This window comes from Lactuca saligna, chromosome 5 (genome assembly GCF_052625555.1).
Source record: "Lactuca saligna cultivar CGN05327 chromosome 5, ASM5262555v1, whole genome shotgun sequence".
NCBI classification, from domain to species: Eukaryota; Viridiplantae; Streptophyta; class Magnoliopsida; order Asterales; family Asteraceae; genus Lactuca; species Lactuca saligna.
The window spans coordinates 262,126,168-262,198,256 of record NC_136421.1 but is presented as its reverse complement, the minus strand read 5'-3'; the positions used below and the strand labels follow the sequence as shown (position 1 = coordinate 262,198,256).

Here is a 72,089-nt window from a genome sequence, read left to right as displayed (position 1 = left end):
TGCTGGTCTCAGGTCTTGGAATATACCAAGATATCATCTATAAATACTATGACCGAGCGGTCAAGCATCGGTCTGCAGACCTGATTCATCAGGTCCATACATACTGCAGACCTGATTCACCACGAACTCGTAATGTCCATAACGAGTTCGGAATGCGGTCTTCTCCACGTCTTCCTCTCTGACCCTGACCTGATGATACCCAGATCTCAAATCTATCTTGGAAAACCAAGATGCGCCCTGCAACTGATCGAAGAGATCGTTTATCCTCAGGAGTGGGTAACGGTTCTTCACCGTTAGCTTGTCCAACTCCCGGTAATCAATGCACATCCGGAGCGAACCTTCCCTCTTCCGGACAAAAAGAATCGGTGCTCCCCATGGAGAACTTCTAGGTTGAATGAACTGCTTGCCCAACAATTCATGTAGCTACGATGACAGCTCCTGCATCTCTGGTGGCGCTAATCGGTACGGCGCCTTAGCGCTAGGGGCTGCACCTGGCACCAGGTCGATCCTGAACTCAACGTGCCTCTCCGGAGGTATCCCTGGCAACTCTTATGGAAACACATCTGCAAATTCCCTGACCACTGGTACATCGGAAACCGAGGTCTGGCCCCTGATTCGCGTATCTACCACATACGCTAGATCACCCATACACCCATGCTGAAAGTGCTGCCGATCCCTGGTAGCTAAATAAAACCCTGATCCTACTCTGGTTCCCACACCATATATAACCAGCTCTCCCCCACTTGGGGTTCGAACCACCACTCGCTGGCCCTCGCAATCAATCATAGCACCGAACCGACTGAGCCAATCCATGCCCACAATCACACACACCTCCCCCATGGGGATCAGAATCAAATCTATCGGAAAAGACACCTCGAAAAATCTCCAAGTCACATCCTCGATAAACTGAAGAAGCAGAAACCACGTGTTTGTTGGCAATAAACAATCGCAACGGACACTCTAACTCGCCCACTGCCGCATAGAACTCCCTACTAAAAGACTGAGACACGAAGGACCGACTCACCCCCGAGTTAAATAAGACCATAGCAGGCACAGAGTTCACCAAAAACGTACCTAATCACAAATACAAGAGTTAAGCATACAACAGATAAATAAAACGAGATGAGGATAGAAACATACTAGCAACCACATCTGGTGCTGCTCTGGCCTCCTCCGCTGTTAGCTGGAAAGCACGAACCTGAGCCTTTGGAGGCTCTGTCCTAACTGATCTCCTATCCATGATCCTCAAAGTAGCCAGCGCTGCCGCCTGCACCGGCTTGGCGACAAGTAGTGGACAGTTGGCCCTCATGCGACCAACCTGATTGCAGTGATAACATAACCTCATACCCTGAGCTGGGGTGGCCTGGCGACAATCCTTCGTGTAATGCCCCTCCTTTCCACACTTGTGGCACCCACTACCAGCCCGACATACACCAGAATGACCCTTGACAAACTTCCCACACGTGCAGCCCTGCTGACCTCCGATCCTAACATTAGCGGTTTTAGGCCGCTTCGGCGTCGACTGTGACAATGTCGGGGCTGGCCGCTGCTCTCTTAGCTGCAACTCAATCTCTAACTCCCTCCACCTGGCGGCCCCCTGCAGCTCCAGAAGAGTATCACATCGCTGGGTGGATACAAACTGTTGGATATCAGTCTTGAACATACTCAAATAACGGCTCATCTGAGACTGCGCGGAAGCAAACTTTGGGCAGAACATCGCCCGCTTGGTGAACATACAGGTGATCTTCGTCACCAACTCTCCATCCTGTCTCAAGCTAAAAAACCCTTGTGCCTAACGTTCCCGCTCAATCCTCAAAATGTAACGGGCACGGAAAATATCCTTGAACTGCTCCCAAGTAACATCAGCTCTCTGATCATCAGTGTAAGATCCAGTCGTAAGTCTCCACCAGTCCTTGGCCCCGGACCTAAGCAGATTCAGAGCACACATGACCTTCTGGTCAGCGGGACATGAGCAGGTGAAGAAACACCCCTCCACATCTGAAATCCATTTCATAGCCTTGATGGGATCCTGCGTCCCATCAAAAGTAGGGGGCTTCGTGTTATCGAAGTCCCTGTAATGAAAACCCCTACCAATTCCTCCCGCTGCCATAGATACAGCTAATGCAGCTGTTGCGGCGACTGTCTCTGCGAGGGCTGTGTAGCGCTCATCAAAATACTCCACCATGGCAGTCTTCATCTACATTTCCTGAAACTCAGCCCGGAACAATGCAGCAACCTCATCGTGCAGGATCACTCGGATCCTGTCATCCATCTCATCTACCCTCATCTGGCCGATAGTCTCAGGTGTTGTCAGCTCCCCCCGCCCGCCCTCTCCCGATCCTGATCCTGATCCCGAGCCGGATCCAGTCACAAAGCACCTGGTCACCACCATTCTGAAACATAACACAAGGTGTCAGATAACTTTTACGAATACTGGGGACCAACCCCCGACAAAATATTAGGGGTTGTGACTTCCTTGTGACGCTTATGGGTCCTGTGCTTTCAGTAGTACGAGCCCATACTACCTTCCACACCTACCCATCTTTGTCCCAAGTATCATCACAAAGCCCTAACGATACACATAATCATATCGAGCACTCAAGCCTCACCCCTAAAGGAAGGCTAAATGCCTCGAAGTTGGCAGACACCTCCCAAACATCCTATCCATCCACGAAACTTACACCAACCCTGCAGCACTAGTGTATGCTAGCCATACATAACGTTGGACCCTATAGACTTTCGAATATTCAATCCTCCCTAAGCTCCCAATCAAACAAGAACAGAACATAACGCCAAATCAAACATTCTCAGGCTATAAGATCTTAGTTATGTATAACGATGATGCCTACACTAGATAACTACAATAATGATGTCAATTTCATATAAGAGAAACCCTAGGCTAGCTGGCATCATGTAATCAGGCAATTTTATCATGCATTTCCTAAAGATCCCTAGCCTAGTACTAGCATGTTGTTCTAACATATCACATAATCAAATAATTGTATGGTATTTTGGGGTCTACTTACTGGCTCCGGCTGATCGTACACTTCGTATCCTCTTTTAGTTATTTTGAAAACCATTTTGAAAATATTACCTTGATTTGAGACTGGATTCACATGAATGTTCCTCCAATTCACTCAAACCAAGGCTCTGATACCTACTTGTAACATCCAAAATTTCAAACCAATTTAAACTTATTAAAACATATCAAGTTCATCAAAACATTACAACTTGTTTTCAAAATATTGATTATCAGAGTTTCTCCTAGAAACATAAACACAATATAAGGAGTTGTATGATCACGCCTTGGCCTTGCCTCGATCCCTTGAAGTACATGAAACAATAAACTGAAACTGTAAGCCCGAAAGCTTAGTGAGTTACCCCCAAAATACCGATACACATACAGTCCATGTAGCAACATCAATATTAACATATCATATCAATCAAAACAGAACAACATGCACTGGGTCCACAGCTTTACAAGCTGGACTACCCCTGGGCCCTCAGTACGAGTCTGGAATGCCTTTCGGGCCCTCAACTCGTATCTGGAATGCTCCCAAGTCCTCAGTATGAGTCTGGAATGCCTACCAGGCCCTCAGCTCATATCTGGAATACTCTCAGGTTTTTTGACTACCGCACGGAGCAGTACACCTCAACCCACCCCACATAACATGTCGACATGTAACAGATAAATGCACATACAAGTAATCAATCAGTATCACATGCAGTCCTACAGGTCTACTCGTCGAGTCCCTTCTGGACTTTAGAAGTCGTGAGATCCTTGATTGGATCGTCGAGTCCTCCTTTAACTTGCCAAGCTCATACGTGTCCAAGAAACGGGGGAACTTTAGTCGACTCGCCGAGTTTTCTAACGAATCGTCCAGTTCAAGGCAAACTTCAACGGATTCGTCGAGTTGTTCATCAACTCGCCGAGTCCACGGCCAAATTCATCGGGCTCGCCGAGTTGTTCATCCAACTCGCCAAGTCCTCGCAGTCGTTCATCCATGCATACGCTTTTTAAGCCATGGCAAGGATCCAGATTGCAAATCCAAGCCTCTAAGGAATGTTTATCACATAAAGTAGCAAACTTTACGCACATGCAAGGTTCTAAAGGCTCTAAATGACCAATCTATGCTTCTAATGGAGTTTTACACCTTGGGAGAGTCTCATTCTTGCACAAGTTGGAAACTTTATGTACTAAGAATCCTAAAGGAGCTCTGTTCTGAAGTTACAACTTCAGATTTGAGGTTGCAAAGAAGAGTAGCTTCCAAACACACTATGAAAACCCTAGAAGTTGCCTAAAAGAGTGAATGAGGTTAGGGTAACGATTTATACCTTCCAGAAGATGCTAACCACAATGGATCTTAGGTCCTTTAAGCTCCTTGTTTCTGAATGCTTGGTCTCCAAGCTCTTTTCTCTTCAAGAATTCGTCCTTCAAGTTTAAAACTACATATGATGAGCTCACACACGCGAGTTCGACTTTAGAGGGACAAGAGGCAGTGAAGGGGATGCTAGGGGTGGCCAATGATCCTTTAAATAGGGTGAAATGCCCCGAAATTAGGGTTTCATCTGCCAGCCCCTACTCGTCGAGTCCCTTTGTGGACCCGGCGAGTAGATCACTAAGTCCACGATCCCATCTTGCTGCTACTCGACGATTAGGGCAGGCTTAACTCGTCGAGTAGGACTTAAAACTAAATAAATTCTTTATTTAAATCCATACATGAGAATCGAGGCGTTACAACATCGACCTTCTGAAGATGATATAGGTTGTTCCTGACGAGTATTAAGTCGTCCTTGCTGGTGTTAGAATGAGCCCCGCCCGGCCTGCACGGGGAAAGATGGCGATCTTTTATGTCGTTGTTGATGGTAAGTACACCTGATCTTACTACCTTATCCTTCCCCCCCCCCCCCCCGCACTTTTTTTCTTGGTTCGCGGGCTTATCGACTAACAAATGCATTTATTGCTTTGGAAGGTGTCGAATCTCCAGTGTCGATGGATTTTGTTCTACGAAAACGATATCGGGGGAAGTTAGAGCATCGTGAGACTGATCTTCACGATACTCTTCCGCTACCGCATCGTATCAAGCATCTGGTTGTGTTTTCCGTGCCATTGGCGCAGCTGCATGAGGGTTCTTCTGCGACTGGTGGAGTCTAGCTTCTGGATGTTAAACCGATTTCCATGGTTGCATTGCCTTCGTCCGCCAAAGTGCTTGAAGACAACAAGGACAGGATAATTCCAGCATCGGACGAGCCATGGCCAAGCAAAAAGTTGTTCGGACTATAAAGATAGTTTCTTAAAGAAAAATTCTTTCATTTTGTTCATTAAGTTATTAAAATGTTTTATTAATACTCTCATGATTAAATAGGGATGTCAAAAAGTCATATGGGACCCAACATCTGTGAGGCCCCATCCCATATGGGGGATATTTTAAAAAAAAAAAATCGGAGGCGGGAGTGGGACAATGTTAACCCTTGTTTTAATTTTGTGGGCGGGGACGGAGAGTGGGAAGTCCATTCCCGAACCCCTCATGGGGGCCCTATTAATCTTATATATATATATATATATATATATATATATATATATATATATATATATATATATATATATATATATATATATATATATAAGCAAAAGTTCATAACTTTTTATCTTCTTTCAATTGATATCAAATTTGATAATTTTTTTTTTACCTTTTTTTATCTGTTTAGATTCACATTGTGAATCTACAATATAAATCATTAATTTTGTATAAATTAAATGTATGAATCTGCACAAATTCACAGTGTGAATTTGCATAGATTCATAGTATGGATCTGTACGGATTCATAGTATGAATCTATATGGATTCATAGTGTGAATCTGTATAGATTCACAGTGTGCAGGGCTGGCCCTTGGCAAGTTCACAAGGTGCATAAGAGCAGGGCCCAAAAAGTTGGAGGGCCTAATTTTTTAGCAGTTATGTTACCTATGTTCAGTAAATGACCCAAAATAAAAATTAGGTTTTCTATTTGCCATCATTTATCGGTCAACACAAGGAGCGGAAAAAAGCAAGAAGTTTCGGGAAACCAAGAAAAAACGCTTCGATTTCTTCATCGGATCTTTGATTATGCATGTAGCAAGAATTAAACCGACAATGGTATTGTTTGATTCATATCAGTGATTTCGGAGGGCAATGAGGCAATCAACAATCTTCCTTATTCCTTTTTTCGTCACGAAATTCTGAAACAAACATCTTACAACCCGTCTCAAAAATCAGAGAATCGTTCTTCACTTATTTCTTTTCGAAAATCAGATCTTATGCTTTGTGTCTTGTTATGATTTTCATTTATAATTTCTGGCTTTTTATGTGTTCATTGTATGTTATTATGATTTTTGTTTCTAATTTATGGCTTTTCTTTTCTAATTTTTGGGTGTTTATTTATCCTTTATATGTTGTTATGAATTTGTGTATGATTTATGGATATCTTTTTTGATAACTTGTTTTTTTTTCCTGATTTCTAACTTTTTAATTATGTATAAGTAGTTACATAAACGATTTTGAAGATAAGTGTCATGTTTTGATTTTTTTATTAGATTATATCTTGTTCTGATTTTTGGCTTTTTCTTTTGTTTTGTTTTGTGGCATTTTAGTTATAAAGAGGGCAAAGCTTTGATCACACACACTCACTTGATGCCTTAGATGTAGCTCCACATGTATTTATATACTTGATTACCTTTTTAATCTATTGCATTTCGGCACTTGTTATTCTATTGTATCCCTAAAAATTTACATATTTGGTTACATTACTTAAGGATGTTGAGGTTGAAGCTCCTTGAAGCATGGCATTGTTGAAGTTCTAATTTGTACAAGACATTGGTTCTTTAGAATTAAATCCAGCTGTGTTCATTTACTTGCTGAAAATTAGAATATAGTGTATTAAGTTATTTTATTAGGATGGTATTATGTTTGTTGTTTTTTATAGGATGATATTATGTTTGTTTTTTATAGGATGATATTATGTTTGTTGTTTTATGTATTTGCAATAGAAAATTAAAATTTATAATTGTTTTGCTTAAATTTTGAGATATTTCAAATTTTAGAGCCTATTTTTTTTTGTTATTGCACAGGGTCTCCAAAATCTCACAGCCGACCCTGATAGTGTGAAACTGAATATATTATTTTTTTATCCAATTTGATATTAGTGGAAGGAGGATAACAAGTTATGAATATCTATATTTTTATTTTTTTTAATTAAAATTTGCTTTAAAAGTTAAGAAAAATATTAGTTCTTTGGTTCTAAGGTTTAAAATAGTTCATTGTTGAACCCAACTCTCTCTCTCTCTTTCTGTATATATATATATATATATATATATATATATATATATATATATATATATATATATATAGTAGGTTCAATGGAAAATGAACAATTAGGGCAATATATGCTGGAACCAATGATCAAGTGATACATGTCCATTTCTTTATTCATAAGCAATCTACTATGGAAGTTATTTATGTAGTTATTCCAAAATGATGTATTGTCATGCTTTCATTGGTTCCAACATGTGTTGTCCTAATTGTTTATTTTCCATATAACCCTTCCACATATATATATATATATATATATATATATATATATATATATATATATATATATATATATATAACAGCAATGAATTTGATCTTTCATAATTAAAAAAAAAATCATGTTTTTAAGTTGTTAGTATAAAGTTTTTGAGATTTGATAATATTCTTAGTTTTAATATGTAAAATTATGTTATAAACAATTATTTTTAACCCAAAAAATTAACCTAAAAAGCAACTTCTTTTAACTTAATAAAAAAAATATCCAAAAATCAATAGGAGGATGAAGATGGGTAATCATAGGGATAGCAAAAAAGCCCGAACACGACAGGGAAACCCGAAACCTGATCATTTCGGATCGGGTAATGGGTCGTTATCAGGTTTGTTTTTTGGGTTCGGGGCAGGGAGTGAGTTCTCCTCACCCCGACCCGTCCCGTCCCGATTATATATATATATATATATATATATATATATATATATATATATATATATATATATATATATATATATATATATATATATATATATATATATACACACACACTCACACAAATCCTTTTGATGTTAACTGCACGCATTCAACGATAAAATACTTACTGTAGACAAACTTTTTAGTTTGTAAAAATATGGTGTGAATGATCATTTTTTTATGTTTTGACATATTAGACTAAACGTAAATCAAATAATTTTTTTAGTAATTAACAATTTTTTATGTTTTGACGTATTATACTAAATTTAAATCAAATAATTTTTAATATAACGACCAATTTATTTTATTAAAGGGATGCATTATATTTTAATTTAAAAGGAAGGCTAGAACATGTATTTTTTTATAAGACATCGGGGTACACAAAACAGAATAAAGATTTCGTTAAGAATTGTTATAAACCGGATAAGATACCAGAAACCCGACGGAGAAACCTGAAAGCCGACGGAGCGCCCCGATAAGATACTCGAAATATATCGGGGCGGGTTTGAGAAACCATGCCCCGCCTCGAACCCGCCCCATTACTATTCCTAGGTAATCAATGAATTCAGCGTAGGGGCGTAGGGGCAAGGGTAAGGAGATTGAAAATTCCAGGGTTGGGAGCGGGGTGTTCGACAAAACTATAAAAACAATTTTTTTTATCAATTGTACAATGCTATATAATTCACCTACAAAAACCATATACGCTCTTTTAGTGAAGATCGAATAACCTAATAGTTCGATTCATTGAACGATTTTCTAATAAAAACGTAAAGACCAAAATATTAAACCGTTAAATCAAAAGAAACCCGTCCACGAATATTTTACCATAGGATTTGACATAAATGTTTTAATATGCTATCCTTGAGATATTTATATTAATATTTTTACATAACTTCCAAATTAAAAACAATTTATGAAATATTTAATTAATACATGATCATTTTACCAATCGGTAGCATATGCCCATTCTTATGCTTTCACATTGCCTCGTTCACATTACCACTCTACAAGCACATTGAATTCCAACTATTTTTTTTATTGAGTAAATTAGAAGAATGGTCCGGTAATTTGTGTGTTTGGTCCCCAACTTATTTTTCTAACTCGGAAGGTCTTTATTGTTTGTTTTTGTTACACGTTTGATCCCTGTGTTATATAAAAAAAACCATTTTGCGCTTGATTTTTTTTAATTTATTTAAATAAACACACCCACAATCTCACCCACTTTATCTTATCTTACGCATCCCACCATTTTTTACTATTTAAATAATTGTCTTTTTAGGTAAGACAGTGACCAAACACGTAACAAAAACACATAGTAGGGACCAAGCACGTAACAAAAACAAACAATAGAGACTTTCCGAGTTAAAAAAATAAGTTAGAGACCAAACGTGTAAATTACCGATCATTCGTGTAATTTACTCTTTTTTGGCGGGGAGAGAGAGAGAGAGAGAGAGATGGGTGTTAAAATGAAAACTTACTTAGATCGGAGGATGCATCTGAAAAACTCTCTTTATTTTTTCCATGTTATATCATCATTTTCTCTACTTTCCTTACCTTCACAAAAAACGAGAGAGTGTGTGACAAATTCGTTTTTTTGTTTTTTTAAATAAAATTAATTGATTTGATGACTTATAATTTTTTAAATGAATAATAAACATAAAATTTAATTAAAAATAAAAACCAATTCATTAATTAAAAATAACATTAAAAGATACATTAAAATAAACAATATTAAAAATTAAAAGAAAAAACTACTAGAAAACAACAAATATTAAAAAACCACAACCTAGAAAACATAATTAATATTCGTTTAGAAAAAAAAACAAAATACATCACTCGGAATCACCGCCCTTGTCATTGACCTCATCGTCATCGTCGTTCTCATCAACGCAATTCTCGTCATTGGAATCTTTGCTCTCGATGAATATATCCGAATCATTATCTGATTCGTAAAACAAATCATCGTGTCAATACTCTATCGGTGGCTGAATATGAGTCATGTAAACATGCTCCACCAAATCAACACGAAGGGCGTGATGAATGTCACGATTATGTATTTCTCTTCTATTTGTCCTATACTCTTGCATATCAACGGCTACTCCTTCGACATTTGGCAAAACTTTGTTTCGTTGTATCGACATATCGCTCTTCCTTTGTCATCAAGAATCATATTGTGCAATATGATGCATGCATATGTTACGTGTTGCAACCTTCTCACTTCATATGATTGTGCCCTGACTGCTAGTACTTGCCAACGCCTATTAAGTACACGAAAATGTTCGCTCCACGTCCTTCCTACCTAACTCTTGCGCTTCATTAATTTTTTTTTTCTTTTTTCGTCGTTAGGACATGTAAACGATTCCACAAAAACATGTAAGAGAGGATATATACCGTCAGTAAGATAGTACCCACGCTTATATGCTACCCAATTTGCTTGAAAATGTACATCGTGCGACATTCCAAAGTATATATCGTTGAATACCAACAAATGGTCTAGAACATTGATGTCGTTGATTACACCAGCTGGACCAAAGAATGCATGTCATATCCAAAGATCATGTGATGTGACTGCCACTAGAACGATCGTCAACTCTCTGTGGTCGCCTCGCATGTACAGACCACGCCATGTGTTGGGGCATAATAACCAACAACAATGCATGCAATCGATACTACCTAGCATTCGTAGGAACCCATGGTTGCCTTCATGCACCGTGTATAGTTGGTGGACATCGTTGATAGTTGGTTTGTGCAAATATCATTGCCCGTAAACCAAAGTAATAGATTTATAAAACTTGAACACACACTCCCGCACTGTACGCTCAGACATCCTAAAATACTCGTTCTATTCGTCTGCGCCCATGCCGTATGCTAACTGACAAAGTACGACCGTGCATTTTTAAATAGGAGAGAAACCTTTTTTCGCTCTCGCATCTGGTTTCTATTTGAAATATGGAAAACGGCTTTCCAAATCGCCAACAATACGTAAGAATAGCTCATTCTTCATCCGCAACCGATGTTGAAACTTTTCAGCGTACACGGCATCATCTACAAAGTAGTCTTCTATAAGAAGATAGTGTTCGACTTTGCGATTTCTACGCAACGGTGGTTTTCTTGCTTCAAGTTTTGGACGTGATGTTTGGCATCGTCAGTTTTGTAAGTATGCAACGGTCTTCGCTATGACAAAACCGATAAACATTGACTCCTCTTGAGTCGTCGAATCGGACGATGAAGATGTTGACATTCCATGTTAGTATTTTTTTGGAAAGAGTATGAAGAAATGAATTAAAAATAATTTTGGGGTAGGGTGGTATTTATAATGTGTGGAAGAATATATATATATATATATATATATATATATATATATATATATATATATATATATATATATATATATATATATATATATATATATATATACATGCCGTTAAAAAAAAAACTTTTTCAACCTAACCATAATAAATAACAAAACATCAAAATATATATATATATATATATATATATATATATATATATATATATATATATATATATATATATATATATATATATATATATATATAAAGGTTCAAATGAAAACCACAAAATAATAAGAATTCTAAAAACTTCTAATTTTAGTTTGTTAAAATAAAATAGTGGCATTATTGTAAATAACAATATATTTGAGTCTAGTTTCACTAACAATTTATCAGATGTTGGAAACTAGATCTAAAATCTAGATCGATTCTTTATCTCATGATTCTCAAAAAAACAACCCATCAATTCTCTCCCTTATTCCACCGGTGGCAGGAACCTCCAGTCGCCGTCGCCGATGTCCACCTCACCGGAATCTAAGTTTGCACCATCGCCGTCATCCAAATGTGTGATTTGTACCAGAGATCCACCTGATCAAATCACCAAATACATCGCTAGTTTCATCCTCTTCCACCTTCAGATATGATTTTTGTAGGTAGCCGTCACCACCGGCGACCAGTGAGATCAATTAACTCCGAAGACATACCTCCTTCGACAACATTATCCTCTTCATCCTCCGCTATCACTCCACCAGATCTATAGCCATATCCATCATTTTCTCTCCGATTTCTTGTGAACCAATAAATCTACATCAGATCTCTCTAGATCTGGATCAGATCTCATCATATTTGCATCGTATATCACCAGATCTGATTTGTTTGTGCATTTTCAATTTAGATCAGATCTGGTTGGCACACCAGATCTCAAGATTAACGAAGTTTCAAACGCCAGATTACTACCTAGCACTAAATATTCATCACATCTGATGTGTATAATGCATTTCATGTATGGATCAACTGTATCTTGTGCATTTCATGTTGGCTTGCATCAGATCTAATTTTTGAAGATAAATCTTCAAAAAAAAATCAGGTATGTCGATTTTTATAGATAAATCTCCCTTAAGTTTTGTTTTCTACTTGCATCTATTGTAGATCTCTATGATATAGTTTTTTTCTTTTAAAGTGTGAATTTGATGTTTTAATCTCTCATTTGTCATATAATTTTGTTAATCTTAGTTTGAACTATTATTAAGTTGTGAATATATATAATTTTTTTTGAATTTAACTTTGAATTTATAAAACTAGTTTGTGAATTTTCTATATTAAATTGTGTATTAATTTAATAAGTGTTTTAAGTTAATAATATGGATGTCAATACTACTTTTTGTATATTAAAATGTGAATTTAGTGTACTAAGCCGTGATTTTTGTGTTTTAAATTGTTAATTGATTGCATTAAACTTTGAATTTTCTTTTTAAGTTACAAATTGACAACATTAAACTGTGAATTTTCTGTTTAGATTAAACTGTGAATTATGTGTATGAAGCTATGAAGTTAGCTGTATTAAGTTAAGCTATGAATTTTGTGTATAAACTTTGAATTGACTATATAAAGAGTGTTAAGTTGAAAATATGGTTGTAGATGCTTACTTTTTGTGTATTAAACTTTGAATTTTGTGTACTAAACTGTGATTTTTGTATTTTAAACTGTGAATTGTCTGCATTAAACTGTGAATTTTCTTCTTTGACTATGAATTAACTATCTTAAACTCTGATTTGTGTGTTTTAAACAGTGAATTGACTGCATTAAACTGTGAATTTTCATCTTAGACTATGAATTGACTATATTAAGTTGTAAAATTTTTGTATTACATTATGAATTGATTGTGTTAATCTGTGAGTGAATGGATATTAAGTTGTTATTATTTTATAATTTTTTTGTTTGCTTTTGTAATAATGTAAATTTTGTTCACGGCTTAACATATTAAATTCCCAATTTAAAATATGAATGATTTATGTATAATTTTTTTTAATTTTCTTCTCAATATATTTATTTTTTGTGTTGTATGAGTATATAAGATTACATTAGTTTTAATAATAGTGTAGCATTAAATTCAAAATGAGTGAAACAAATGGTTTTATTAGACTGTGAATGAAGTATTTAAGTTATTAATGCATGACTTTAATTAAAGATATGATTTAGAAGAAAATGATGGTTGCAATGCTGGTACAGGTGGTTAGTGGTGGCGTGTGGTGATGGTAGTAGTAGAGTTTGAATTTTTGATTTCTTTGAGTTTGTGAATTATTGTAAAATGGTTTGTATTAAGCTGTGAATTTTGTGAATTAAACTATAAATGGACTGTATAAAGTTGTGATTTATATAAGTTTTGTGTTCAAATATGAGAGCATATAAGAATGAAAATATTATATTGCAAAATTACCATTTTACCCTTTTTGTATCAAAAAGAGAAAAAAAAGGATATTCTAATGTTTAATAAGAATATCATATCAATATTTACTAACTAATGGAGGTTCTTACGGTTCTTAATCTTTTATGGTTTTCATTTGAACGACTCCTTTTCTCTCTCTCTCTCTCTCTCTATATATATATATATATATATATATATATATATATATATATATATACATATATATATATATATATATAACATACGTAAAGTACTACTTCTATCTCCCATCCCTCTCCATTCCCAAATAAAATACTGCAAAAGTATAGAAGGGCCGCAAAGGAGAATAAGATATGGATCGATGCTTACCTATATAGGCGAAAGAGTGAAGCGTAGAAGAACCATAAAGAAAACTAGAAAAGTAAAAAATGGATTCAAACTCACAATTTCTAGGTAAGACAAAACGCCCAACTGGTAGACCAAAAGATTCATGACAACCATGGTGGCTTGGTTTGTAACGATTTTTGTTCGACACGTGCAGGTGTGATCACATTTCGACCTTTAAAACTAATTTTTGATTGACTCTTGCATATTTGATTTCTTAAAAGGCTAAAGGCGGGGGGGGGGGGGGGGGGGGGGATTTTAAGTACTTATAGGTACTTTTAGTTTTACGGTTCAAGAAGTGGGAAGAGAAAAGAATAGAATGTATCTTTTGAAGGTCGTCTAGTTCAAACCCTGTTTAATTCCATAGTACATACCACTGTTTTAATGAAATGACCAATGCTTTGAAAAACGGATCGGACATCGAACCGGTCGTCTTACTGGGTTGATGGTTCAATCGATTCGACCAGTCGGTCTGATCCTAAAAGTTGGATGAACCGGACGACTATATATATATGTATATATATATATATATGTAACATCCGGGTTTTCAGGAACATTATTGTGTATGTTAACCTTGAGATTGAAGGAGGGACTCGACGAGCTGAGGGACCAATTTGCCGAGTCGAGTCGAGTTGATCGCATGGATTTAATGAGTGGACTCGACGAGGAAGAAGGGGGACTCGCCAAGTAAGTACTGGGAAAAGAAACCCTAATTGTTCGGGTTTGTGACCTATTTAAAGGCCCTTATGGCCTTCATTTGCGGCCACACTTTCCCTTGAGAGCCTGAGAGAAACCCTTAAACCATTCTAACCTTGGTAAAGTGAGTGTGTGATCATTTTGGGCAATCTTGGTGCATTTCTATGAAGAAGGATGAAGAGCTTCATGATGGGGAGCAAAGGAAGGCAGTGGACCTGTGGTATTGAGTGTTTCAGCTGCTAGAATAAGGTACAAAGTCCTCATCTCGCTCATTCCTTGTACTAGATCTCATTTTGGGAGTTTTACGGATTTTATTCCATCCTTTTGAATCTATGAGTTGAATGAGACATAGTTTGAGGTTAGAAACCTCAGATCTGGACTTCATAAGGTCCTTAGAGTCTAGGTGTCCCATCTTTAGTCGTTCAAATGAGGTTTGATGAGCTAAATCCTTCATGAAACGCATATATTAGCATTTTGGAGCAATAACCTCAAGTATGAATGTAAAGATCGAAGCTTTACGTGATTATTGAGCCTTGGGATGATAGATCTATTGTTTGGAGTGATAGATCTGATTGAAATCGTCTGAATGAACATTTGGTCTGAATGAACTCGTAGAGTCAAGGAGCCGAATCGACGAGTTGGTTAGAGTTCGTCCCGAAGAACTGAATCATGTGATAGCTGAACGAGTTGGGGGTCAACTCGACGAGCTGAGCTGGACTGTCACGAGACTTCTGAGGAAAATCAGTGGACTCGACGAGTCGCAAGGGTGCACTCGGCGAGTCGGGTCAAACATGGACTGTTGACTGGAGTTTAACTTCTGTTGACTTAGGGGCTTTGCTCAACATGAGTAGTAAAGACCATGGTGGGGTAAAATGGTCTTTTATCCACTTCAAAGAGTTAAAGAGAGGAAGAATAGCCTTCGGTATTTAGAGTGGTGATTAGAGTATCACTTAGAAATATTCATCCCTTGTTATTAGGCGGAGGCTAGTTCGAGATTCGGGAGCGAGGTCTCTACTTGATGCCTGTCAGGTGAGTCTTCTCACTATACATTACCTAGAGTGGTATCTATGTGCAGACTGGAGGATCTTATATGTATGTGTATGTTTGAGATTTATGTGCATTGTGTTATATGTAAGCTATGTGTCATATATACCGGACCAGAGGTTCCAACTTCTCATGAGGCCAGAGGGTCCTCGATCAGACCAGACCGGAGGGTCCAATGATCCAGACCGGACCGGAGTGTCTAACGAGCTAGACCGGACCAGCGGGTCCAACGAGCTACGAGACTGGAGGGTCCGGTTGAGACACATTGACCGGAGGGTCATACCAAGTTATAGCCTCGAGTGGGTTATGCGCTATATGTGGTATATTGGGGAACTCACTAAGCTTTGTGCTTACCGTGTATGTGTTATGTGTTTCAGGTTTCTCAGGATCGCGGGACGGCACCAGCTTGATTGTACACACCAGAGAAAGAGTTACGAGGATCCTGGATTATTAATGGAGTTGTGTTTTGTAAATTGAATAAACGAGATTTTTATATAATATGCTATGAAAAGTATGCAATTTTTAAATGAAAATTTTGTTTGAAACTTTACGGTGTTACAAGTTGGTATCAGAGCCTTGCTTTGAGGGATTCGGATGCACCTTCGGGTAAATCTGGACTCAAAGTGGGGATTTGAGAAAAGTTTTCAAAGAAATGAAATTTCTAAATCGAACAAGAGTTCTAAGGGAAAACAAAAAAGAGCAGTGTGTACAATCAGCCAAAGCCCGAATGGTGATTTCCCAAAATACCCTTACGTTATGTGTAATGGGATATTATGAGATAGGCCCAACTATTCCATTATTGGCCCAAAGATGCATTCAGGCCCAACTATCAACAATTCCAGGCCCAAAACCATTAGGGCCTAAAGGTCTAAAGTCCACAAAGGCCCAAGTCCTCCTGAGAGCGTATGCCCAACGTACCTCTTATGTACGCTTAACGTACTGAGCAAATGGATCGTACGCGCAACGTACTACATAGTGTGCCCAACATACAAGCAGCTCATGCACAACATCCATTACGTGCTTAATACTTGATCCAATAAGTCCAAATCACAGATCTAAGCTATACTTGACATCTAAACCAATAAAGTCACTGACTTGGTGACTTTGCATGCCCCAAACAAACCCAAACTCCAAAAATGGCATTCTACTTCCATAAAAGTGACCCTAACTCAAGCATGAATCCATTAAGACCATCAAGATGGCAACTTTCTGCTTTAGGGACTCAAATAGCATCAAGGGTGGCAACCCCAAGCCTAAAAACGGATTTGGAACCATAAAGCTCCATTATTGGGACCAAAAGATCCAAAAACTCAACATAGTAGATCTAAGCATTCAATGGTCAAGTTCAGAGCTTTATACCTTCATTAAGCCGAGAATGAGTCCTAAAAGCCAGATCCATAAGCTCCTCCTTGATTCCCATCCTTGCATCAAATTCCAACTTCTTGAAAATGGGTTAAACACCCCAAAAATGGACTCCATAAACTCAAAATGCCACCATGGATGCTATATGACGATTTCTAATGTTTAGAGGGGTGGAGGCTGAAGATGTTAGGGTTTGGATATAAAATAAGAGGTTTAAATAGGGTCCAAGACCCTAAAATAGGGTTCTGATCTGACGGGATTACACCCAACATAATTCTAGTACGCCCAGCGTACTCTAGAGAACCTTCATGACCACTCATGGTCATTATGCCCAGCGTAACCCAAATTATGCCCAACGTACTCCCTTTTTCCCTAGTATGCCCATCGTACTCCTTGTGTACGCCCAGCGTACTCGGCTAAGCCTGAAACTACTAAACTTCTGAAAGCCATAACTTCTGCGTTATAAATCTGTTTTCAACGATCCTTATATCCACGAAAAGGAGACGAGAAGCTCTATACTTATAACAACTCAAAATTTCCTTAAGACCTTCCAAAAAAAATCCGTTATCCACAAAAGCCCGAACTGACACTTTACCAAATTACCCCTAGGATCCAAAACACAACCCGAAAACCCGAAACACTTCTAATACATCAGCCGCACCCAAATAGGTCTAGATCTTACCTTCTCTAGAACCATACTCCTTATAAAGACCAACCTTCGGCCTACAGCCTTAGACTAGATGTCAATTCGGAACAGAGCATTACAGGTCTATCGCGACAGTGGCTCTTATTGCTTTTGATGGGTATCAAGAGCGGTAATGTGGGTTCTACTCTTATAATAAGTGACATGATGGAGCGTTAGTTGAGGAGTCAAGGATGAGGAGAATGATAGTTCGTTATTTCCAGACCAAGAGTCCGGGTTGATACTGGACAGTTGGGAGGTCCGGTGATGGAATGGTGTGAGATTCTAAGTGACTAGAGGCAATCATGATGGTGAGTTCTTAGGATTTCATCTGAAATTCGGGGTAATGGGAGTTTCTTGATCTTTGTAGGGGAGATCATTAAGCATTGCGTAGCACCTTCCAAGAGTAGGTGCGATGTTACTGGTGGAAATAGTCTATGGGATAGATTGTTGATATGCCAATTGGTGACGGTTCGAACCCTAAGTGGGGGAGAACCAGGTATTTTATTGAGGGGATCAGAGATTTGTTCGGGAACGGTTAAAGATCTGGATATAGAGACATGCGGTGCAGATTCATGAGTCCAGGGTTATTGCTGATCGAGGCTAGGTGCAGAGCGAGATAACGTGTGTGGTATATGTTTGAGAAAGGATGAGCGAATTAGGAGATTCTTTGTAGCCTGTGCTTTTCGGGGTTAGCGTATGTCGAGTTCAAGTGCAATTGGGTCGCTAGATTGAGGATGTAATAGCCAAGATTTGCAAGTGAAGGTATAGATTGTAATCTATACCCCTGGAAGAGCAGCCACTGATTCATCAACCAATTTCAAGGTCGATATGAGTAGCTACGTGTGAGTAATGATCAGTAGAGGGGGAGTTCCGGATGTTCGACATCATGTTCTGAGCCATTGACGATGCCTTTGTGTTTTCAATTGGGAGATGGAATACTCTGAGATTTGAATGGTGCGAGAGGAAGATAGGTTGTGAGATTCTGAAAGAGCAATGTGGTATCCGAGTATGGTGTCGTAGGTATGAGATCTGTGGTTTGGGTAAAACATAATGAGATTCTATGATAATGTGCCGAGGTACCTGGGTATGATGTCCTTAATTCCAGATTATTTTGAGTTCTGAGTTAAGAGATGGCAAGCGATATAGCAAGTGTCTATGGTTCCAACGGGAGCTCTTTGACTTCTTGATGTCAAAAGAGATTATTTAAGAATGAGAATTGCTGTAAGAAAAGGAGTTTGGTCATGACGATTGCCGTCAGGAGTAGTGCCACTTACTTTTGGATGGTGTGTGCATCTATATATGTTGGGTCGTGGAGCGTGGGTTAATAGATGCAGTGAGTGGGGTCAACTAGAGGATGAGACCGTGGAATGGTAAGAGAAAGTACTGTAAGGCTACGGGGAGTCGCAATACTCACTAGTCAGAGAGACGATGTTGTGATGCTACGGGGAGTCGTAGTACTCACTAGTCAGTGAGAGGGTGTTGTGATGCAACAGGGATTCATAGTACTCACTAGTTAGAGAGAGGGTGTTATGATGCTACGAGGAGCCACAATACTCACTAGTCAGAGAGAGGGTGTAGTGATGCTACGGCGATTCGTAGTACTCACTAGTCAGAGAGAGGGTGTTGTGATGCTACGGGGATCCGTAGTACTCATTAGTCGGAGAGAGGGTGTAGTGATGCTATGGGGAGTCGTAGTACTCACTAGTCAGAGAGAGGGTGTTGTGATGCTACGAGGAGCCATAGTACTCACTAGTTAGAGAGAGGGTGTTGTGATGCTACGGGGAGCCGTAGTACTCACTAGTTAGTGAGAGGGTGTTGTGATTCTACGCAGAGTCATAGTACTCACTAGTTAGCGAGAGGGTGTTGTGATGCTACGGGCAGCCGTAGTACTCACTAGTCAGCGAACGGGTGTTGTGAGATTACGAGGAGTCGTGGTATTCTCTAAGTTAGAGTATGGCGTAGGGGAGTTCTTAGGCTTGGGTAGCGTTACCGTTTGAGTCTTCGGGAGCCTAGTTGCCGAACCAAGAGCGAGACGGGGGTCTCCGTGTCAGTTGGGAACTAATATATCCCAGGTTGAGTGGGGATTGTCGTAATCGGAAGGAATTGGGGAGAAGGCGTGTGCTTAAATTCTCGATTCTTGAGTCATGAGTTAAGTACCAGATTGGAATTGAGTGGTTCCAAGTCTGCTGTTGAATTAGACTCTCGAGCTTGAGTCTGGATTCGTTCGTATGTTGAGTAGACGAGATGAGATTTCGGTTTTTTAGATGGGTCTCATTTTAAGGGAATTTGAACTTCATCTGATTTATTTGACCGCAGTGGGTTAGTTTCGTGGGTATGAGAATACTCGCAAGGCGCATGGAACTGATGAGTAGTAGACGAAAAAGGTCGAGGGTGAGATGAATTCCATATTCACTTTAGTTAAAGCGAAGTTCGTGACTTGTGTGTCACACTGGATTGAGATGGTTGTATTGATAAGGAAGTAATTGAGACGGTTTGGTACATGCAATGGGTAATCTTTGGAGGTTCAAATGTTGGGTCGGGAGATGACCTGGTGCTTAGACCTGAAAGAGATATTGAGAAGGGAGCTGAGGTTTATCTTGTTAGATGTCGGGGAATGCATATGAACAAGCATGATCATTTTTCGTGCTTGAGGTCAGGGTGTTGTGGGTTTGCTATTCATAAGGGTTGTGGTTGCAGTATAGTGGATGGGTCCCTGGTGTTATGTGATCCTTTTGCATTCCTTGGTATAGGATCTGGACTTGTGTTTATCGGTCCCTACTAGAGAATCAGAGGGACAGTGAGTTATCGGGGTTTGTTATTCGAGGAGCGAATAACATGGTGATATCTTGAGAGGGTGGTCTGGCTGTGTGTTAGGCTACTAGAGTTCCCAGATTCTAGAGAGTCAGAAAGGGTAGCGTAGTGGTAGATGGGTCTTTCCTTTTCCAAGGAGGAGTTCTTGTTTGGATTCAGGTGTCCAGAGAGGAAGATAGTTGTATGATATGAGATCCTTTTGATGGTACTGTTCGGTTATTGGATTAGATCTATTAGTTGTTGAGGAGCGATTTCGAGGGAGAAATCTAATTCAAGTGGGGGAGAATTGTAACATTCAGATTTATAGTGACATTATTGTGTATGTTAATCTTGAGATTGAAGGAGAGACTCGACGAGCTGAGGGACCAATTTGACGAGTCGAGTCGAGTTGATCGCGTGGATTTAATGAGTGGACTTGACGAGGCAGAGGGGGGACTCACCGAATAGATATTGGGCAGAGAAACCCTAATTGTTCAGGTTTGTGACCTATTTAAAGGACCTTATGGCCTTCATTTGTGGCCACACTTTCCCTTGGGAGCCTGAGAGAAACCCTTAAACCGTTTTAACCTTGGTAAAGTGAGTGTGTGATCATTTTGGGCAATCTTGGTGCATTTCTATGAAGAAGGATGAAGAGCTTCATGATGGGGAGCAAAGGAAGGCAGTGGATCTGTGGTATTGAGTGTTTCAGCTGCTAGAATAAGGTACAAAGTCCTCATCTTGCTCATTCCTTGTACTAGATCTCATTTTGGGAGTTTTAGGGCTTTGCTTTCATCCTTTTGAATCTATGAGTTGAATGCGACATGGTTTGAGGTTAGAAACCTCAAATCTGTACCTTATAAGGTCCTTAGAGTCTAGGTGTCCCAGCTTTAGTCGTTCAAATGAGGGTTGATGAGTTAAATCCTTCATGAAAGGAATATATTAGCATTTTGGAGCAATAACCTCGAGTATGAACGTAAAGATCGAAGCTTTACATGATTATTGAGCCTTGGGATGATAGATCTATTGTTTGGAGTGATAGATCTGATTGAAATCGTCTGAATGAACATTTGGTCTGAATGAACTCGTAGAGTCAATGAGCCGACTCGACGAGTTGGTTAGGGTTTGTCCCGAAAAACTGAATCATGCGATAGCTGAACGAGTTGGGGGTCAACTAGACGAGCTGAGTTGGACTGTCACGAGACTTCCAAGGAAAATAAGTGGACTCGACGAGTCGCAAGGGTGCACTTGGCGAGTCAGGTCAAACATGGGCTGTTGACTCGAGTTTAACTTCTGTTGACTTTGAGGCTTTGGTCAACATGAGTAGTAAAGACCATGGAGGGGTAAAATGGTCTTTTATCCACTTCAAAGAGTTAAAGAGAGGAAGTATAACCCTCAGTATTTAGATTGGTGATTAGAGTATCACTTAGAAATATTCATCCCTTATGATTAGGCATAGGTTAGTTTAATATTTGAGAGCGAGGTCTTTACTTGCTGCTTGTTAGGTGAGTCTTCTCACTATACATTACCTAGAGTGGTATCTATGTGTAGACTGGAGGGTCTTATATGTATGTGTATGTTTGAGATTTATGTGCATTGTGTTATATGTAAGCTATGTGTTATATAGACCGGACCAGAGGGTCCAACTTCTCATGATGCCAGAGGGTCCTCGATCAGACCAGACCGGAGGGTCCAACGATCCAGATCAGACCGGAGGGTCCAACGAGCTAGACCGGACCAGCGAGTCCAAGGAGCTACGAGACTATAGGGTCCAGTTGAGACACATTGACCGGAGGGTCATACCGAGTTATAGCCTCGAGTGGGTTATGCGATGTATGTGGTATATTGGGGAACTCACTAAGCTTTGTGCTTACCGTGTATGTGTTATGTGTTTCAGGTTTCTCAGGATCGCGGGACGGCACCGGCTTGATTGTACACACCAAAGAAAGAGTTACTAGGATCTTGGAGTATTAATGGAGTTGTGTTTTGTAAATCGAATAAACGAGATTTTTATATAATATGCTATGATACGTATGTGATTTTTAAATGAAAAGTTTGTTTAAAAATTTACGGTGTTACAATATATATATATATAGCATTATCTTTGAACTTTTGAAATGAAACAACACCTTCCAAAATTCTAATTCTAATAATTTATATACTAACTCTTTCTCAAAATTTTGTTATTAACGTAATGAAACTGTAAAAAAAACTTTTGTTGAATGTAGAAAACGATCCTTTAGGTGTACCCCACATCGACAAAAAAGAAAGTAGAGGCCTTACAGCACACACACCGGTGCCATGTTAAGGTCTTGCAAATAGTGGACAAATCTGTTGGATTAATGTCTAAGTCCATAACTATAATTGGTAAGACTTGACCCGACCCGGCATGGTCCATTTGGGTTGCATGGCATCATGCACTTGGATAGACTATAATGAGAGAAATAAGACACTTATGGTTCTTAATATATTATAAGTTCTAGTATATTAATAATAAGAATAATGAGATTATTTAATTAGTATTGATCAAGAATTAATCTAGGATTAATTAAGTGATCAAAAGAAGACTAATTAAATATATGGGTTGATTGTACAAATCATCCATACTTGTATAGTGGGCTAATGCTCCATGGATTATCTAGTTGGGCCAAAACCCATATGATGCTCCATGGATGCTCCATGGTGTATTTGAACCCATGGATCCAAGGAAATGGAAAGTCATGACAATTAGGGTTTGCCCTAATTGTAACACTATATAAAGATATTATTCTTGACAAAATCGGCCACTAGTATTATTCTAGAGAGGGCTAGCCGATTTCATGAAGTGTAGAATTCTCTCAAGTTATTCCAAGTGTATTTGGTGTTGTGTGAACCATTTGAGGTGTCACACTTGGGGCACTAGGCACTCAAGCTTCATGAAGACATTCTACATAAGAGAGGTATGTATTCTATCTTGTTATATTGATAGTTTTGTATGCTAGATTAGGATAATACCTTGGATGTTCATATTTGCATGTATAATAGAGAAAACATAGATCCAAGATATTTAGGGTTGCATGTACACTTAGGAGTGTTAGAATGCTCATAACCCAACAGTGGTATCAGAGCCTAGGCTTGTTTTCATGTTATACTTGCAAATGGAGCTGAAAAATCGAGTTTTGATGCTGTCAGCCAAGCAGACTCGCCGAGTCCATGAAGGGACTCGACGAGTCCATGGCAAAATGCATCCAACTCGCCGAGTTTTGTTCATGCACTCGACGAGTTGGACCCCAGACAGCATATTTTCGAGGTTTTTGGCTAGAAATGGACTAGGAACATTACCCTAAGTTGTTTTTGAACTTATAAACTTGTTTTTTAATGTGGTAATGTTCATGCTAATCCATTTTCAAAGATAATTGTCAATAGATTCATGTTTTGTATTAGTTTAAGGTTTAGACTAATTACATGAAAAGTTTGATTTGAATTATCTTGTTCTTATGAGTTGCTTAGATTAATAGAAAAGTTAATTGAAATAGTTGCTTTCAATCCATTTTAATCTAAGAGTTGAGTATAAAATGTGTTTGTGTAACTTGTCCTCAAGTTACATGAAGAGTCACATTAAAGACTCATAAAACTCATAAAATTGGCAAATGTTACAAAAAATGAAGAGTCTAGTTCTAATTAATTGGAGTTATGACTCCATAATTTGTCCTCAAGTTATGGAGGACCAAGAGTCTCTTCATTAAATAAATAAATAAAAAATAATGTAACCTTAATTAATTCCATAAGTTATAAAAAAAATAATAAATAAAGGAAAAATTAATTCTTTTATTAGTTTAAAGTCTTCCATAAGTTATGGAACTTGAAGAGTTTTTGGATTAAAACTACTTTAAACACATAAGTTATGGAATTAATTAGTTTTGAATAGTTTCAAAACTTGCCCTCAAGTTTTAGAATTTGTAAAGTTTTCTCTTATGAATACTTTAATTCCAAGTTAGCCCTTAGAATTTTAAAAGTTAAAATTCAACCCTTATACTTTATAATATTATAAGTTAATAATATTTATATATATATATATATATATATATATATATATATATATATATATATATATATGTATAAGAGTAAAGTCAGTCTTACCGTTAATAGGCCTCATTCACGAAGCCGGTCTATAAGGTGGGTATAAGGTTGTTGCCTATAAAATGGCAACTTAATGGGTGTCCATTTTCACCCACCGCTTGCTTGACTGGTGGAGGGTCGTTAGCCGAACGGGTTTGACAGGACTATAATTCTCCCCTCATTAAAAGTATTAATGATAAATACTAAGTAACTAAACTCTTAATAATTCCCAATCTTAGTTACTTAGGAAAATGTGAATAAGGTACTAATCCATGAAATTACACTTTGCACTTTGTTTGAGTCAGTTAGTGGAGCGCGTGTGGTTAACCGGCACACTAACTCGTATTTAACAAGGTAGGCAAAGGGTAACCTAATGTTTATCATAGTATCGATGGAGCGTGTGTGGTTAACCGGCACATCGATTAAGGGGTAAACACTTAAGGGTACCAAGTAATTTGCATGGTTACTTCACACCTTGTTTTGTGATCCTCGACATCCCAGTCACAAAACCTGAAGGGCACACTCGAGATTGAAACATGCCATTGAACAGTTCAATGAATCTCAAAAGATCTAGGAGTTTCAAATCCAATTAAAACCTAATAATACATTTCGTTTATCTTGGTGGAAATTGGTGAATCGTCATTCACCTACCTTCAAATTGTTTTATAGCTTGGATTACGGCATACCTCTTCTAAGTTATAAAATAGTTTGTTGGGTCCTAGCCTTAATATTTCATATTGGGTGTCATATTAAGGACTTTAGATCAACTATCTTGAATATCTCCCAAAAGATGTCTGGTTTAGACATTTATGATCTTCCCAAATCTCTTGAAACAAGCTTTCCTAAAATGAAGATGATGTTCCAATGGAAATCATACTTCTTTCATCTCCTCCAATTATTCTCCCCAACCCACAAGTTCTTGAAAAGTTTAAGGTCACTCAAGTCCTATTGGCAAGGCAAGGTCTAGGTGTGGTCACATCTTGGAGATGTAGTCACATATTGACAAGCCGGGAGAGTTGGGTGTCAAAGTCTTGAGAAAGTTGGTGGTTCAATCACTTTCTAAGTCACATAGTGGGTTCTTTTGGAACACCTATGAAACAGACTATGACAAAACCCTTAATGATCTTATATATTTGCTAAGATCAACTTCCTGAAACTTTATGGACATTGACAATGGTGACACTGGAAATACGGAAAAGGCATTCTCTTCCCAAGAAAAGGGATTGACCATAGTCAACTAGGTTGACCAAATGGTAAAGAGAAAAGGCTAAGTCTGTAATAGTCCCGTGTACCATTATCAAAGGGTCCATATGTTTATATTGCCAAAGGAAGGGTCATTAGTTGCGAAGCTGCCAAATTTACCTAAGGATGTTAAAGTCAATAAGATTGACTCTACTTCAGGTAAAGTCCACTAATCTAACTCTGTTAAGTTTCTATTCTGAGATTCCTGATACATGATGTGACTGGGTCACATGGTAATGTTTTAAGAATCAAAGAAAAGTAAAGGAACTTAAAGAAAGAATATGCTGAATCTGATCGCATAGATGGATTTCTATCGTGTAGTTTGAAAATCAGATTCTTGAGCTACTTCTTAGGAGTTATGAGATATTGCTTAGGAATAGATAACAACAAGTTTTCATATGGATTGTAAGGATAAGTTTTTCCGCATAGTTTTAAAATAAAAGAAATTTTTTGATTTTAGTTATTTTAAAATATCCTTACAATGGCATTTGAGAAAAATGGTTGCTTATATGATTCCACTAATAGCAAGAGTGGAAATATGAAATTGATTCTTTCATTTGTGGTAATGTCTAAATTTACCAAATAAGGAAAGATTCTCATCATCCAAAGTCTCAATTGGACCGGGACTTTGAATCATGCAAGTTGTATAGCATGATGAATGAGAACTTTCATGTTTTGGAAAATTAAGACTAATTACTTGTTCACATGGATGTGTGAGTCAAGTGAAGGACTAAGTGATCAAGTACACATTCTTGTGCATTGGTCAGGTCCACCACAAAAGATTGATAAAACTATTCGTCATAGTTTACTAAAGCTCAGTAAATATGATTATACTTACAAGCTTAAGTGTAACTCTGAGACATTGGAAAAAGGTTCCAATGTATGACAGAGCGAATAAGAAGAATCAAATTAGGCAGAAGGATAAAAGTTTCTCAAATCTGAAAAGATGGGAGAGTACTTTATTATCAGTTTTTGTGATCATCTTAATGATTAAGAAACCATAGCACAATTAGTTCTCTAAGGAAGTCTTAGTGCATTCTTATGACTAAGAAGAGGGATCTTGAATTGTTGAAATGGTTAAATCAAGAAGATGAGTCATACTTCGTTCCAATACAAGTCTTAGAGTCATACTCCAAGATTATAATTTGAGTGACATGTCTTTAAGTTTAAAAACACTTATCAAATGTAAGATTAAAAGTTTTCTACTCTTGTACATTTGAAATTGGTAAGTTGTGATGTTTTGGATAAAACAAAGACCAACTAAGGCCAATTGTGTGAAGTGTTTGTCTTGATTAGAATCCGCACTATCTCTTGGATGTTTGACAAGGGAGTCTTATAGGTCAAGAGGACAGTGGGAGTCTTAAAGGTCTTGAAAGTCTCAAGAACTAATCAAGAATAAAACATGAAGTTCTTCACTAGCACACGACTTGAGGTTTATAACCTATCGTGTTGACATATTCTGTGCCCATTCCAGTTAAAGTTGGCTTTGCATGAGTTCTTAGAGTTCTCAATGTGTTGCACAACAACTTGGAAGCAATGGCAGGCCCTTGAGCTGCCAGGTGGCAAGAAATTAAGATTGAGTTCAATCCATATGGTTTTGGATTTGTCATTATCTTTGTCTTGTGACTATGGTTTTGACAATTCACATGGATAAGAACATATACACCAATAAATCTAAGTGTCATAAGGTTTCTCTCCGATTCATGAAAATGATGGTGAGGAGACACTTTCACTAAGTAGATTTTAGTTAGATAGCAATTGTGATATTTGCATTCTCAAAGTTGTTAGTGGAGCGTGTGTGGTTTACCGGCACACTAACCTGGACCTGTGAGAAGTGGCAAAAAGGTCTAAGCATTATGATTACGACATCCCTCTTCATAATTGTTTAGACACACAAGTGTGCTATCTAAGGGAAGGTGTATGTTTTTGATAAAGTCTTATCAAAACAATCTAGTATCAGAAATCTGAACTTTGGTAACAAAGTCAATAAAGTATTGATTTCTAGAAGTCGAGCTTTCTAAGTACATGTCAAAGCTAGTGGGAGCATAAGTGTTATGCTAATAATCATCATGTTAGTGGGAGCATGATAATTATGATAAAGATTGCAAGTTAGCAATGTTAATTATAGAAAACAAATGGTTTCAATTAGGAAAAGTTGTTTTGCTATAATTAAGGGAGAGGAAATTATACTTCATCTCAAATCTATATGCTTAGATCGTGAGGTTTTAATCATTTAGTCAAGGAAATATATATGAATTTCATGTTGGAATAGCTCAACATAAGGAAATTCTGTATATGAGTCCATTATTTGCGTTCTAAAATTCGAGTATGATTACGGCATCCCTTTTCATAATCTGAATTATGAGAACTTGGCAAATAGAAATGGAAATGTTATAGCAAAAGACTGGTTTAGTCTTTATGTGAGACATCATGAATCGTGTCCCATATGCTTCGGATATAGGATCGATTACATGTGCTATATTCATCCTTTCTAAAAGTTTCCAAATGCCTGGGGCATTAAGAAGGGAAAAGGTTTAGAACTGGATATGACTAAAAGGATTAAACAATTGCCGAGGACAATCTAAGGTTTACCAAAGATTGGTTGCTCAAGGACAGTTGGAAGTATAGTGATAATTCTGGAAGGACCATATTGACATAATCTGTAAGGAGGCAACTCTTGTTCAGAAGTGATAGTCAAAATGGAATCTGGAAATGTTTCAAAGTCAAAAATTATCAATCTGTTTAAGATTAGGAAACTTAATGCAAGAAGGATGTTTCCAAGGAGTTGATCTCCTTTGGAATACTCTGTAAATGATTGTTGCCAAGTCCTTGTGAATTTGATCATAATCATTACAAGAGGATCAATGCATATAAGTTTAGAATCTAACAAATTTCAGTAAATGACATGAATTTGGAATTCTTGTATTTACAGTAAGGATTTGGGAGTGTGAAAAGAGAATCATTGAAGTTATGTTCAATTGATCTAGTTCACAAAGTAAAGATCATAGACAAACATAGTATGCATACTTGGCGTATGGCATGACTAGTGTTCAGAAAACATAGTGTACATGCTTGGAGCATGGGACAACTATTGTTTTAAATTCAAGAATAAAGTTGATAGCTGAAACAGTATACAATGAATAATGTGTAATCATATGGTGATAAATAAAAGGTGTTTTATTTATGTTCATAGGTTTGATACCATATTGCATTCAATTATTATTGTATTTCACTTTGCATGTTTTGACTTCTAGAATAAACTAGGTTATTCTTCCGGAATGACTAAGTTATTCAAACCATCCACAGTCGGTCATATGTTGGAAGTAGATATGAATCAAGACTGTCATGGGTTGGCTTGTAGAGGTCTAAGATATTGGACAAAGGGCTACAACACTCATGAGTACTCATAAGTTCTGAGTATTGGATTCAACCCGCGCTCATTGGAATCACTTCATGGATTTTATCACGAGTGATCATGAGACGATAATATCTTATATTCTTCAAACCTAGAGATATGAGTTGTTACTATGAGTTGGTTGTACATTGATTGCACGAAACCGCATTTGGTAACTCGGTGCTATAAAACGTGCCTTTGTGTATGATTCAACAAGTAGTAGAACAAGCCATATGAGTCGAAGTTTATCCATTCCTTTTACCTTAGGGATAAAAGCGATATCTGTGGGCCCTTCGATGATTTGATTATGACAAATGGAAGTGCTCGGCCGGGCCAGGACTGATTTGATTTGTTCAATTAGTCAGTCGTCATAAATCGGAAATCGGGAAACAACAAATGGACAGAGAGAATGATTATAATCCATGTCTCAGTCCATATGATATCTAGAATGGAGGAATATATGATCCCTTATCTAATGGACAAGTCATTAACAAAGGTCAGAGTTCATCTACAAGGTCAGAGTTCGACAGAAGCTTTTGAGAGCTACGATTGCTAGTTGGTTCCTGAAGTCATACGCAATAATAGTTTTAGACTTATCCAAGTGGGAGACTGTTGGATTAATGTCTAAGTCCATAACTATAATTGGTAAGACTTGACCCGACCCGGCATGGTCCATTTGGGTTGCATGGCATCATGCACTTGGATAGACTATAATGAGAGAAATAAGACACTTATGGTTATTAATATATTATAAGTTCTAGTATATTAATAATAAGAATAATGAGATTATTTAATTAGTATTGATCAAGAATTAATCTAGGATTAATTAAGTGATCAAAAGAAGACTAATTAAATATATGGGTTGATTGTACAAATCATCCATACTTGTATAGTGGGCTAATGCTCCATGGATTATCTAGTTGGGCCAAAACCCATATGATGCTCCATGGATGCTCCATGGTGTATTTGAACCCATGGATCCAAGGAAATGGAAAGTCATGACAATTAGGGTTTGCCCTAATTGTAACACTATATAAAGATATTATTCTTGACAAAATCGGCCACTAGTATTATTCTAGAGAGGGCTAGCCGATTTCATGAAGTGTAGAATTCTCTCAAGTTATTCCAAGTGTATTTGGTGTTGTGTGAACCATTTGAGGTGTCACACTTGGGGCACTATGCACTCAAGCTTCATGAAGACATTCTACATAAGAGAGGTATGTATTCTATCTTGTTATATTGATAGTTTTGTATGCTAGATTAGGATAATACCTTGGATGTTCATATTTGCATGTATAATAGAGAAAACATAGATCCAAGGTATTTAGGGTTGCATGTACACTTAGGAGTGTTAGAATGCTCATAACCCAACAAAATCATCATTGTTCATCCATTTTTAGATAGAGAAACCAATCGGCCACAATAAAAGTATTTGCAAGCCTTTCATATATAGCAAGATGAAGTCCTTAGTGACACTAAATTATTGCTCAATGGGATTGAAAATTATACTTGAAAGACCCGATGTAAGTGGTCTTAGAGAGCATTATAAAAGGAATGCAGTGATAGGGTTTTTAAAAGGCAAACAACGGATCTACCTTATGAAGGTGTGGGTCTCCGTAACCATTTTGTAGTGTAAATTTTATAAAGAAAAAATTCTAGCCAAGATTTTTCCTGTTTGACCAGCCCGTTTTTTATGGTTGAACCGCCAATTCTTAATTGGTTTGATTACAAGTGGTTTTCAGGCTTTATAAAGCCGGTAACCTGACCAGTTCCCGGTTTAACTGGCTGGTCCAGTCCAGTTGTCAAAACCATGGAAACAACTAACATTTGATACATGTTAGATAGCATAAGTAGAAAGTAAATTTAGTATAAAGATGACAGAACAATTTTTTGAGACACAAAGCTAGAGGGAGTGGTGCAATTCTTATTATATTTTTTGCTGTCACGTAGGTGCCACCACTCTTATTACATTTCTTCGATCTCTTGCCTTTTGGGTGGTAAACGCCACCACTCTTGCCACACTTCTTTGATATCTTGCCAGTTGGGTTGGGTGGTAGTTTTTCATGTAACAATATTTTTTTATTTAAACAAACTAATGTATATATAAATTAAATTTTCACTACATTGAAATAAAAATTAAAACATTTAATCAATAGAAAATAAAACATAGGAATTAAAAAAAAAGGAATTAAAAGAACGACACACATGAAACATATAAAAACAAACACTATTCTTTTTTCAATCTTCTATTTGATATTTAATGCTAACTAGAAAAGTGACCCCGCATCGCGAGGGTCGGATTTCGATTAAATCATTTCCTAAAGGAGTTTACATGCATTACATGCCAACCTCCAAAACTATTAAACTCAAGATAACCTTTCTATAAGAAGGCATCGGCCTTAATGCCCCTTAGCTGAAGGTTGAATATGTTCTACAACACCTGCCCAGTGAAGATCATTCATCAAATGTTGTTCTTCTGCAACATGAACACCGAGTTTTCCTCAATAAAAAGTATAAACTGAAATCATGGAATGATCTATTTGATTTACTAACTATAAAAGATGAGAATTAAAAGTATATAATTAGAATTTTGAAGCATAAGTGCTTTGTAGTGAAGTTCGAATTTAGGAAATTTCAGGGCATGGTTATTGATTTCAAAATCAACCCCCATCGTATCATCTGGTGCCTTTTGAATCTCAAAGACTTGGACCATGTTGTATAAAATCCGGTTTTTCTTCACTGCCCTATTGTATACATTGGCAGGCATGGATAATACATGTACATGAGCATTTGAAACAATCAACAAAAATACAAATTTGGTAATGATAGTAACTAAAAAAAATTATTGAACATTAAATAGTGGAATTACAATCAGTATACTCCTTTCTTATATATCATTTTTGAGTTGGAATTGTACAAAACAATGTTTTTAATTTATCAAAGATGAAAATTTAGACAATAACATAATGGATTCTTTTTTTTTTAAATAAAAATAGACTTGAAAGAAAGCATACCAGTAGTTTTTTTTCTTGTACACTTTTTTATCCTCTTTTTCATATATATAATATACCACATACATACTTGCATCTTTGAAAGCTCAGAACAGATATAACTTCTAAGAGTGCCGATGCAACAACCATGAGTGCACATGGAGGCACCAATTTGAGGTATTTTTCCATGGATGTCCATACGTGAAAGGTCCATAAGCAGGCTCCCATCTAGCCAAGTTGGCCTACACAAACCAACAATATATATCTTATATCATTAGGACTATGAATACAATACATTAAAAACGTAAGGAAAATAAAACATATCGTAGTACCTTAGCTACTTATGTTGCCTTTTAATTAAGCAGACATTTCTATCCCTCCTGTTTTCCATCAGATCTTTCCATGTTGTCGTTTCCTTTTTGAAGTGGTCAGCATCCAACAAACCATCGTTTGTGGACTGAAGTTCTCTGTTAAATCATCAAGGTTGTTCCAACCGGATTAAAGGTCACCGATTAGCTGACCAAACATGTATGCTCTGATTACTACACATCATCTCTCTTCTGACTGCAATTAGTCTCTGTGAAATCACAAATACCCATAGCTCCCTCTTCCTGCATCTAAAAATAACAAACATGGCAATAAAAAGAAAAATCAATAACCTTATATAAACTTAAGGTGTGTTGGAACACTAAATTGACTTCTTGTGTGAATTTTTGATTATATATATATATATATATATATATATATATATATATATATATATATATATATATATATATATATATATATATATATATATATATATATATAAACCCCAAATGAATCAACCTTGTTACATACCTTAGATGGAAACAATTTAGTAGTGAAACTTCATGACCTCTTAATATCATGTAACTGAAATATTAGGTCCTTGACATTGCGACTTGTTAATATGGAGTTTCAGAAAGTTGATTTCATTCAATAGACAGGGGAAAAAGTTAACCCAATATCGCTTCCATAAACTGGGATTCAGTATCTTCTTTGTCCCTAGACTGGGTTCTTCCGTGAATATGTTTCCTCATCTATAAGGAAATTGAGCGACCTACTATCCATTAATGTGACATCCCCATTTTCACGGCCAGAAAAGACCGATTTTGTTTATGCTTTGTAAAAATCAAAGTACTTCTTTTCATAAAAATGTTGCGGAATTTGTTCCCAGAAAAACACGATAAATACGTTATCAAAACATTTTCGAAGAAACATATTTTATTCATTTTAAAACGTTTGGGATGTCATCGTCAATACGGAAACATAAGCATAAACGGAACTTACATTTATTTACACTAGTGATCTACATCTCTTTAATCTCTCCGTGTAATGTGACTTGATATCAACACTTGTGATATAAATAAACTGAGTGGGTCAGGTTAGGAAACTTGGTGAGTACATAGGGTTTTCAACCCATAATAATATAATTATTATGTTTAAACAATCAAACAATCGATCCAATTATCCATCTGTATTATCTTCTTTACTCTTAAGGATCTATCCTAATATTCATCTATCCCGTATTCGTTCATTCTGAAGTCCTTTGCTTCCAAAGTTATAGGACTGGCACTAAATCCATAGCTGCCAATGCTCATTCGTAAAGCACTAACTCTATAACTGTTGGGTACTAAATCCATAGATACCAGTGTTTATCTAATAGGTACTAAGTCCATAGCTACCAATTCATAACATGTACTAAGTCCATAGCTACCAGTGTTTGTCCAATAGGCACTAAGTCCATAGCTGCCGATGTTATTTGTTAGGCACTAAGTCTATAACTGCCAATGCTTACTCAAATCATATTTTATCTCTCATCATTCATCTACCCATCTCATACCCAACATACTTGTATATTTAAAATACGTATACAGTTCAAATCATTTAAAACAAGTATAAAAAAAACGTTCATCCAACATAGACAACAACTATTCATATAATATGCACACATAGCACATAGTTTATATAAAATACTTCATATCTATGTGTAAGATGAAAGTAACTATGGACTCACAACACGTAATCTATATCAAATACTTCATATCTATGCATAAGATGAAAGGGACCATGCACTCACCTGAGAAGGTGGTTACTCGGTACTTGGACAACGCTTCGTTTACTTTAAAATAATTTCCTTCGACGAAACCTAGTATTATTACCACTAGATTTTAGTCTGATATTTACAGTGACTAATTATGACACTACTAGAAAAACAACCTTTTACGACGCTCATTGCACGTCGTAAAAGGCTCAGACGACGTGCAAATGTGCGTCAAGGAAGGCCCTATCATAAAGAGAGACGACGCGCTTTTGCGCGTTATCTATAGACGACGCGCAATTACGAAGCACGTTTACGACACACAATGCGTATCATGGAAGGCCCTGTCATAAAGGAAGACGACGCGCATTCGCGTGTCGTAACCTTATGACGCGCATATTAATGACACGCAATGTGTATCAAGAAAGCCCCTGTCAAGAAAGGCCATGTCATAAATGAAGATGACACAAGTTTTTGCATATCATAATTTTAAATGTTTAAAAAAAATATTATTTATACATTTACTAATTTTCAAATTAAATAATACATTAAAAATCTCATAATACAAAATAAAATACCATAAATAACAAAGATAATTCATTTCACTAATATGTCAAATACAAATAATTATTCCAATAGTATGTAAATGTAACACATTGCTAATATTTCATAATATTTATTATAGAAAACAAAACATGTACAACATTAAAAGAAACCAATGACTAAATTCTCCTTTGACAATCTCATTTGACAATTTCCTTTCTAAAAAGAATAACCTAATGTAGGAACTTTGAAAGGCTTCAAGGCATGGAAGGAGGTTGTTAGAGCTGTCAGAACCTGCACATGGCACATCGGTAACTTAACATGCAATACAATACAAGATGATATGATAGAGCTGGTATGGCATCCAACTATATATATATATATATATATATATATATATATATATATATATATATATATATATATATTGTCTATTTTCTTTGCCAATGCCAATTAGGCCACTAAGCTTAGGAAAATGATATTTTAGTAGTCAAACCTGACAGTTCATAAAATCAAACACTGTCCCCATATCTATTACCTGAGTAGCACCAAATGTGGTCTTCAATGCTTTGCTATTTGATGCAAACTTAATTTTCTTCAACAAGTTGAGTAACTTCTTGTAATACGACATTACATTTAGGTCCTGCCGAGTCACCAACCTGCCATTATGTATGTAATCAAAAAAATGGTGAAATGAGTCTTAGAATAAAGAAATATGTCTAAAAATTTTCTATTGTTTTGAACACCTACATGATCAGAATGCCCAACAAAACACATAAACATACCGAATTAACTTAATTCACAAATTGGAGCCTTAGCAACCATCGCAATAAGTTTTCTTCATCGTCTCAGTAGACTTATTTTATTACCCATATTAACAAACAATTTTATGTAAGGGCTAAATACAAGAAATAGCAAAATACTTCCATTTCTTTATATTACAACATTATAGATTTATTTTATTTTTTTCTTATTATTGATGCATCATATGATAAAAAAAAGTCTACCCAATTCCAACGCTATACTTCCAATCTTTTTCTTCTTACCACATCATACTTTTAAAGATCAATCCAATTATAACAACGAAATTGCTATAATAACTGAGTAGATTTTTCTTGGATTTATCCCTTTATTTAGAATCACACATCACAAAACAAAAGCATCTCTATATGAACTAAGCTTTTTTATACTCGTTTTTGGCGGAAATGAACCAAACACCTAAACACCTAAGCCCTCGATTGGAATCCAATAATACAATAATGAACCAAACACCTAAGCCCTCGATTGGAATCCAATAATACATTAATGAACCAAACACCTAAACACCTAAGCCCTCGATAGGAATCCAATAATACAGTAATGAACCAAACACCTAGTTAAACTGAGAAACAATGGTGATTTTTTTTATACTTAGAATCCTCCATATAGAACGCATATGCCAGAACTGAGAATATCTCCACGTTTGACTCCTTTTTCAATGACCAAAACGCCCCCGTACCAGCTCACAAGTGCACACCCTTGGGGATCCTTCCACAATGCCATGCAGCTTTGGAGAAAACCGGAGCCATTCCTTCAATAAATCTGCAAATTAAATATCACATGTCTTGTTATAAAAAAAAAAAGTAAAAGTATGTTGTTATTTGTGCTAAAAGCGGGTACTAGTATCGCCATGGATAGAGGCAGACGCATTCTTTAAGATATGGGGGTACATGCCCCCAACAACAACTCAATTACCTTATATTTGCAATAGAAAGATGGGCTTAAATATATTATTATCAACCGATACCCCCAATAAGCAGCCTAAATTGTTAAAATGAATAAAAACTAAAAGGTAACTTAATTGCCACTTGGCAGCTTCCCCTTTATATAATAACTCATATCCTTGGATATTTCTTCACCCACTCGATGTGGGATCGCTAAGTGGCAGCTAACATTGATTTCTTTTTCTTTTTTGGCCTGAATTTACTTTCATACATCTTTTTGTTTTTGCTTATTTTAACTTTTCCACTAACTTATGAATAAGTTCCCACTTTTAAACTCGTTTAGTTGTTTTCATTTGTGGTTATATTTATCACTTTTAAACTCGTTTAAAATGAATTTCTATAAAATAATTATTTATGTACTTTTAAGTACTTAGCAATATATAACGAAAGCTAACCTTAAAAACCATAATCCGAGCCAAATAAAGGGTAAAAAAACCAAAAAACCACAAGACCAGACTAGATATTTTGACCATTTAGCTCGAGCTTATCATATAAATGGCCCCAACATAAAAAATTCCAGGATCCGCCATTGGCCATGTAACCAATTAAACCTGAGAATATACATAACCATCCATCAAAATGATACAAAAACTTGGTAAAAATGTAAAATTTCAACACATGTTCGTTTGATTTTGCACTTGAAAAGTGGTGGAACATAGCAGCAAATATGAAGTAAGGGCATCTTCTTAATCTAAAAATGGGAACAATATCAGTCAAAAGACCCCAAAGAGGTTTAATAATCCATGGAATTTGAATAATCCCATAGTAAAACTGTGCTTCGGATGGTTGTAACTTTTGCACATCTTTAATTTAGTATTATTGTATGCTCACATGATACAGACCAATGCTCGTGCCCTGATTGATTCTGTACACAATCACGACTGCTAGAACAAATTTCCAGCTTAATTCATCGCTCATCAAATTCATTAATTTTAACCATAAATAATATTTATGTGCGGGTAACCCAACAACCGACGGGTTCAGGTCAAGTTCTGGAGATGGGAATTGGGGAGGGTCTAATTTTGGTAACAGTTTCCCAACTCCAAAGAAGATCTTGATAAGTTTGTTATTGGTCAAGAAAGAGCTAAAAAGGTTATCCTTTTTCTATCTGTAATGTTCTGATGGCCTAAAATAAAATTTGTTTTCTTGTGATTTTGATATATGGTTCTTTACCATTTTGAAATAATGAAGCTTATTGGGAAGAGTTTACAAATAATTTGAAAAAAGAATTTGCGTATTTGGTCCTAAATTAAATATTTAGCTGGATATGAAAAGATGTCTGCTTATCATTCCATTAATACATACATACATGTGCTCTCAGTGGTAGTTTACAAATTACAATCACTACAAGAGGATCTTTATGGACAGTTCACAAAAGTAAGCACATTGTTCCTTGTGTTGTTTAATTTGGAGAAAGCATTCTATTTGTTCCATTTTGAGTATGAAAAAGTGATGAGTAAGGTATAATTATATAAATTGAGTGGAATGTGGAGCATAGGGACCAAATTTGTAATTTACTCTTATTTTTATTTAAGTAAAATGTTATAATCAGATTTTTATACCTGTAAGGACTCCTTTTGAACTTTTCAGCAACTGATAGATGTATCTCTATATACTTATTCCTTCCCTCAGCCTTAGAGTTCAAAATATCAAGGAGGAAGGAAACAAAACAGATGGCAGCTGAACCACATTTCTCTTCCATCACATCCTAAAATGGAAAATTCATGATTTTACCAGGGGTAAAAAAGGGAAATCCAGAAAATTTATAAAAGGGATTCAGAAAACTCACTGAGCTAGTTAACTCGGTCACTTCAGAAGGAGCAACATTTGTTTCTAGCTGAACAAGGGCAAATGATTCAATTGCAGATGCAGTTCTTGCTCCTTCATATGTGATTGGACTCTCTTTATCTGCACCAAATACTAATATAGTTGGGAACCCCTGTACCTTAAACATGCTCATTAAAGATTGAAAGGTAAAAAACATAATCAGTTAGTAATAATAAAAAATAATAATATTGGTTTAGATAAAAAGGATAGAAATTCAAGAATACCTTTTTGTCATCATAGTTCACATGTGCAAGCTTCACCTTTCCTTGTAAATTCTTTGTAGCCTTCTTCCCTTCAGGTGCAAGCTTTTTACAATGTCCACACCTGAAAAAAATAACATATATATAAAAAGTGATTAACTTTTTGAAATTTATTATAAGAAAGTAAAGAGACAATGTTGGTTTATGAATTTATGTTCAAGAGTGGAATGATTAATTACCAAGGTGCAAAGAATTCGATCACCCAAAGATCTTTACTTTTAACAAACACTTATAGATTCCATCAAAAAAATATAAATGATAAGAATTTTGGACCAATCAGTGAACCTTGGACCCAATCCTTTCAAGAAAAATTAAAGCATTTGAGTTGATTTTGAATTTTAGACTAGTTGTTTGGAAGGAGGTAGTATTTAGTTGTGTTTATGAGCAATAATTGTATACTACAGAAGGATAGACAAATCCTCATGTTCAATCTAGACAAATCCTCACAGACAATCTTTACGAGCACAGTCCTTCTCCACCTCTCATGGATTCCATTAATGATCCCCTCTGTGATACCAGCCTTCCCAATCTTAAGCTTCTGCAAATGAATCAAGGTCACTATGTGCTTCAATGTAGCTTTCGTTTTCTTCACCATCAACAGCAGACAAGTTTTGAACTTGTCTATCCCAAATCTCCTGGCATTTTTCTCATGTTTATTGTTGAAGCTGCAAGAAAGACATCCTTTGACCATCAACAGCAACAACAGACAGTTAAGTATTAAAGAAAAGGAAGAAAAAAAACAATTATGATTTAGAGAGAATTTGGAAGAAAAAAAAAAATTAATTTATAGTGCTCAAATATATACTACCTTGATCTTTTGCATCATAAGTAGACGATTCAAGAATTTCTTTACTAGTTTCATAGTTGACTTCGATCAAAGCCTTTACAACTGCAGAAGCAACTGCTTCTGCAATCTCAACTTCCGTTAATGTTGCAAGGAAAGCTGCCTAAAAAAATTGAAGTCCAAAAAGTCAAATTAAAATTGTAAAAACTAAATTAGAGGGGTTTTCAGTATGATTATGATTATCTGATTCTTTAATGTTAAGAATTAAGATAACTGGATTTAATTTAAACATCTTTACCTGAGTTATTATAGGGTTACTAGCATCATCAAATGGTGTGAATAGAAACTCAAACAACTACAAAACAAAAGAAAAGAAAAGGATGAAAAAATACAGTTAATTGGTTAAAGGTAAAATAGAGCAGAAACGTCAAATAGTCCCTGTATGTATTAATAATTGGATACCTGATACATGTGCTTGACATATAGCTTCCCAAACAACATCTAGTTCTAAGCCAATAGCTATAAGCTGAAAGGGAATAATCATAAGCTTTTTTCTTGATTGAGAAGATGAAGTTGAGATATGAATGAGAAATTGCATGCCCTCTTATTTGTTGAACGATTGAAGAAATAGGGCAGGGTAGAAGCATCCTTTTCATACCTTAGTGCAATCACACCTTGGGTTTGTAAATGCGGGGTTCTTCCCTTAGAAACTTGAAGAAAAAAAAAGAGGAATACAATATCTGGTGAAAGGTAGGTGTCTTGAATACAGAAGCAAAAAACCTAGAACAGATCGGCTAAGCAAGTAGAGAAACAAGAGATCTGTGCATTATTTTTTTGGAGTAAAAGATAGTAGTTGGAGATCGAGATCTAGAGAGGAGAGGAAAGACGAATGAGGGAACTGACCTGGAAATTGGTGAGGATGATGATGAGGAAGCAACGACTAATAGAACTGATGGAAAATGAATCCACGATGACGACGATGTCGGTGAGGACAAATTTGAAGATGATGGTGACGAAGTGTGACTTTGCCGGAGTGGTCTCAATACATGATGTTTCGGTTGTGAGGCCAACATCTTTCCTTTTTTCTAGTAAATTCTATATGTGAAGTAACTATATCTATAATCTATACGAGCCAAGGAAATGAAATTAGAAATTTAGGGTTCCGATTGATCTATTTCAATTAGAACAACTAATTGAAGTAATTGTACATGTTCTCTTCGTCTTTTACATATTAGAGTAAACGAGGGTGGCGGCCACGGCGAGGCCAGCCATGACTGTCATGGCGATAGCTATTCCGACATTAGATTGGGATCCAGAGCCACCTCTAGCACTGACACCGCCACCAGTAATCCACTAAATCGCACCAGAACCTCCATTGCTTTTTCCAACGGTGCCTTTAACAAAATCGTAACTTGTCCGATGACCATCACCACCGGAGAAGACGTCGAACATAAATGAGAATAGCAACACAAACAGGAATGGAATTAGATTATTAACCTTGTTCCTCCTCCTCGTCGTTATTTTCCCCAAATTCCTCCATACCATAACCTCCGATCAAAAAAAGCCCTAGCTTACGTTGTGCAGACTTGAAGAGTCGGTGTGGGTTGGAGGTAGTGGATGCGGGTGAGGGGAGGAGACGAAGCAGATGAGATGTTAAAGAACAGATCGATACGAATGTAGGAGAAAAAGCGGGGTTCAAAATTTTTGGGGATTTCATTTTCCCTCTTAGAAGAGAGACGCGCGTTCCTTAAAAAAATATAAAGCGACAATCACAGAGGGCACACATTTTAGATAAAGTGCCTTCCGTGTTTTTAATTTTTTTACATGAGACACTAATTTAAGGGCTCACAATAATGCGTGACCTAAATCCTGATTTTTTTTTGGAGTGATGACACTTTTTTAATGTCACTCTCTTTTGCGTAACATAAATCAACGAGTGTCATGGTTTGCGCATCATAAAAAGGTCTTTTTCTTGTAGTGTGTTTAATACATAATAAATTCACATGTCTAATATTGAAACATTCAAATCGAAGCTCTTATCTTTCTGAATATAGAGTATTTAAATTTTAAACAAAAATTTCCTTTCGACTAGAAAGAATCAACAAAAATTTTAAAATTTTAAAAAGTCCCTCATATGTCGCCCAGATACCCTCAACATCTGATTTTGTTGATTTTGTTATGCCTTCAAAAACCCGTTTCTCAATAATACTCGGTCTCATATCTTCTACATTGAGTTCTCTCTGTCCATTCTCTCCCCCATTTCTCTCTAAAATACGATGCCACTCTTTCATTGTGCTCAACAAACCCATCTCGAGATGAATGCCAAAGGCATCTCACCATCACAACCCTCCAGATCTTTCTCCTCGATGTATGTGATTTTTTGTTGTTAAAGCTACAATCTTTTATCTTCAGTTAATCTTTGGGTGTTGAGTTTTTCTTGCAGACCAGATGATGACTTGAATAAGAAGGAGGTGGGTTTATAAGTAAAGGTTTTGGTTTTGTTTACTTCACTACACCAAATATGTATTTGTTAATATGTTGTTTTGCTCTTATTCTCAGTCTTAATTTGGTTCGATCTAATGTTTTTATCATTTAATCTTACAACTTTTGTTCAATCTTTAATTTTTCTTCTAATAAAAGTTTACATCTTCTATAGGTTTCAAACATTCTTCTTTGTCCTTGTTCATCCATGTTCAAAAAATATATATAGGAAGATCAACGCTTATCTTGCACATCTCCTGTGATTAGAGGTTATATGGCTTTTGACTGGTGGGCACACATTAACGTGTTAGAAGTTTGAATTGTTTCTCACTTTCCGTGGTATATGGTGCAAAGTACCTACTTCCAGATAGAATATATTTTCTAATATTTCATTTTTTGCAAGTTGATATATTTATAGATTCTGAAAAACTTGAATTAATGAGAGCTCTCCTTAGCCGCTTGTGGTATTATTTCAGTAGTTCATATAGTTACCTTATCACATTCGTATGCAACCTTGAACATATTTTACATATTAGCTTATTTTGACTATATATCTTTAGGTAAGCAACATGCACTCCTTATTCGCAACCATAAAAGTGACATTGACCGGCTCATTGGATGGGTCTTGTCTCAGGTAATTGTTTGGAAAAATACTGACTTTGTCTCTATAATATTGATATATTATTCATTAATTTTGTTTTTTATTGGCAACGTTCAGTTTGTCTTGGTAGCACTCTTGCTTTGGTTAAAAAATCATTAAAATTCCTTCCGGTATGTTTAAATACATTTTAAATTAGGCAACATAAACTCGTGGAATTCATATATATCATCAAAATAAGATAGAGGGTGCTTTTTTATGCAGGTTATTGGCAGGTCAATGTGGTTTACAGATATATCTTTCTGGATGGAAAGAAACTGGTCCAAAGATAGAATATATTGATGGTGAGATTTCAGCATTTCAGGAATCTTTCATAATTATGAATAACAAATGTTGATGATATATTTCTTTTTTTGTGTTTTTGTTTTGGGGGGAGGGATGAACTGCAGGAAGGCTTTGAAAACCCAAGAGATTTCCCAATGCCTTTCTAGTTAGTTGTTTTTTGTAGCAGAGACACAGTTTACACATGCAAAGCTTCTTGCTACTCAAGAATATGCTGTTGCAACAAAGTCACCTATTCCTAGGAATGTTTTGATTTGGAGTAAATTGATGAAGGTAGATATTTGTTACTACTCGTTTCTTGAAACTCATTTGGTTGAACGATTTTTCATTAATTTGATGAAAGTATCCATATTTTGGTGTATCCAGCAAGTGGTCAGAATTAATCTTGATCTCATTAAGTTCGATAAGCCAAGGCCAGAGTAACTTTCTTGGTTTTTCACTACTTTATACATCAAAACTATTGTGATGATCAATCTAATTAAGCCTTTAAGGTATAAACCTATGCCTACTTCATATTTTTAGAATTTTTTACATTAAATAATAACTTTTATTATGATTAATATGACATTCTCTCGAACCCCACTGTTTGTGCTCATATTATACTCTTGCTTAAGTACTATTTAGTACCCCTCCAGAGGCTATTGATATTGATGGTTACGTTTTTCAATGTTAGTTGTAGTGGATAGCAGTTCATTTTCTGGTTCATTGTAATGTTTTATGTTAGGTTCGATATACCAAGATTGAAGCAATTGAGGGGGAGGTTGCACATGGGTTATAAGGTTGCTCCAACGTTCTGCTTTTACAGTCCCACTTAAAGAAATATATGCATATTTCTCTCTCTTTACGTCTCAAGAAATATGTATATATTTTTTACATATATCTATTGTGTAACATTGAAAATCTTCTCTATTGTTTGCAAGGATCCAAATATATAGCCCCTCTTGCTGAACGTTATATAAATGATCTTCAAAGTACTGGTATAATCTAATTGCACTGCACATTAGAGACTAAACAATTTTTTTTTGTTACTCGTAGGCTCGTATAATGCAAATTGTAGAAATTTAGCTTTGTTGCTTTGTTGATAAATTCAAGTCAAGGTATAATAACTTCATTTAATAACAATTTATGGTTGGGTTACTTCTTAAGTTAATTTACTATTATTAACAATAAATATTATGTCCATTACAAATAGTAAATGTCTCCCAGAAAGGGGACAAGAAGCATACACCAGGGATAATTAGAGGTACTTATTGCTTTTACTTATGTGTAGTTAATTTATAAAAGGCAACATATTTTGAAATTGGTCAATGGTTTTACCATCATTTAACTTAATTTATAAAGGGTAACCTTTTTTCCCTTCAAAGTGAGTTTATTTATATATATGCATTGATTTTGAATTTAATTTTTGACCTAAGGTAAATATCTTCACTTTTTTGAAATGTTTTGGTGAGGTGGGAGAAGAGAGATGATCATATGGTTTATCTCCTAAGTCCTAAACCTCGTAATGGTTGTTCATATGGAGTAATATAAGAAAGAGGATATTATGGTGCTAAAAATAGATATGACGGTGCAAGAGTGGGTATTATTATTATTATTATTATTATTATTATTATTATTATTATTATTATTATTATTATTATTATTATTATTATTATTATGACATATAGTTTAATGTTTGTGTGTATGTAGGCAAATGATGTAATTACCGGATGAAATGGGTTGAGCTAGAATTTGAAAATGATGAAGATGTAAGATGATATATTTCTTGGTTTTTTAGAACTTTCATCTACGAAAATATGCATATAGAGATTATGTTATTAGTTATTTATTGAACTTTTTAGAATATTATATTTATAGATGATACAAATAAAAAATCCAATTAACAACAATATTGTTTAAATGAACCCTCACCCTCTCATCATGCTTTGACGATTTGTACTAAAATATAGTCCATTTGTTATAGTGTAATTGATTTGTGCACTAGGTTCTATGTCGTGTTTTTTTAGAAAAACTAATTGTTAGAATACACAGTTATTCATCCCATCCATTTTGGTTGCCATCTGTATATATTTATTGCGAGTCCTTTCGCAACCTAACCGAAAAACTAAAGATTTTATCCAAACCGTTTAACCAATCATCGGAAAAATCATAAAGAACAATTTGATAAGCCAAAAATAGGTATGATTATAGGTTTCATTTATGTTGAATATTTCTGAACATATATTGCAAATCTCTTAAGCATTCACCATTGGTACGAGCCGCTACCGAATGGAATTTATTGTCTTTTTTAGTTATTATAATCTGAAGATTAAAATTTCAAAATGTTTTTATTGAAATTCTTAGTAAGTTTTAGACAAATTTACATAAATGGTTATGTGGTTACCTAAATCTTCAGTTTTCATCCCATATATTTTTTCGTTACATATGGTCCAAATAGTTTTCATCCTGAAAAGAAACTAACTACCAAAACAAAACATTTGTCGTCCGTTGCTTTGATAGACACACACATACAATCCATAAGGTTTTCATCCAGAAAAAAAAATAATTGTCGAAACAAAGTATTCACCACCCGTCGCATTGCGCGGGTAACGACTAGACCTTTAAATATCCAATATAAAGATTCAGCAATCGAAGATTATTCAATTTTGTAAAGATTTTACCATAAATATCAACTTCCGAACTTGAAACGTCCATGGCTAGACCTTTAATATTAGTCTCTTACTTCTGTTTCTTACTATCCTTATTCCCAGAATATATGCAGCCTCTCCGAGGTCCTTCATAGCGAAACACTTTCCAATCCAGGACTTGACCTCCTACAAGGTTGGGACGTCATTTCCTATGAGTAGTATGTCATCGACATACAATACGAGGAAGCTCACTATACTCCCTTTGGCCTTGACATACACACATGACTCTTCTTCGCTTCGTAGAAAGCCAAACTCTTTGACCTTCTCGTCAAAACAAAGATTCCATATGTGAGACGTTTGCTTCAATCCATAAATGAATTTCTCAAGCTTACACAATCTATTTGGATGCTTTGCATTGACAAAACCCTCTGGCTGATTCATGTAAACATCCTTAGCCAACTTTCCATTAAGAAAAGAAGTTTTCACGTCCATCTTCAATATCTCATAATCATGAAACGCAGCTATTGCGAGCATCACCCTGATAGACTTTATCTTGGCAACGGGCGAGAAGGTCTCATCATAGTCAACTCCAGGAGTTTGAGTAAAGCCCTTCGCGACCAATCGTTCTTTATAAGTGTGTACATTCCCATCCATGTCAGTCTTCTTCTTCAAGATCCACTTGCACCCTACTGTCTTACGACCCGGCACATTGTCAACCAAATTCCAAACTTGGTTATCATACATGGATTGAATCTCGTTGTCCATTGCCTCTTTCCACTTAGCAGACTCTGGGCCTGCCATGGCTTCCTTGTAGCTGCTAGGTTAGTCCAAATTTACTAGTGTACTATCACTAATAAATGTATCCCTTCAATAGTAATATGGAATCCATACAACTGGGGTGGAACACTAGCCCTACTGGAATATCTAAGAGGTAGGGACTCGTCAACAGGTTCAACAGGAGTTTCCTCCTCAGATTGAGTGCTAATGTTAGAATTTCCTTCATCGCTTTGCTCTGGAATCTCTTCACAATCAATTTACCTCCCACTTTCCTCTTGGCTTATGAGTTCTCTTTCTTGGAAAACCCCTCTTCTCGCAACGAAGACAACATTGTCACTCGGTCTGTAGAAGAGATAGCCAAAGGACTTATGTGGATAGCCGATGAAATAACACTTCTCACTACGAGGTTCTAGCTTGTCGTGAGTCTCTCGTCTTACAAAAGCCTCGCAACCCCAAACCTTGATATGTGCCAACGAGGGAGCTTTCCCTGTCCACATCTCGTGAGGTGTTTTGGCAACCTTCTTGGTGGGAACTAGGTTAAGGATATGGGCGGCAGTTTCCAAGGCATACCCCCAGAAAGCTATTTGTAACGAAGCCCGACTCATCATAGAACGAACCATGTCTAACAAGGTCTGATTACATCTCTCAGCCACACCATTCAATTGTGGCGTTCTCGGAGGTGTCAATTGCGAAACAATTATGCATTCCTTTAGATAGTCGTGAAACTCAAGACTTAGGTACTCTCCTCCTCGGTCTGACCGAAGCATCTTGATTTTCCTACCCAACTGATTCTCCACTTCATTCTTAAACTCTTTGAAGTTTTTAAAGGTTTCCGACTTATGCTTGATTAATTAGATATATCCATATCTGCTATAATCATCCGTAAAAGTCACGTAGAAGTGGCAAGCATCCCTTTTGGTGGATCTAAAGGGCCCACACACATCGGTGTGTATGAGATCCAATAGACCCTCACCCCTTTCACAAGTACCAGTAAAGGGTGACTTGGTCATCTTCCCAAGTAAACAAGATCCACACACGTCATCGTCCCTAAGGTCGAATGACTCCAACACTCCATCCTTTTGGAGTTAGGTTATGCGTTTCTTGTTGACATGGCCAAGGAGACAATGCCACGAGCATGCTTTGTCTAGACTATTAGACGAATCAATATTCAACACATCATTTCCTAAATTGTCTACAACCAACACAGATTCATATATTTCATTACAAGGAAATGCATTGAAATAAAAAACACCATTCAAATAAACATTAATAGAACCATTACTATTATCAAATGAATATCTGAAACCATGTCTATATAATCCATGAAAAGAAATGATGCTCTTTGCCATATCTGGAGAATAACAACAATTTTGTTAAATCTAACCCTAACCCATTACTCAACATTAAAGAATAAACTCCGACTCTGGTCACAGGCAACGATCTTTTGTTTCCCATAATCAAGTTTATTTTACCATGCTCCACCTCCCTACTTCTTCTTAGGCCCTGCAAATCAGAACAAATATGAAAACCACATCCTGTATCAAGAACCCATGAAGTAGCAAGTGATGAGTTGTTAGATTTAATAGAATACATACCTACAAAGGTGGGCTTTATCTTCCCATCCTTAATGTCCTGCAGATATATAGGTCAACTTCGTTTCTAGTGGCCCTTCTTGTGGCAATAGAAGCACTCTGCTTCCTTAGGTTCAGAGGAGGGTTTAGCAGAACCTGGTTTGGTCCCACTAGAGGATGAATTATCATGGGACTTTCCCTTTTGGTGGCTCTTTGAAGGAGCCATCCTCTTCTTTCCCTTCCCTTGGCCAATTACCAGCACAGGAGCAGCCACAGTAGGGGATGATGCAACAGATTTATCCTTAAGGTTGCGCTCAGCAGTCCTCAGCAGTCCTTGAAGCTTACTTAAGGAGACATCTTCCTTATTCATGTGGTAGGTCATTCTGAACTGGTTGTAGCATGAAGGCAAGGAGTGGAGGATGATGTCGATAACCAAATCCTCATCAAACTCATTAAGTTTGAGAAGACGATCAACATACCTCTGCATTTTCTGCAAATGATAGGTTAGGGATTCTCCACTCCCCATCTTAGCGGTGATCATGTTAGTAATGATCGCATAGCGCTCTTGCCTCGCGCTTTGGTGGTACCTACCCAGCAAAACTTGATGCATTTCATACGGATACATGTCCTCATATGACTTTTGGAGTTCGAGGTTCATGGTGGCCAGCATGATGCAATGAACTTTCATAGCATCACGCTCGTGGGCCTCAAAGGCGGCCAACTCTTTAGGAGTAGCAACATCTGGGATGATCTTTTCAAGTTTTTCATCGAGGACATATTCTTTGTCCTCGTAGCGAGTGATCATGCGAATGTACCACATCCACTCGTTGAAATTCGACCCATCAAATGTCACCTTTTAACATGGGTTCATCAGCGAGAATCACCCAGAAGCATCGTTGTTGTTGTTAGCAGACATCTGAAAAAGAAATGAACAAAGTTTGATTAGAAATGAATCCCCAATTAAACACCCAAATGAAAAATTAGGGTTAGGATCCAACAACAATATTTACAACTTAGAAAAGGGATGTCGTAATCTAAATGCAAATAATTTGAAGGTAATTGAATGACGATTCACTAATTTTCACCATGAAAAACGAAAGGAAATTAAGTTTTAAATGCATTTGATAAATCCTAGATTCTTTTTGAGATTCATTGAACTTTTCCATGGCATGTTTAAATCTCGATATGCCCTTCAAGTTTGTGACTGGGATATCGAGGATCACAAACAAGGTATGAATAACCATGTGAATCAACATGATGCACTCAATGTCATTATCACCTAATCAATGTGACGGTAAACCACACACGCTCCATTGATCTATGACAAACATCGAGCCACCCTTCGCAACCAATGTCAATCCCAAATTAGTGTGTCGGTTAACCACACACGCTCCACTAACGTTTGAAAAGGGTACAAAGTGTAATTCCATGGAGTAGAATCATTTCCACAATTTACCCTAAAGTAACTAAGATTGGGAATTTGTAAAACATGGTGGTTACTTCGTATCATTCATTATACTTTTAACGAGGAGAGGATTGCCCTATCCTACCCGTTCGGCTAACGACCCTCCACCAATCAAGGAAGCGATGGGTAAGAGTGGATACCCATTAAACGGTCATTTTATAGGCCATAACCTTATACCCTCTTATAGATCGGCTTCGTAAATGAGGCCTACTAACGGTAAGACTAGCACTTTAAGTTATACATATATATTAATTAATCTTGTAATAATATAATAGTATAGGGTTGAATTTTAAACTTGTAAAATTCTAAGGGTTTGAAATTTAAATCATTCAAAATTAAACTTTTAATCATAAAATTTAAATTTTAAAACTTGAGGACAAGTTTTGAACTTTTCAAAACACAAAGGATCAAATAACAAATAATATAAATTAAAGAATTAATTTTATGATTATCTATATCTGACCTAATCCAATTTTAGTCACACGATAATTACCAAATAATTTAAATAATCCATATTTATCATATAAAGAAACTATTATTCAAAAGATTTGAAATTATCTTTTGTTTTGGTAAGGATAATCATTTAAATACAATAAGATTCGGATTTTATTATTAAAAAACGATTTTCGCATTTATCCTATAGCAAAACAGCAAGAAATCCTGAGATATGCTTTGTCTGACTCCTGAACTCGCCGAGTCGGTTACTGGACTCGCCAAGTTGGGCAGACTTGCCGAGTCCAGATACTGACTCGTTGAGTCGAGTCGGGCAGAGGCCAAAAAAACGATTTTCAGCAAAAACTAGACAATTATATCACATACAACATAAACCAATCAAGGCTCTGATACCACTGATCGTTTTAAAGCAAAAGAACATCCTATGTGCTCGTGCAAAACCCTAAAGCTTGGATCTAGGCTTCTCTATTGTACATGTAATTAATTCAAGACTTGTAACCCTAGATCTAGCATGTATAATTCGAAATTAACACTATAGGAACAGATCTAAGTGATTATCTCTTTCAATGGGCTTGAAATCATTTGATTCTTCTTCATCTTGAGCTTACAGTCACAATTGTAACTCCTCTAATGGTTCACAAACACCACACAAACAAGAAGGATATTATGAGAGAGGAAGGAGGATGCTAAAATCAGCCTAGGGTTTCTTTTGGAGTCAAGGTAGCTGAAAATCACAAGCAAGGGCCTCTATTTATACTGTAGGTTGCTAGGGTTTCAGTCTGAACCCTAATGGACAGCTTAGTCACCAAGCAGCCCATGGAACCTTCTGGAATAGGGCCTTGGACGAAAATATGATGGATCCCCATCATAATTTCATTCCCCCTTATTCATTAGGTTTCCCAACCCAAAACTCAACTATCACACATTTGACAGTTTATGCCCCTTTATTCAATTAATTTATTTTAGTCACCAAATTAATTCCTAATTAATTTATGACTAATATTAATCAAATAATATGAGTTACCTTTAATATATTATTCTTATAATATATTAATAAACCATAATATCTTCTCTCTCTCATAAATAACCTTGTCAAGTTGCTTTGGTGAAGGCAACCCAAAAGGAACATGCACAACCGGGTCAAGTACATACCAAATATAGTTACGGGCTTAGACACTAATCCAACATCAATAAGATACGGGCCTCACCCACACTCATCTCCTATGAGATACGGGCCCCACCCACACTCACATTACTAACAACACATACAAGTATCACACAGACAACAAGTATCGCAATCCAATAATCTGACTGATATATCTATACTAAGATAATAATGAGATACAGGCCCCGCCCACACTCAACTACTAACGTATCACACATATACGAGCCGGCCTTGGTGCCTTAGACCCATTCCTACTGGAAGAGGACTCACCTCACGTTGCTGAAGTCGCGTGAATAAATCCCAGGCTGCTGGCTGACAGATCATCAAGCTGTCAACATCCAAATAATCCCAATTAATAATTGGATCCCAAATACATGTCCATAAGTCCTTGCTTGGGTAAAAGACTACTTTACCCCTAACTTAGCTTGATTCAAGCCCAAGGCCCAATCCAAAGGCCTAACAGTTTGATAATCAACTAAAGCCCAAATATGGCCCATTTATGGCCTAATTTTCCTAAATAGGCCCAAGCCTACCCAATAGGCCTTATTCTAAAGCCCAGTACCATACTCTAGTCCTTATACTTGTTCTTGGATGGTCCATCAATAGCTCAAAACATCTAGGCCCAACAGGAGGCCCAACACCAAACCCAACAAATTAGGGTTTTCACATGAAATGATGATTAGGGTTAAGTGTTCTCAATTAACCCATTAAGTCCATTATTCCACTAAGTCATCATACAATGGAATCGACATGAGTCATAACTTCAGTCCACTAGTCCAAACGCGGGTCCTAATAGTCCTAATCCAACAACGAATCAACTAAGCCCAACATTAGGATTTTCGGTCCATTAGGGTCCTACTAGGTCGGGCATCACCCACTACCACCTCGGGCGGTGGTGACTGGTGGTGACCACCATTATCAATGATGGTGGCTTGAAATCTTGACACAAAAATAGCATATATCCATTCACACATAATGCACACACACACAACCACCTCCTACAGTGGCTAGTGGCAGAACTGGGCGGCAGAGCACGGTGGCAGCCACCACCTTGTGGTGGTGGCGGGTTTTCCGGGCACACAACTCACAAAAAAAATCATAAAAACTGAAAGCAGCATTTATACTCTAACACACACCCACAACCACCTCCCACGGTGGTTGGCGGCAACGGGTTACATCAGAACGGCAGCCAATCGGGCGGCGGCAACCACAGTCGGCTTATCCGACGTCAAAGCATCGAAAAGGACAAAAGGCAAGAGAGATAAGTCGTGACTTTACCTTACCAAGGGCCACCCAGTTGTTTCCGCCTGAACTTCGTCGTTCCCAGCTTCATCCATCGATTTTGGTGACTTTCCGGCTGCATACCAGGTTGGGCTTCGGGTTTGCGGTTTCGTCTGCAGTGGATGTCACCGGTAGCAACCATGGTGGTCGATTCTCAGCTGGGCGGCCACGGATGAAGAAGGTCTGCATAGTGGTGGCAGTTGTTGCATAGCATTAGGTTTAGGGTTTAAGATGTGCGAGGGAGAAGGCACGGATGTAATCTTGTGTTCCATTTGAAACATTGAAGCATTATTACAAGTCTGGCCCTCCTTACAAGATTTGTTTTTCAATTGAAGTCCAAAAGTTACCCTACAACCCTCCACTTGTGAATTATTTACAAAACTAATCCGAAAATAATCTTTTAACCCTTGCTTCCATAATTCCTTTCATAATCTTTTCAATTTAAGTCCATTAATTACTAGAAGCACCCTGACTTCTGAAATCCTTTTCAAATTAAATCCAAAACTTGCACCTCTAGCCCCCAGCTTCTAAAATTGTAACAACTAACCCTCGATACCAACACCCTGCTATATAATTATTTATTTTAGGGTTACTATTCATTCATTAATTCATTTATTTATTTATTAAATAAACGGGGTGTTATACATATTGACTAATATGTACAAGCATGCAGTTCACAAAGCTGATACACATATAACAGGCACATAAGGCATCCTTCCTAGATCCTTAGTCCTAATCTAGCATGCAATTCTCATAAAACTAATAAACATATAATAACATAAACTTGTATGGGTAATTTGGGAGTGCTTACTTGAGCTCGGCTGTTGCATGCGCCACACCCTTTTATCTTTTCAAAGTTCTTTTCTCTTTTCAAAATTCTTCTTATAAAAATGATTTTCTTTTGAAAAATTTTGGACCAAGTCCTCAGTTTGAGTCCAGACACACCCATGAGCGTGCCCGAATCCCTCAAACCAAGGCTCTGATACCAACTTGGAACATCCCAAAAATACAACCCAAATATTTTGTTTTTAAAATCATTATTAAAACCATGAATCATCCATCATCATAAAGAAAATCAAGAACCATGTATCTCAAACATCATGTCAAATACTGCATTGAAATCATATGAGAAAATATCAGAGTCTAAAACAATCTCAGGCTGAAACTGTGGTGTGTGTCATGCAATCATCCTGAGCCCTTCCTTTTGCTAGTGGAAGTACCTGAAACCAAAACTAAAAACCGTAAGCACGAAGCTTAGTGAGTCTCCCGAAACTACCACATACCATACACATAACATGATACTATAAGAATATGGGCCTCGCCCACACTCATGGAGATACGGGCCCTGCCCACACTCCGCTGACTCTGAGATACGGGCCCCGCCCAAACCCAACTACTTCAAGATATGGACCCCGCCCACACTCGGCTACTATGAGATACGGGCCTCGCCCACACTCAGATACTATGATATATGGGACCCACCCACACTCAACTACTAAACAAACATACAAGTATCACACAGAGAACAAGTATAACTAAAACTATCAGCCAAACATATATCCATAATCAAACTCAACTATAAGACACGAGCCCCGCCCACACTCGGCTACTATGAGATACAAGCCTCGCCCATACTCAACTACTAAACAAACATACAAGTATCACACAGACAACAAGTATAACCAAATCTATCAAACAGACATATATCCATTATCAAACTAAGCTAAGAGATACAGGCCCCGCTCACACTTGGCTACTATGAGATACAGGCCTCACCCACACTCAGATACTAACATATCATGCTACGGGTTGGCCTTGGTCCCTTAGACCCGTTCTTACTGAAGGAAACTAACCTCACCGACGTTGGTGTCATAACCATAATCGCAAGACAAGGTTAGTGACAAAACCTACCTCATATGGACTGAACTTACTCAATCTTAATTTCTTGCTACTTGGCAGCACAAGGGCCTACCATGTCTTTCAAGTTGTTCAGCAGATCACTCTTACTGATCAATGAACTTCCACTGACCAATGTGCTTTGCCTTATGCAAACAATTGAGAACTCATAGAACTCACATGCATAGTCAACTTCAACTGGAATGGGCACAGAAACAAGAATGTGTCAACACAATAGGTTACAAACCTCAAGTCGTGTGCTAGTGATTAACAATAGGTTTATTTTTTATTAGTTCTTGAAACTTGTTAAGATCTTTAAGACTCCCACTGACCTCTTAACATATAAGTTCCTCTTTGTCAAGAAACATTCTTGACAAACGGATATTCAAGAGCTAGTGCGATTTCTTATCAAGAATAACACTTCACACAATTGGTCTTAGATGAGCTTTGTCCTCACCAAGACATCACAACATACCAATTTCAAATGTAAGAAACATTTATTCTACATTTGATGAGTGTTATAAACCTTCTTAAGATATGCTACTCAAGTTACAATCTTGGAGTATGACTCTAAGACTTGTTTCGGAATGAAGTATCATTCACCTTAATTGATTTGGCCATTTCAACAATTTCCTGATTCCTCTTCTAAGTCATACGAGTGCACCAAGATGTCATTAGAGGATCAATTGTGATATGGTTTCCATAATCATTAAGATGATCATAAAACATGATCCTCAAGTACTCTCCCATCCTTTCAGATTGGAGAAACTTTTATCTTTCTGCCTAATTTGATTATTCTTATTCGTCATGCTATACATTGAAACTTTTCCAATGATTTAGAATTATACTTAATATTGTAAGCATAACCATATTTACTAAGCTTTAGTAAATCATGACGAATAGTCTTATCATTCTTTGTAGTGGACATGGGCTAGTACACAACCAAGTGTACCTGATCCCCTAGTCCTTCTCTTAACTCACATATACATGTGAACAAGGAACTAGTCTTAATTTCTAAGAGACGAAAATTCTAATTCATCATACAATACAAGTTTCATGGTTCCAAGTTTCTTTCCAATTGAAACTTGGGTGATGAGAATCTTTCCTTATTTGGTAAAATTTGACATTACCACAAACAAAGAAATCAAATCCATGTTGCTATACATAAACATCAATTTTTCATAAATGCCATTGCAAGGAGTTATAAAATAATATAAAAAACAATATTTTATTTATTTATAAAATGTGGAAAACTTTTCCTTACAATGAAATTACAAATGAAAACTATGCTATTAAAAATTTCTAAGCAATCTATCATAACTCCTAAGCAGCAGCTCAAACATCCGATCATCGAACCATGTGATCGAAATCCATCTCTTCGCGATCAGACTCAGCTTGCTCTTCATTCAAGTTTCCTTTCTTTTCTTCGATCCTACAAAACATCAAAATGCGACCATGTCGTATCATGTATTAAGAATCTCCAAATAGGAACTTAATAGAGTTAGAAAGTGGACTTACCTGAAGCAGAGTCAAACTTTTTGATTTTACCTTCTCTTAGATCATTCAGGTAATCTGGGCAGCTTCACAACCAATGCCCCTTCTCTTGGCAACAGAAACATATGGACTCTTTGGGAATAGTACATGGGAGTATCTAAGACTTAGTCTTTCTCTTTACCTTTTGGTCAATTGACTTGACCGTGGTCTATCCCTTTCCATTGGGAACAGAAAACTTTTTGGGATTTCCAATGTTACCATTATCAATGTCTATGGAAGTTCGGGGAGTAGATCTTCCAATCAAGCTTGCTTTACTATTGCACTAGATCATTGTTGATTTAGCCGCAATTAGCAAATAGGTAAGATCAATAAGGGTCATGTTGCGGTCTGTCATATAGTAATCTTTAATGAACTCACTATATGACTCAAGAAGTGATTAAAGAACCCATTCAACAGCCAACTTCCTTAAGAAAACGACACCCAATACTCTCAACATGTCAGTATGTGACTACATCTCCAAGATGTGAGTACACACATACCTTTCATCTTGATATTTCATTGCAAGTAGGGCTTGAGTGACCTTGAACTTTTCAAGTCTTTGAACTTGTGGATTAGCGAGAATAATTGGAGGAGGTGGAGGAAGTGATGCATGATATTGTGGAATATCATCTTCATGTGAAAAGCTTTTTCCAACTGATTTGGGAAGACCATAGTTGTCTGAACTAGACATCTACAAAGGAGAAATTCAAGTTAGTTGATTTAAGTTCTTAATATAAGGCCCAAATCGAAATATTAAGGCTAGGACCCAACACAATATTTTACAATTGTGAAGAGGATGCTGTAATCCAATTGTAAAATATTTGATGGTAGGTAAATGACGATTTACCAATTTCCACCATGAAAAACAAAATATATTATTAAGTTTTAATTGGTTTGAAACTCCTTGATCTTTGAGATTCATTGAACTTTTCAATGGCATGTTTAAATCTCGAGTGTAACCTTCAAGTTTGTGACTGGGATGCTGAGGATCACAAACAAGGTGTGGATAACCATGCAAATTAGCTTGGTATACTCAATGTTATATATCACCTAATCAATGTGTCGGTTAACCACACACGCTTTATTGATCTATGATTAACATCAAGCTACCCTTTGCCACACACTGGCAAGCCCAAATTAGTGTGTCGGTTAACTACACACGTTCCACTAACGACTTAACAAGGTGCAAAGTGCAATTTCATGGGTTAGCACCATTTTCACATTTTCCTAAAGTAACTAAGATTGGGAATTTAATAAAAGTTTAATTACTTTATATTTTTATCATTATACTTTTAATGAGGGAGAATTAGTGTCCTATCCTACCCGTTTGGCTAACGACCCTCCACCGGTCAAGGAAGCGGTGGGTGAGAGTGGACACCCATTAAACTACCATTTTATAGGCAGTAACCTTATACCCCCTCCCCCCTTATAGATCAACTTCGTGAATGAGGCCTACTAACGGTAAGACTGACTTTGTTCTCATACATATATAAATATTAAACCTATAATATTATAATAGTATAAGGGTAGAATTTTAACTTTTAAAACTCTAGGGTTTGATTTGGAATTGAAGTATTCAAAGGCGAGACTTTACAAATTCCAAAACTTGAGGGCAAGTTTAAACTATTCAAAAAACTTTTGGAATCCATAACATATGAGTTTAATATAGTCTTTAATGAAAAGACTCTTGAAAATCCATAACGTGAGGACAAGTTATGGAGTTCATAAAACTATTTATGGGAAAAAGTGTAACGACCCAAAAATCAATGGTAAAATTTCATTTTTAATATAGCTAAAACATTGATACCATTTATTTCAAACATTTCAAATCATCATTAAGTAAAACATTTATCAAAGTTCATCCCAAAATCATTCATTGCGGAAATCATAGGTGTGTGCACTGTGATCAATCTGAGCTCTTCATCTACAAATCATTGATACCTTAAACCAAAACTGTAAACCGTAAGCACAAAGCTTAGTGAGTCCCCCAGAGCATACCCCACACACAATCCACATAACACATATCATATTAGCTATAAAAGCTACATATATCACATAATTCATGCATACATAAACCTGTAAGGATGCCATGGGCTACCCTACATGGTCTTTACCTAGGAATGTCATGGGCAACCCCACATGGTCTTACATCCAATGTCATGGGCTACCCCACATGGTCTTTACCTAGGAATGTAATGGGCTACCCCACATGGTCTTACATTCAATGCCACGGGCTCCTAACGGGGTTTTCCATTCAAGTATCACAAAGACAACTAGCATAACACATATCATATAATCACTAGCATACCACTTAGCATAAAGCTAACTATCATACCATATATCTCTACTACAGCTAGTGTACCATATAACATAAAATGGGTCGGCCTTGGTGCCTTAGACCCATTGGTATGGTGAGAAGACTCATCTCGCACTGCAGAAGCTCCCCGCATGAATTCCTTAGTTGTTACCCCGCTAGCTTCCCGAGTTGTCACTACCAAACAATATACCCAATTAGCAATTGGGTCCCGTACCATAATCCTTAATCTATGCATGGGGTAAAATGATCATTCTACCACTGGCCTAGTATCATCCAAAACTAAGGCCCAAACCCAAAACGAAATCCCAACGCTCTAATGTCCTTAAGTCCTTTAATGGCCTAATTCCCATATTGGGCCCAAAACCATAATGGGCTTCCCCAAATAAATATCAATCCCAAAACCTGATGGCCCAACAAGTCCCCAAAACACAAAGTCCATTGATTGGCCCAACCCGAGGCCCAAAACATACCAAACCCATAACTGATGAGTACGCGGTGCGTACTCTTCTATACGCTAAGTGTACTGGCTTAATGGAGTGTACGTTGGGCATACCTGTATGTACGCCTAGCATACTCCTATGTTAAGCCACTTTTTCATTAAGTGCTTAATACTCTACTCCAGAAGCTACAATTACAATTCCAGTCCTCTTCAATGTCTTAAACCATAAAGTTGCTTGCTTGATGGCATTGCATGACCCACATAAGCTCAAACTCCAAAAATGATAATCTACTTCCATGGAAATGGTCTTAGATCATGCATGAACCCGTTAAGACCTCCAAGATGACCACTTTCTGCCTTAGGGACTAATTTAACACTAAGAGTGGCAACTCTAAGCCTAAGGATCAGATTTCAACCATAAAGTTCCATCCTTGGGACCAAAATGAACTAAAACTCACATTGGTAAATCTAAGAGATGAATGATCAAGATCAAAGCTTTATACCTTCATCAAGCTGAGAATGAGTCCCAAATGCCATCCATAAGCTCCTCCTTGATTCGCACCTTTGCAACAAGTTCCATCTTCTTGAAATGCACCAAAAAAAACACCCAAAATGCACCCACAAAGCTCACAACACTCTTGGATGAAACTACCACTCAAATTTAGGGTTTAAGGCTCTGAGAATGAAAGGGAGGCACACCCCCTTGGACTTAAGGTGCTTTAAATAGTGAGCCAACCCTAAAAAGATCCTGGACATGCGATGAGTGTAATCCCTATATGGTGGGCGTACGTCTTCAACACCCGCGTTTCATTATCCAGCACTATGTTGGGCGTACCCCAGCTTACGCTTGGCGTACTTACCTGGCTGCCACCTTGCATGCATGGGCTAAAATGCAAGCTTTTCCATTCATTGACCAATTCTGCCAACAACTTCAAAGTACTATAACTTCCTCGTTCTAAGTCCGTTTTCGGCAAACTTTATATCCACGAAAAGGTGGCAAGAAGCCCTACGCTCCTAGCTACACACAAGCCTTAAAACCTTTTGAATAAAACCCGAGACCCATAAAAGACCGAATCGTCAGATTACGCTTATACCCTTGGCCTCCAAAGACACAATCGAACACTTTCAAAACTGGGTGTTACAAAAAGACTCTTCAAATACATAACCTATAACTTTAATGATCTTTTTTAAGAAAACTTTTCATTTTCCATAACTTGAGGACAAGTTATGAAGTACATTAAAGGCCATAAAGATCATCAAATAAACTAACAAGCATGTCAAATAATGGCCATGATCTAGATTAAACTCATATAAACAAGATAATTCATACCAAGCAAATTTCATGTAATTAGCATAATCATATAAACTAATACAAAATATGAAACTTTGACAATTATCTTCTAAATTGGATAAGCATGATCATTACCACATCAAAAACAAGTTTATAAGTCCAAAAACAGTTTAGGGTAATGATCCTAGTCCAATTCCAGCCTTAAAAGTCGAAAAACTGCACTCTGGAGCACCAACTCGTCAAGTACAAGAACAAAATCGACGAGTTGGTTGCATTTTGCTTGGACTCGGCGAGTCCACAGTCCAGACAGCCAAAAATTGATTTTTAAAGCATTTAACAACAAGTAGCATCAAGTATAATTGAAAACAACCCTAGGCTCGGATACCACTGTTGGGTTTTGAGCATTCTAATACTTCCTAAGTGCACATGCAACCCTAAATGCTTTGGATCTATGTTTTCTCTAATTATACATGCATTATCATTTTTCCAAAGCGTTGTCCTAACTAGCATAAAAATTGTCAAATGAACAATACAACTAGTTAGATGACTCACCTCTTAGAAGGACTTGTAGTTCTTGACCTTTGAAAGCTTGAGCACCTCAAGTGTGATGTCTCTAATGGTTCACAAACACCATATGCAAGAGGATGGATTAAGAGAATAATCTATTTATATCCAAGAGAAGAGGTAACCAATTTTGGTCTATGGGGGTTTCTATTTATAGTGTTGGGCATGCTAGGGTTACACTTGGTAAACCCTAAAAACCCATGACTTTCCACATTCTCATGCTCCATGGGTTTAACCTCCACGGAATGATTAGTTTAGCCCATAATCATGGATCATAATCCCACACTACAAGAATGATTTATTTACATAATCAATCCTTATATGTTTAATTAGTCTCTTTTGATCACAAAACTAATAAATTGATTTTTGATCAATACTAATTAAATATTTCCATATTAATATATTATACTTGTAATATATTGATAAAGCATAAATAACCTTATTCTAAATAATCCATCCTATCAAGTTGCACTGGTGAAGCAACCGAAAAGGACCATGCTATAATTGGGTCAAGTACATACCAATTATAGTATGGGCTTAGACACCAAATCCAACAAGTCTAACATTGTCCCCCTCGAGACATCTGCTGGTGCGAAATGCGTTGGTGACATCCGTTAACCATCTAGTACTCACAATGGGGTCCCGAGCCCTGTGATAGTCGAGAGTTCCACATTCTTTGAACTCCCGGAAGGTAAGTGTGTGCGACCCCATCATGGTTGCCACCTCATTGCGGAAAGCATTCAATCTCTCTTCCATAAGCTCCAGGATACCTCCTTGATCGAACCGAAGATCACAGGAGTCTGCTCAAGAATATTGTGCGTGATCTCTGAGGAAATGAACTCCTTAGTCTGCTCGTCTAGTTGCTAAGCTCTAGAGCCAAAGCCTGATCCCTCATTGGCACCCGAACTGCCAACTGCTGGCCTAGGGCATAAAACCACCATTCTGAAAAACACATCATAACAAACATCAGAATACTAAACATAACTCGAGGGATCTCATACACTACAAGTTCCCTGGATTCATCTCATCCTTCCTTGATTCGAGTATAGATCCTCTGCTTTCAGTAGTACGAGCCCATACTACCTTCCACATCTATCCGTACTTTCCTCAAGAACTTCCTTGACTTCACCAAGTCCCTTCTACTAATAATGCTTTACGCGCTACTCTCATCCTAGGCTTGCCCTAGGTAAATCACCATCCCACTATCCGTCATCAGCTGCATAAGAAGTCCCTGTTATCTTCCCCTAACTAGCTTACGAATACTATTATATATTACCAAGACTAATTAATTTTTCGAATGAGAGGTTCTACCCTACAACGGTTAGACTCAAACGAGAGTTGCGAAATAAGGCTAAAACTAACCTTCTAAAATTATTTAGTCATCACAATATGTAACTTAGCATATTCATTTACTAGTTAATAAAAGATAACTAGAAATCCTAAAAGCACAAAGCAAGCAGGATTCAAGCATCAAGTACACATAATAAAACATATTCTAAGCAGGCTATCATACTGACTAATCTGTACTAGCATGCAGTTCATAAAGCTGATAAACATATAACAGGAACATAAGGCACCCTTCCTATATCCTTAGTCCTAATCTAGCATGCAGTTCTCATAAAACTGATAACATATAATAACATAAACTTGTATGGGTAATTTGGGAGTACTTATTTGAGCTCGGTTGATTGCATGCACCACACCCTTTTCTCTTTTCAAAGTTCTTTTCTCTTTTCAAAATTCTTCTTATAAAAATGATTTTCTTTTGAAAAATTTCATACCAAGTCCTCGGTTTGAGTCCAGACACACCCATGAGTGTGTCTGAATCCCTCAAACCAAGGCTCTGATACCAACTTGGAACATCCAAAAAATACAACCCAAAAATTTCGTTTTTCAAATCATTATTAAAACCATGAAGCATCCATCATCATAAAGAAAATCAAGAGCCATGTATCTCAAAACATCATGTCAAATACTGCATCGAAATCATATGAGAAAATATATGAGTCTAAAACAATCCCAGGATGAAACTGTGGTGTGTGCCATGCGATCATCCCGAGCCCTTCCCTTTGCTAGTGGAAGTACATGAAACCAAAACTAAAAACCATAAGCACGAAGCTTAGTGAGTCTCCCCAAACTACCACATACCATACACATAACATGCTACTAAGAGATACGGCCCCCACCCACACACATAGAGATATAGGCCCTGCCCACACTCATGGAGATACAGGACTACCCACATTCTAATAACTGGGAGATATGGGCCCCGCCCATACTCCGCTGACTCTAAGATACGGGACCCGCCCACACTCAACTACTATGAGATATGGGCCCCACCCACACTCAACTACTAAACAAACATACAAGTATAACTAAATCTATCAGTCAGACGTATATCCATAATCAAACTCAGCTATGATATACGGGCCCCGCCCACACTCGGTTACTATGAGATACAGGCCTCGCCCACACTCATGTACTAAAAAAATATACAAGTATCACACAGACAACAAGTGTAACTAAATCTATCAAACATGCATATATCCATAATAAAACTAAGCTAAGAGATAAGGGCCCTTCCCACACTCGGATACTATGAGATACAAGCCTCGCCCACACTCAGCTACTAACATATCACGCTACGAGTCGGCCTTGGTGCCTTAGACCCCTTCCTACTGAAGGAAACTCACATCGCAAGTTTGAATGCTAAAAACTTGAGTGAGGAATCCCTGTATGCTGCTCCGGCGACTCTCCGACTATCAATTCCATAATAACACTTAATCAAAATCTATAATCCTCCTTAGGGTAAATTGACCATTTTACCCATGGTCAAAGTCAACGTCCTGGTCAAAGTCAAAGTTAAGGTCAACTCCTAGTCAACCAAACTCATCGAGTTATCTCCTAACTCGATGAGTCCTTGTAACGCTTAAAGTCGTGGTCGACTGAGTCAACTCGTCGAGTCCTTTCACAGACTCGTCGAGTTCTTCCTGTCATAATAATCGGGACAGCCCGCTTTAACTCATCGAGTCCTTCCCTTAACTCGTCAAGTTCCCCTATCTGATTGATCCATCCCAATGGATTAAGCTCCTACCTTTCAGATGTATGCTCCAAACTTCATCTACATATTGGGAATACACTCTTAAGGGTAAAGTTTCCAACTTTACCCCTCCTTAGTCCTTCTTAATAGGTTTAACCCAAATCCTAACTTCTTTATGACATAAATCTTGGTCCACAAGCCATAACACCCTAAACCAAGGCACAATATACAAGATCTAGGCTTTTATCATCTGTTGGACATGTAAAGTCCCGAGCTTTCCTTCCATGCATGGTCTTTTAGGGCTAAAAAGGCCATGTTCTTGCATACAAACTCGCATGGGGCTTCCATGGTCATAAAGTTTGCACCTTTATACCATGGAACATTTCCTAGACCCCAAATCTAAGATATAAGTCACTTGGAACGTCCCAATCCTAAGGGCCAAGGTTCTTGAACCAAAACCTTCATAAAATGGAAGCAAATAGATCTAAGAGAAGAATGATCAAGTTAGAGACTTGATTACCATAAAATGTAGCAAATGGAGTGTAGTTCCAGGATCTACTTCTTCCCCCCCCCCCTGAGCCTTCTATCTTCTTCTTCTTCCACAAGCTTCAAAAGGCACAAATAACACTCAAAATGGCAAGAAATAGCTCAAGATCACTCAATGTGGATTAGGGTTTCGAGGTGATAGAGGCTGGGGTAGAGGCCATATATGATTCTTAAATAGGGTGCAAGCCCTAAAGATTAGGGTTTCATCCATCCTATCCTAATCATCGAGTAACTCACATAAAACCTGTGTATATATTGCCTTCTACTCGATGAGTTAGGGCCACCAACTCGTCGAGTAGGCTTTCTAAGATGCATAAATAATTAAGTCAAATATGTACCAGGAAACCGGGCGTTACATTATATTGATCTTCCACGAGACCAAAAAAAGTTAAGGAATAAAGTTGATATTCTAGGAAACCATGTGAGCCTTTATGAAGATGTGTTCTTTATTTATTTAAAACATCATGAATGGTCCATTGGTTTAAAAAGAAGATTTTTCCCTCACATACCTTGCATATATTCAGATTTAACATAGACCATCCTTGACGACAAAAAATAAATTATGGACTAAACTTGATTTTTTTTTAAAAAAAAAACTCAAGGACCATTTATTAAGATTTGTCTAAGAAGAATATTTGGGAGAAATAGGAAGAATATTAAAGGTTTTCTTATAATATAAATTTGATATTAGTATTTATATTGGTTCAAAAGGAGTTAAAATCTTGAATTTTGATTGAAGAAATAGATTGTTTTTTGAAGTTTGGTAAAAACATTAATTGATTTTAGTAATTTGAATTCTCTCTTTACTATGTTAACCGTTACCGAGTTCATGTACCGAGCTTGCGGCATGCTGAGGTCAAAAGGTGGAGTGTACCAATGCCACCTTAGCTATTGTCAAAATACTCCCTAAAAGCTTGTATAGATTAACGTGGAGATCTTTTATTTCACGTTATTACATTTTAAAAAAAGACATTTTTGGGCTGAATGTTGGCTTGACCAAGCCCATGGCACATTCAATAAATCAAGAGTCACCCCAGTGATACCAGAATCTCGTCTTCCACATGAGAAGATGGAGGCAGCCATTGAATCATTCGCGAACCGCTACCTTCTTCTTCTTCTCGTTCATCTTCCTAATACACTAGGCACCACACTTCTTCACCACAAAATCTTTGTACCGTATACTTCAAAAGAAACCGAAATTGAATTATTTGCTTTCTTCCACTCCGGTTTCGATTGGTCATAGCTGAACAAAATTTGGTTCGACTTGATTCTGATGTTCTCGTATTGAAATATTGAATCGACAATCATAGACTCCACTCCGATCAGAGTACCATCAAAGTTTTTGAATCAATATCTGATTGAGTTATAGTTTCTCTTCCGATGGTTGTGGATTATGGGAGTAAAAACCAGACAAAGTGTTATTCCCGTAAAGTTTTCATAACACGAATTTTGAGGTAATTCTATTGTTATGCAATCTCCCATTCTTTGATGCGTAAACCACCCAGGAATTCAACTTCCTGGAAGAAAGACACTCAGCATCTTGTAAGGATCAATGCATTCATACAACATATAGATTGTAAATGCATTATCAATTTCAAAGGATTTATATGATAGAGTATCCTATGATGGAATTATTAATTAGAATTCTGGGGAAAATGGACAAACATGTGACAGGAACATGGAAACGAGGTTTTTGAAAGATTGATTCTCGATGACTTTGGCACAGTTAGTGCAGTCAAACAATTGAATGCCTTTCATACAGAGTCTACTTCTTTGGTAGTTCCTTCAACGATATGCAATCTTCGGAAGATGATAACTTCTTCACTCGAAGTCGAATTTCAGAGTTCTTTGTATGTATGGAATCCTTGTCACAAACTTTATAACTTTGGTTAAGGTCATTTATCCTAAATAACCTTCTATCAAAATATCATTTTTATTACTTATGATATCCTAATTGACTTGCCCGAATCTGTGGGCGTTACACTTCTCACAAGCCCAGAAGCCTAAATATATGAAATTTCGGTTTCCATCAGAGTTAAATCCTAACACGGAACCAATTTGATACTTGTTACTTATTAAAAACTGATTAGAACAATTACAAATTCTGTCAAGTGATTAACTTGAATGATCAAAACCTAATTATGTGATCAAACTAACAAGACTCAAAATCAAACACTCATTAAGCTCAAAACTGAAAAATCTAAATAGAATCACAAATCAAAAACTAAGTTTAGTGATTGATTACATAAAAAGTACTAGTATGTGCAGAACTGAAATCAAAGGTTTAGCCGAACATGGATACAATCTTATCAAAACTAGTAAATAGATAAATTAAACTACTAAATCATACTAAACTAACTGATAGACACAATCCACGGTCTTCAGATCTTTAGAAAGCGATAAAATCGGAGAGAAATCGCCTCAGAAATCATGTCTTCATCGTTTGGAGCTTCAAGAATCAGTTAGGCTTAAAACTGATCAGAGAGGAGGTCTTTATATGCAAGGTAATAAATTTCAGAGCAGGAAAGATAAAAATTCAATCGAAGTTCTGAAAAACACGATCAAAATTTTTTGTACTTTGATCATGTTTGGATCTAAACTGATTTTTGACGATTTCTGAAGTTCAAACTGTTTACATGATCGAATTTATGGGGGAAATTCAATCGAATTTTTTCTTTTCCTTCACGAGACTTCAAATTTAGGCAAACAAACTTCGATGGATCAATTCAATCATGTTTCTGAGAGAAGCACGATAAAATTTCCTATTTTTGTGTGAAATGCTCGTTTTTCCTTGACCAAAACAGCTTCCAAGCATTCCTCGACATCCTTCATAAGTTTCAAGCTCCAACTAGGCTCCAATGCTCCATTAAACAAATCCAAAGATGCTCCCAAAGTACTGTTCCACTCAAATTATCTGAAAATGACATAAAAACATGAGTAGTACGAAAATTCTGACGAGAGACATGAGTTGAACATTATTTTAAATTAATGCACATGAAATAACATAAAATATAATGCAAATGATAATAAAAACTATCCTAAAAGATGCATAAAATGGCATATATCACTCTCCTCTCTCTCCTTCAATCCTAGGGTTTCTTGAGTTTTCGGTGTGAACCATTAGAGGCAGCCATACTTTTAGAGCTAATTTTTCAAGGAGACTACAAAGGGTATTTGAATAGCTTGTTTTGAATCAAGCAATTGGTATGTGGTTCTATTTATGAATTTAATTCATACGATTTATTGTTTTTGTTTCATAAGTATGTTGGTATTAATTGAGAAAATACATAAATTCAATTTAGGTTGCATATACCCTTAAGAGTTAAGTGAAATTTTGCATGTACAAATTAATTATAGCCTAAAAACCCCAATCATTCCTTATTTTATAGATCACGATGTATTCATTGAGATTGTTGAAGAATCCGGGAAATATCTATTAAACTCTTATAAATCCGAATGAATACTAAGGCATATTAACACTCGTATTTAGGATGTTGGAATGGGGTAAGTTGAAGTATTAGTCGAGGAGCTAGCTTTCCCAAGGATCTTCCACCTCGATCAAATAAGTGCATAGTTACTTTCATAAACATAATTTAATACAATTATTATTAAAAGTATTAAATATATGTTGAAATTTTATATGTGAATTATATGCTATTGACTGGAATATGTGTTTATATACTTAGTGCGAACCAAATATGATTTTATATGTGTTCAGATGTGTGTGTATGTGTGTGTGTGTGTCTATATATATATATATATATATATATATATATATATATATATATATATATATATATATATATATTAAGCATTTTCGTCTTGCCTAGTGATGAGATAAGACTCATAAAGGATGCTTAATTTGAGTTAAGTTGAAGAGATAAAGACTTACCTTGTACTATAAAGATATTACAAAGGCATAAGATCTTAGTTGAAGGATGATTATGGGTATTGTAATCTTTTCTATTTATAGACTATAACCTAAAGGAGACGCTTAGTTCAATTAACTTTGGACATGGGTAGCAATATATAAAGGGTGTGTGTGAAATTGGAACGGGGAGTAAAACTCTATTCGATGACATTGTTGTGATTTTTTGTTGTACGTTTTATGTACATGAGTACTATATTAGTATTCCCCTCCTTTTAGATAGCTGGAAAGGGTGAGTCTGTATCAGACCATCAACAAGTATGTCAGAGTCATCTGTCGGAATGAGATGATGACTACTGACTAAATCAGACTTGTGGAATACATCATTATACTTAAAGTCTATAGGTGTTAATGAAGTGTGTGTTTATTCAATGTACTTCATCCCCCTCATGGTTACCTATCTTGACTAACATTTGCTACCAATGACACCCCGAAGTAGTAAAGTCAACTCATTGCTCACAGTGATCCATCGGGATAGATCTCATAAGCTCATTGTATTAGGATCAGTATGTGAGGATCGATGTGATGGGTAATTCAAGGAAAATGTCTTATACAATAATTATGATGTGTTTATTGCATGAAAGTTGTTTTGCATGTTTGAGATTTATGATTTATTATCATTAAGTTATTGTGGGATTAAAAACCCTATGTATCTCAACAAGTTTCCCAACCTAACTCACTTAACTTATATGCATCATAGGTTGCAGTATTAAGATTGATGAAGATTTGAGTATGATGATGAGTGTCTGAAAAAAATACATGCATTAGTGTTCAGGTTCGTTAGGTTTTTACGTTGTAGCATATGTTATGTATTGATTATGATATCCTTAGATTTTTGATATTTTGGTATGGTCAATTGTAATCAAAATATTGTAATATACTTGGAATTTCTGCAAATAAAAGATATTATGAATTTTGAAAACGTAAAAAAATCGGTTCTGAAAATAGGGAATGTCACATAAGCGATACATTTTTTTAATGAAATCTACAATTTAAAAGAGAGAAAATTGAATTTATCAATGCATAATTTTTTTATTAAATTTTCTATATTTACCAAAGAAATGGAATTACATTTTGATAAATCCATTTTTAATCTCCTTATATTGATCAAAAGCAATTAAGTATTTAAATGTGTGTTTTAGTTTTATTATAAACTTCAATCTTCTTCATGTTTTTAAAAACAAGAATGTCAAAGTGGATAAGAACATAGACATGTATACCAATATTTGAGAAAGACACAAAGTTATGATAAAGAAAAAAAATATTCTTAAACTTTTGAGATTTTAGCAAATTGATAGTTTTTGCTATTATGTTATAAGTTATAAAATATTATTCTTAAAAGTTTGTGTATTACTTAAATATTTGTGTAAGTGTTTGATATTTCTATGCATTTAACATTATGCTTGTGAAGCTTGAAAAAAAATTGAAGTTCCAAATGAAGATGTTTCAATGATTATCATATTAGTTTTTATTTATTATAATTATGTTGGTGACAAGTTACATTTTAATGTTTAATTATTTTTTAAGAAGATAAAAAGATATTTAAAAATACATTTACAAAACAAAATTTTATAAAAATGAGTATGTTACAAATGAATAGATTTTTTAGTAAAACTAAAATGAAATATTAGATAACAAAAATGTCCTTTTGTTTACATTTTGTGGCTTTCGTTGTTTTTTTTTTTTTTTTTTTTTTTTTTTTTTTTTTTTTTTTTTTTTTTTGGGTATAGAATTTGTATTTTTTGAGTTCAAAAAATACACTTATGACCCATGATATTTTAATAATACAAAAATAAATTCACGTATAATAATATAAGAAATTGACTAAATATAAATAAAAATCAGAAACTCATTATCCATATTTAACCTAATAAATGAAAATGATTTTTTGTCACATGTCATGTTTTCTATTAAGTTTACAATTAAACTTGAAGATCGATTAGATCTATAAAACAGGTTGAGAAATAACCAGATAAACAATAAGAACAAGCAAATGGATCAAAAGGTGTCGAATGATTAATAAACAATCCTCAGAAGAGCTCGATAAAGAACATCAACTGTAGAGGATTTTAGGGTTTACAGTAATCAATGAGAATGACGACAACTTCTACGTACGCATACATGCATGCATATATTTATAATAAAACCCTAACCGTTTATCAAAGAAAAAGGGCTAATCTAGATAAACATGGATTGACAAGCCCAATCCGGTTGTAAAACAAAAGGGCCCAAGACGCAACACATTAGTCTTCAACAATCTCCCCCTTTACGTCCTTAGCACAGAGGCTTCATTCCCTTTTAACAGCAGATGGTTTCTTCACCGTTTCAAATATCCTCGGTATAATGGCCAGAATGTGATGCCTGAAAGTGATATACCACTGAAGCATATCTGTAAAATTCTTCATGTCTGCTGTAGAGTTCTGCTTGCATCGGTGAATGATGTTTATGATATGCTCCAGGCAATCTGTTGAAAACAGATGCTTGTCTACCAAAGCAAACAGAAACTTGTGCTTATCGCCCCTTGTGAACATGACCGTCAGATTTGAAGAGTCAATTTGCCCTAACTTCATTTTGTGCACATCTCCTGTCTTGGAAGTAGGCTTGACGGTCGGTTTCTTTGTTCATTATTTTTGTTATTTCCTGATCCATAGTGGTAAGCTCATGGATATAGGAAGCCAACATTCTTTTGAGATGTTTCAGAATCGGTTCATACTCTCTTTGATTTGAGAGAAGAATGTTGTATAGCAGAATCCAATCATGAGGATTCAGACTGGGAAGATCTACCAGAGAAATAAAATGTTTTGTGTTGGCCGTTCCTCTGTTGACTTTGAAGTTAACGTTCACAAATTTCCCAGCCTGTGTTGGTTTCAGTACCTTGACCTTTACAATCTTCTGTGCACTCCATGTCAAGTACTGTGGTTGACCATACTTCAAATAAAAATCTATCAATTCTTTGTCAACCTTCAAGTTTGGATGAGGGACATCAGCAGTGACATCGAAGCAATAAAATGTAAAAGCCTTTCGAGTGATCGGCATGTCAAACTGCGAGTCTTTGGTATTCTCACACTCAAAAGATGCAATCGGTTCCAACCAATACGTGGAGGGAAACTCAATTGCTTGATTAATGAGTGTGTCTCTGTCCCATTCTGGGAACAGAGTCTTCTTAGCCTTTAAAGCATCCTCATCCTCATTGATTCTTCTTTCTTTGGCCTCTGCCTCTCGAGCGATTTTCAGAGTTTCATCCAGCTCTTTATCTCTTTTCTTTCGTTGAAGAGCTTCAGCAATAGTTTCATCAGTATCTGACTCGCTCTCAACAAGTAATTGCTTTCCAGAACCCGAAGCTAAATTAACCTTCGGGTCTGTCTTTGGTATACTCTCCTCTCCCCCTTGTCTCAGAAGAACAAGCTTCTCCGAGACACGCTTCATCTCGCTCAGAATGGTAATCGCAGGAAGGAGTTTGGCCTGGAGATGCTGTCGGATGGTAAGGGTAAGAAAGGGATCATGAGTTTCGAGGACATTAGTCAACATGTTCTTGACATCATCAGCACAACCTTGAAGAACAGCCCGCTGAGTTTTCAGTAAAGAGATTTCTTGTTGTGCCTGGGCCAATTGTATCTTCTGAAGTTCAATAGTTGCCTGATGCTTGACAAGATCCTCTTTTAAAGTACTCTCTGCTGCTAGAGAAGCAAAACGTGAATCCAAAGATTGAAGAAAAGAGGTGGATTCAGTTTTGAGGTCAGCACGCAGAGCCTCGAACTTGGAAGTTTCACCCTGAAGGGTAGCCGAAAAGGAGTCCACAGACGTTTGATACTTGGCCGCATTAGCATCAGCATGTGCTTTGAGAGAATTGAGAAAAATCTGAGTTGTGTGTACAACCTCAGAGACTTCCTTTGTGGCTTTGGATCACGAAGCGGCTGATTTGTCAATAGCATCAGTGGAGCGATCCAGAGCATCAGTATACGTCTTGATTGCAGACTCGATAAAGGCTTTCAGCACCACACCCCCATAGGCTTTATTATCAGCCAACAGACTATCGAGTTTGTCATGAATTTCTTGAAGCTGCTGACTGGTAATGGGGATATCTGCATCAGTATCAGTGGGAATCCGGTATGGGCTATAATAA

At 36.6% G+C, this 72,089-nt stretch overlaps 1 protein-coding gene across 1 annotated transcript; it reads right to left on the bottom strand.

Annotated features, from left to right (window-relative positions):
* Window positions 1–36,298: 36,298 nt before the first annotated feature.
* LOC145047619 (protein disulfide-isomerase like 2-2-like) lies at window positions 36,299–41,363 on the bottom strand. Its single transcript, XM_078995925.1, has 9 exons — window positions 40,311–41,363; window positions 40,115–40,178; window positions 39,951–40,007; window positions 39,677–39,815; window positions 39,348–39,533; window positions 38,833–38,932; window positions 38,571–38,726; window positions 38,344–38,489; window positions 36,299–36,599 (listed from the first exon to the last, which is right to left on the bottom strand). The coding sequence occupies exons 5-9, from the start codon at window positions 39,461–39,463 to the stop codon at window positions 36,521–36,523; spliced, it is 597 nt and encodes a 198-aa protein (XP_078852051.1). The 5' UTR covers window positions 39,464–39,533; window positions 39,677–39,815; window positions 39,951–40,007; window positions 40,115–40,178; window positions 40,311–41,363; the 3' UTR covers window positions 36,299–36,520.
* Window positions 41,364–72,089: the final 30,726 nt, after the last annotated feature.

Coding starts and splice junctions, on each gene's coding strand:
- LOC145047619 (XM_078995925.1), bottom strand. CDS start 39,463: ATGGTGAAGAAAACGAAAGCTACATTGAAGCACATAGTGACCTTGATT. Junction 38,727..38,832: donor TGAACTATGATGACAAAAAG/GTATTCTTGAAT, acceptor AGCATGTTTAAG/GTACAGGGGTTCCCAACTAT. Junction 38,490..38,570: donor TGACCGAGTTAACTAGCTCA/GTGAGTTTTCTG, acceptor TTTCCATTTTAG/GATGTGATGGAAGAGAAATG.